Source organism: Mercenaria mercenaria, chromosome 6, assembly GCF_021730395.1.
Source record: "Mercenaria mercenaria strain notata chromosome 6, MADL_Memer_1, whole genome shotgun sequence".
In the NCBI taxonomy this organism is placed as follows: domain Eukaryota; kingdom Metazoa; phylum Mollusca; class Bivalvia; order Venerida; family Veneridae; genus Mercenaria; species Mercenaria mercenaria.
The window spans coordinates 17200448-17272536 of NC_069366.1; the positions used below are offsets into that span (position 1 = coordinate 17200448).

Consider the following 72089-nt stretch of genomic DNA (forward strand, 5'->3'; position numbering starts at 1 on the left):
CGAGAACCGTGACCCTCCCGATTGAGCTATGCGTTTGGGCTTGTGACAGAAAATACCAAAAGTAGAAACTCTATATGACGTCCAAAACAACGAAAATAAAAATTTTACAGGCCGGGTTTGATTGACTCGGTAAACTTATACTTAATTAAAGAGATATAATCTAATTATCTTATACAGTTAAGAGTTGGTGTATCATGGAAAAAGTTGCCAGACAAAGGTAGGTTCTTAGTGTTAAATGAGCTTTCTATTACTGGCATCTAGGAGGAGAATACAAATATCACCATATAATTGTTACCTAACTTCACTAACTAAATCAGGTGGATACGCTACAGTATATATCAGGCTATTTATCTTTATATCGGTGTTCCATTAATGGAAAATGTTTCTTAACATAATGATTTCTAGACACCTCTTGCAATGATGGGGAAATTGCTATTACAGTGTTTAGCTGGTTATTCGACTAAAGCATTGTTGCTTGTAACGACGGAAATTGGAAGAAGTCTGCAAAAGATAATGCAATTTTGCTGACCTTGGCGATTTCTTGGCATTTTTTAAGATGACATATATTTCGTTGTCCTTTTTATACTGATTTTGTTTGTTCAACGGCCTGTCTTTATCGTCAGGATAACTTAGGTATTTTTTATTTTTCTTCGTTTGGAAACTTTTCAACTTTAGATCATAATTTGACAATAGTTACGTTTCAATTCTATATAATATGCAATTGATACTAAACTATAAAATGCTACATTTCAGAGGTCTTACTGAAACCAAATCAAAACAGCTGATCTTCCTTTTACTGTAGATGGTATGCCATGAAAATACGACATTATGAGGGTTGTCCCAGAAAACTTTTTTATTATTTCGAAAATAAGAAACGCATCAAATAATCATTTTAGCTGATTTTATTTCAATGTCTACTCGACAGGACAATAGCGTTTAACATTAAATATCTGTGATATTATTTGAGTACTTTTTAAATAATTGTCGACAGTCAGTGCTGGTTGGCGCTCGCTCGGTTTTCCACCTACAAGAAAAAGCGGCTTCCATCTTACCCGATATACATCTCACAGAATAAAAATTTATATCGTTGTTAACGACAACGTGTGGCGCGTACTTACGTTGCGTTTCAAGTCTTTGGCATCACATACATTAAAACAGTGATGAAATTTTAAATGTAACGGTCGCACGCACCTTCAGAGACGGCGACGTCAGATAAGTTTGCGACGCATCCGATAATCAAAAACAGCTATTACATTAGTTAATAATAATTGAAAAAAAAAAGTAAATTTAGTTAAAATACATGAAACGTTATCTTTATATCAGAAACAAAATGCTTCATCAAAAATAATAATGAATTTCACCAATTTCAAAGACAAAGCTCTCTTTTACGGAAATAAAACATTGAACCCTTGAACTTTATTTAACCATGCGATATTTAATGTAACAAGAGCTCAAAGAACACAAAATGCCCCCTTGATGCATTCAGTAATTGCACAAGAAAGTGAAATTATTTGGTCACTGTAAACAAAATTCTACTGTTCTGGGTTAATGTGAATTTGACCTTTGACTTATTGACCTCAAAATCAATAGGAGTCATCTGCTGGTCAATATCAAGATTCCTATTAAGTTTCGTGATCCTAGGCCCAAGCGTTCCCAAGTTATCATCTGGAAACGGTTTAACTGTTCCAGATCAATGTGACCCTGACTATTGCCATACTGACATCAAAATCAATAGGGGTCAACCAATGACCAACCTCCATATCAACTTTCGTGATCATAGGCCCAAGCGTTCTTGAGTTATTATCCAGAAACCGTTTAACTGTTCCGGGTCATTGTGACCTTGAGCTTTGCCTACTGACCTCAAAATCAATAGTGGTCACCTGCTGATCATGATCAACCTCTCTATAAAGTTTCGTGATCATAGGACTAAGCCTTCTCAAGTTATCGTCCAGAAACGGTTTAACTGTTCTGGGTCAGTGTGACCTTGACCTTTAACTACTGACTTAAAAATCTATAGGAATCATTTGCTGGTCATGATTAACCTCCCTATCAACTTTCATGATCCTAGGCCCAAGCCTTCTTGAGTTATCATCTGGAAACCGTTTAACTGTAAACAGTTATGGGTCATTGTGACTTTGACCTTTGACCTATTGACCTGAAAATCAATAAGGGTCATTTGCTGGTCATGACCAAACTCCGTCAACTTTCATGATCCTAGGTCCATGCATTATTGAGTTATCATCCAGAAACTGTTTAACTTTTCTGGGTCGCTGTGACATTGACCTTTGACCTAATAACTCATAATCAATAGAGGTCATTTGCCGGTCGTGATCAACTTCCCTATCAACTTTCATCATCCTAGGCCAAAATGTTCTTGAGTTATCATCCGGAAACCGTTTAAGTGTTTCAGGTCACTGTGATCTTGACCTTTAACCTACTGATCTCAAAATCAATAGGGGTCATTTGCAGGTTATGACAAACCTCCTTTCCAACTTTCATGATCCTAGGCCTAAGCGTTCTTGAGTTATCATATGGACCGACCGACCGACCGACATCTGCAAAACAATATACCCCTCCATCTTCGAAAGAAGAGGGGGCATAATAATTGAAGTCATAATGTTCTCTCACCGGCCACACGTCAAGCGTTAATTATCGCTGGATATACAATGCTTGCTTTCCTTCTTTGTTTAACTGACAAATATTCGAGCCATGTTAGAATCCTTCTTAAATCAAAGTTCCTGGAAACTGAACAATAGATAAAATAAAGATTTATTTTTCAAATGTTTCAATGACCTTTGTAATTTGGTAATGCAATGGTGCGTTGGGGCGAATTTCAGTTTTATTAGCTCATCTGATTTTTTGAAAAAAAAATGATGAGTTATTGTCATCACTTGAGCGGTTGTCGGCGTCGGCGTCGGCGTCGGTGTCGGCGTCGGCGTCTGCGTCGGCGTTGCCTGGTTAAGTTTTATGTTTAGGTCAGCTTTTCTCCTAAACTATCAAAGCTATTGCTTTGAAACTTGGAATACTTGTTCACCATCATAAGCTGACCCTGTATAGCAAGAAACATAACTCCATCTTGATTTTTGCAAGATTTATGGCCCCTTTTGTACTTAGAAAATATCAGATTTCTTGGTTAAGTTTTATGTTTAGGTCAACTTTTCTCCTAAACTGTCAAAGCTATTGCTTTGAAACTTGGAATACTTGTTCACCATCATAAGCAGACCCTGTACATCAAGAAACATAACTCCATCTTGCTTTTTGCAAGAATTATTGCCCCTTTTGGACTTAGAAAATCAGTTTTCTTGGTTAAGTTTTATGTTTAGGTCAGCTTTTCTCCTAAACTGTCAAAGCTATTGCTTTAAAACTTGCAACACTTGTTCACCATCATAAGTTGACCCTGTACAGCAAGAAACATGACTCCATCCTGATTTTTGCAAGATTTATGGCCCCTTTTGGACTTAGAAAATATCAGATTTCTTGGTTAAGTTTTATGTTTAGGTCAACTTTTTCTCTTAAACTATCAAAGCTATTGCTTTGAAACTTGCAACACTTGTTCACCATCATAAGCTGACCCTGTACAGCAAGCAACATAACTCCATCCTGCTTTTTGCAATAATTATTGCCCCTTTTGGACTTAGAAAATCATTTTCTTGGTTGAGTATTATGTTTAAGTCAACTTTTCTCATAAACTATCAAAGCTATTGCTTTAAAACTTGCAACAGTTTTTCACCATCATAAGTGGACACTGAACATCAAGAAACATAACTCTATCCTGCTTTTTGCAAGAATGATGGCCCTTTTTAGACTTAGAAAATCATGGGTAGGACAATATTTCTATTACACAAAAAAAAAATCAGATGAGCGTCAGCACCCGCAAGGCGGTGCTCTTGTCTTTTTTATATGTTACGACTTGCTAGGTACTTTCAAGGTATATCTATTGTTTTTTCGGCGACGCCGTCTAAATTCGTTTCGTTACCTATGCCACGTGACTTCAGTTTGCGAATCAAACTACTTGATAACGCATTATAGATAATTTATCAAAGTGGAAGATTTATGCAACACCCTGCCTGATTGGACGAGTGTCAATTTCTTTCACTCTGTTGAATGTGCTACGCTGATTGAAATGTAGACAAAGCGGTTATCCTAAACGACGCTGTTCACAGTTTTAAAGCTAATTTTGGCTCAGTATAATTGGCAAGAATATTGATATATCTCAAAATGATAAGTAAGTTTAATAAATATGATAAAAACCTGTTTAAATACCAATATATATCAAATTAAAGAAAGAGCTGGATACGGTCTGCGTATCACATGAATAAGGGTGTGATATGAGTCTTTTATGTAGAGAAGTGCACTTTAAAAGATTTTCTTTGTTACAATTGTCGTCTGTATATGAAAATGTTTCTTGCTTTTGTGACTTATTCAGATTGCATATTAAAATGAGTACTTGTTTGCTTTTACTTATTTGTTATATGTTATTTAACTGATTTATTATACATGAATATTTTTCTTAAGTATAGTATGCAAATATTGAACTCAGTTGAAATCTGTTTTATTATATATATGCTATATAATGACTGAATCTCATTACACTGAAATGAAGGTACGCTGCATACACAGACACTTGGGGTTCGGACCCCCACCCACCCCCACTCTCCTCCGCCCTTGGTTAAGTTTAGCCAATAGTTTTTAGCATTTTACCATGTATTGAGCTTAGATGACGATCATAAAACGCATTTTGTAACATTTCAGCGTGTTTTAAAAAATGTATTTTTTACCATCAATGCTCTCAATACTACATTTTTTTTTAAAACACGCTGAAATGTTACAAAATGCGTTTTATGATCGTCATCTAAGCTCAATACATGGTAAAATGCTAAAAAATATTGGCTAAAATTAACCAAGGGCGGAGGAGAGTGGGGGTGGGTGGGGGTCCGAACCCCAAGTGTCTGTGGCTGCATGCAGTTTATCTATGTGATAATGACTACGATCAAACCTTGCTTATGAAATAGAAATATTAAATAATAATTACAATTGTATGTTTTGCTTGACCTTCACTTTTTTCTAGGTGGGACGTCATTGTCCAAAGATTCATGAATAGCGAATATGCTATTTGTTAAAGCGGGATCAGTTGGCCTATTTTAGAAATAAATAAAAATAATAAATAAAAAAATCCTTTAATTGATTTTTTCTCATGTATTCTAATCAAACTTGATTTGTAGCATCTTTATTAGGCCCGCAGCCAACTTTGTTCAGCTGGGACATTTGACCCCTTTTAGGGGCTGCTAGAGCTAAAACTAGAAATGCCTTTATACAGCGTCTCATGAACAGCTTGGTGGATCTTTGTCATACTTGGTCTGCAGCATCATTATAAGGTCCTCTTCCAAATTTATTTATATAGGAACTTGGGCCCTATTAGGGACCACTATAGCTAAAAGTAGATATGCCTTTCTTCGCATTAACCACTAAAATGTAATGGATTTTTATCAAACTCGATGTGTAACAATATCGTAAGGTCTCCTGCTATTTTGTTACAAATGGGGATAGGGACCAATTTAGCTAAAATATAAACACGTTTAATGACCTCTTCTCATGAACCGCTTCATGAATCCTCATCAAACTACTGTTGTAATTATTCGTCTAAGGGTAAACGAAACAAAATTGCAACCCTACGAAACATTTGCGAAAAAAATAAAAGAGAACCATTTAAATTGTTAAAGTACGGTGTTTAGTTTTGCAATTTGAAAAATGTTAGATGAAAGATGAATGTTAGATGAAAAATTCATAAACTTCTTTCCTTATTACAATTCGCCGACTATCATTTTTAAAGATATTTCTTGTTTAATCAAATTCCTTTATTTGCGTTTAGCATCGGATACTTCAGCATGAACTCATTAGCTAATTAAAGTTAAGTCATTAAAATTGTGAGGCGTGAATGTCTTGTTTGCTCTAGATATTCAAACCAACAATATGAAATTATTTCAAACGCTTTGCTTTCGTGTACCAAATTATACTGAAGAGATCGCATTAATAAGAGTGTTTATAATTAGTGTTGAGTATTCGTTAAAATGTTGCTTGTGTTTGCACATGTCTTGTATACATCAATCACTACTTACAAGTATATTTTTGTTACCTTTTTATCAAATACAGTCTGTTGGCACTGACACAAAAACTTTCCTTCGATTATTACATATCTGGCATTTTATGTTTTTCATATTTGGCCCTCTGTTACCATTGTTTATTTTAGTGATTCGCTTGGCGGGGAAAGATTTTATTTACACCTTTGTAGGGTTAATGCACTTTTTTTCGCGTAACAAAATCCGCAGAATTCCGAGGGATTGGTTAGTGGGCTCGTGCACATATAAGACCTTTCGGCTTCTACTAAAACTGATTCGACTACGTTGGACCCGAAATAGCATATCCAAATAGTTCACCAAGGATGCGTGCTCACGAGAAGCTCCTTGTTTGTATAAGTTGTGCATGTCAGAAATCGGAAAAATAAGGGTTTTATGCAAGAATTTGTAACTATTGAACATGGTTGGAGTTTTATGTGAGGTTTGATGCGCAAACTTCCTTGTTCTTCTTTGCCACACAGACCGTACCAAGATGACGCCCGCCATATCCCTTTGTCGTTTTTTGTATGTTTTATATTGTCTTTGCAATTTTGTGCTGTATTTCTTTACATACACTGATGCAGGGTTTTGGCTCGGGAAAACGGCTTTTTTGCACACTAAACAGGCTTTCCATTGATTTAACCATGGCAGCCCCCGCGTATTATTAAAAGGTAGAGTGCTGCAGTTTAAAAAGAAAGTATTTCGTTTTGTGTTATTATTCTTTACTTTGTAAAATACGGTATGCAAGAAAAACAAGCTACTACAGGTTGCAGATGGCTGCCTCATACCGGATATTTCTCTCTGCATGTACAGACAGTGACAAATTATTATATTCTGATACGCTACAAAAGATTAAATTAAACCAGAACTATATTACTGTGCGTCATTGAAATGTCAAAAAATAATTTCTGTTTGGACTATCTTCATGATAGCCAGAATGTTGTGACGAGCGAGTTCGATACTGTATTTCACTCGCGTTAGTAATTCCATAATCATATAACCTGTAATAAGCTTTGTATCTGTAAAAAAATATATCCAGTACAAATATATGCCTGAAATAGAAACGTTACATAAATATTTGAAAATACAAACATGTCATATTTGTATGTTTTTGATGTATATTGTATTTATACAATTTGCACAAGAAAATCGTTGGTGTAAATGTTTAAATATTTCAGACTTTATAAATACTTGACCTCAAGAACAAAAATAACCTAAGTAAAGTAATTGAAGGTTAAAGTAATTAAAATATGGTTTACAGACGATTGTAAGAAGAGAAAATCCTGCATGATACTTCGTCAAAATTCAGCAATGTATACGAGACAATGGTATACAGTAATGCTTGTAACCGCCTCGGTAGCCTAGTGGTAGAGCGTCCGCTTCGAGTGCGGAAGGTCGTGGGTTAGATCCCCGGCCGCGTCATACCAAAGACGTAAAAAATGGTACTAGCAGCTTCCTCGCTTGGCGCTCAGCATTAAGGGGATAGTGCTAGGACTGGTCAGCCCGGTGTCAGTATAATGTGACTGGGTGGGGTATCATGACACGTGTCTACGGCGTGATATTCCATTGAGGCAGCACTATAAAGTTGGGCATTGTGCTCACTGCTACAAGTAGACACCGTCGTTTATATGACTGAAAAATTGTTGAAAAAGACGTTTATCCCGAACACACACAATGAAAATGACTATGAACACAAAAGTTTCCAGTACGAAATTTTAATTTTACCAGTTCAGAAATATTAATAGTTTTGAAGTTTCTGACTTAGATTCAACTCTTAATACCAACTCATTATTATATACAAAGAACTGTGACAATTATTTCAAAGCACTGAATTATAAATAGAAAGTGCAAAACTATGTCGAAATCGTCTTCGTAACAACTTTATTCCGATGGCTAAGCACTCATAATTTAGCATTCATCATAAAATGCAAAACTGAAAATGAAATGAAAACATCCAAACATCAACGTCCCACAATGTGTTATAAATGTTAACCATTAAAAACCGGCTACTGAAGGAGCTCCAATCCTGTTGTAAGAACCCGTTTTAGCTAATGTCGTGTTGGTATATTAATTAGTTTCCTTTTGGGTCCTTTCAGTTCTGCACATAGAAGAAGGTCGTTTGCAAATACATGTCAGGGTTGTTTTTTTTCTAATCGAAGGAATCCTCTGTTGTTTATACTTGCTGATGTTTAATATATGGACGTAATTATAGGTATTGTAAAGGAATACTTATATAGTATTCTGAGGTTTTGTTGAGTGATTTATCAGTTATGTAGCAAAGATATAGGCTGATATTATTTGCTTATTTTAAATATAGTTTGTATTTATTGTACGGATATTTCTGTGAAATTAACGAAGAACTTAAACATTTAAATTGATTAATATTTTTTTCTGTTATACCTTGCAGTTATCATAATGACTGTTTGTTTAGTGATCTGCTACAATCTAATCCTAGAGTATTGAGGTGATTATTCTGCAACTTGAGCAGTAAATTATTCAGGCACAGTTTCTCAGGCAGGGTTTGGTTCGCTATACTGGTGGCGGTAATCAAGATTTTTCCACTTTGTTTCAAATTCTCAACATGTGTCTGTTAGGTCAGCCTCCACCAGTATATCTTAACGTTGTGTAATAAGAAGTTTGTTTGTTTCAAGTATACTGTATTAGGCCTCTATTCCCAGGGCCTCGACATCTACATTTTAACCGTATACTTTATATCATATGTTTTTGTATATTGACATTTATGTGAAGCTGTGACCAATTTCTGCCAAACATAAATCAAAATGAATTTAGATATTAATTGCTATAGTACTTTGTTAATAGGAAAAATAATGTATTCATACAACTGTCTTGAGTTGCTCTTTTATATTATTATTTTTTTCTGTGCCAAGCTATCTACATTAATGTATTTGTAATGTTAACCATTCAAAAACGGTTGCTGAAGGAGCTCCAATCCTGTTGTAAGGACCCGTTTTAGCTAATGTCTTGTTGGTATATTAATATAGTTGTTGCGATTTAATCTCCTGTTGGATCCTTTCAGTTCTGCACATGGAAGAAGGTCGTTTGCAAATAAATGTCAGGGTTGTTTTTGCTTCTAATCGAAGGAATGTTTGATATGCTACCCTCCACGCCCCTTATTTTGCTTGTTAGATACTCTCCGTGTTCTCGTTCTAGTACATCTTATGTATTCAATTTCAGCCTGCCCCTTCCTTGCCTTCAGTCGTTACAGCTTCACATGAAGTATTGGCAGTTTTCACATGTTCATTTATGGACCTGGCAGTGTTTGTTTTCCAGAACTGTGAAACGTGAATTTGACAAATATAAACGTTGAAAGTAGTCACTTATTGTGTATGCCTGTTTTTATATACCTGATCTCCGTTGTATTCTGATTCCAGGTTCGGCGGTTAGGTCAGTTTCCACAAGTATATCTTAACGTTGTGTAATAAGAAGTTTGTTTGCTCTAAGTATACCAATCTCTGCCAAACATTAATCAAAACGAAATTAGATATTAATTGCTATTGTACTTTGCTAATAGTAAAAAAAATGTATTCATCCAACTGCCTTGAGTTGTTCTTTTATTAGTATTATCATTTTCTGTGCCAAGCTTTCTTCAGTAACCGAATATTATCGCAATTTGTTATTGTATCAAAATCTTTTTTTTTTCATGACACGATTCCAACGTCGTTTAACATAACAAGGAAACTGATCCAACAATAACATTGACGTTCTCTCAATGTAACATTTGGACAAATACCCATTCAAGGAATGAATCATACTGGACGAATCGAATATATTTTTTCATTCGGATGGAAGTCAAAAACCAACGTTTAATAAGCTTTTTAATATTCAATGCTTAATTTTCCTAGTAAAATTGTATTAACCGCATGACGGTTTTTAACGTATACAGAAACATAGTGTCAAGCCTGATATGTCCCTCCTTGTTCATCATGTCAAATATTTTTCTATCTTGAAACGGCGAATAAAGGTTTTACAATTCAAATTGTAAACCCGTTTAAATTGCAGACTTCTTTTTTAATGAAATTTTATATAAAAAGGAAGTCTTTCACCTTGTTCCAAATAACAAATCTTATGCCCTAGATCTTACTTTGTACATAGGAGGAGCGCACAGGTAACAAAATGTTGCCTCATATAATCATTATGTGCTTTACGTTGCCGTAAACTATTTATCTACATGACAAATAAACTTTTCGATTTAGATTTATTTCATTGGACTGTCAAATATCTTTCAAATAATATGTAATCATACTATAATAAAAAACATTCCTTTATAGGTCAGATTCCACCCATCCAATTAAAAGATACAACAAAGTTAATGGGTATAATGCAATTTTATACATAAGAATGATGTGACTTTAGTCCGTTTGGATTAGTCACGGTAATTTAAGTAAACAAAAAAAAATGATTTATTCTTTCAAAATGGAATCTTTAATCTTTTTTTTTTACTGCGTTTGCAACATTTGATATATACTTTAAAATTGTTTTGATTCATTAAAATGTTTTTTTTCCCTGCAGTGCCAACGATGTAAGCATAAATTCATATAATATTTCATATGTTTTCGCCAATTATTGTCGTGGAACTTAGATGGTTCTTAAAACCAAATTCTATTAGATATACATGTCTCGATTTACATGCAATGCTGTAGTGTTAGTCTGTAAGTAAATAAATGAGCCGCGCCATGAGAAAACCAACATAGTGGGTATGCGACCAGCAAGGATCCAGACCAGCCTGCGCATCCGCGCAGTCTGGTCAGGATCCATGCTGTTCGCTTTTAAAGCCTACTATAATTAGAGAAACCATTAGCGAACAGCATGGATCCTGACCAGACTGCGCGGATGCGCAGGCTGGTCTGGATCCTTGCTGGTCGCATACCCACTATGTTGGTTTTCTCATGGCACGGCTCAAATGGTGTTTTATAACCGTTACCGCATCACATTTAAGTTAGTTTATTTTTTGTCTTAAACCCCCATACCCACCCCCTCTCCCCCATCCCCAGTTTTTAATCACAGTAGGTCAAACAGTCGTGTTTCCATAGAGACTGAAATATAAATGATATTGCTCGTAATAGTAAGAAGAATTAATTCAAACGTGTACCAGAATATATTTATGCAGTCAGCAGCAGTCTATCTAATTGCGTCAGGGTTATTCTTTTCTTCCGACAAATGTCTATTACAACCTCAAGGGTTTGCCGGAACAGTTATTTTGATGTATAAGTGAATCACATTGTCGGTTAAAGAAGAAGAGAAGAGATCTAATTAAAAAAAGAAATCAATGATAATTGTTACAAATTGTTGATCATTCATCTTAATTTGTTAACACAGTTCACGCTGATATAGGCTACAAAAGCATTGTGACATCTCCGGTGATTTTTTATTCTGTAAGCGTTTTATCACTTAGTCTAACGATATCTGACATGTATCCGTGAATAAAATGAAAGATTTTATGGATGTTTGAACCTAGTTATAGATCCTTAAATTCATATTATTTCGCATACTTTGCTTAAAATCTCCCTACACAAATTATCAATACAATAAAATGCCTTAAATATAATCAATACATGTTTGATATGTTCACGTGAAGTGTGGATAAAAACAAAAAAATACCAAAAATTATTATACGAATCCGTCTTGGATCGATCAGTGTTTTCATGAGAGGTAACAGATACGCAGCACTTCAAAAATTTGTTGAAATGTACGTTATACCGGTAGAGGAAAACGCAAGTTCCCAAAGGGTATCATTTCACGTTAGGGCGGGTACCTTAATAGAACCCTTGACCTTTCGTAATCCAGCGCTTGATAGCTTCTTCATAATTTTACAGCGAAATGCGGGGGTTTGAACACAAGGGGCGAGGAGCAAGTGATTCAAAGTGAGCTCCTAAACAACTCGGTTAAAGAGGTCCCTAACACACTATAAAATTGCGATTGTGATATATATTGACACAGGAATGTCGGCTATTATATATGATAAAACATTAGTGGTAGTTTCTAACATTGGTTAACGGAAATACTCCCTCGATATAATACATCCTGCAACAATCTGTATTTGACAGCCTTTGGGCTAGTATAAACTATGTTTATATTTGATCCAGAAAGATACGAAACAGTAGCAAGGTGCGGTTAAGATTAATTTCAAAATGATGTGAATGAGTTCTGTGTTTTCAAAAAGCATGTTATTCAATTTTCTTTCTATTCAAGCCGCATTTCTTGAGAAATCATCATCAACTATTACCAAACGCGTATGACTACATGATCTCAGGCATTGTGCACGATGGACATAATCGTTTTAATAACTTTAGAATTATTGCTAAGGTAATATTTCACTTTATTAAAACGTAAGATGTACCATTTTTGGGGCATTCCTTATAAAAATCACAGAATCTGTACAACAATACAAGGGCACTGACAATGACGGTCATAATTTCAAAAATATCGAGTATGGCTCTAAACAAATAGCTAGATTTCACTTTTTTACTCAATCAAACCTACTCATCTTGACCAGCGATCATAAAACTCACATAAAATGTATGTGCTCGTTATTTATCAAGCAAGGTTGCCTTAATACATTACAGTTCTAGCTAATGAATTAGCACAGTGCGCCATATTTCACATCGTTAAGATATATATTTGTATTATTGACTAAATTGCTCAACCACTCTTCAGTATACTCACACAGACTTTATTCTGACCCAAGATATACCTCAAATAACGCGACAGTTATGACTCTTGATTTTCACCATATTCTCTTTACATATTTACGCCTACAAAAAAAAACATGATACAATTATTCAGGCCACCATATCCCTCTTTTATGCCAAGATCCAATGGTTTTACATAAATATGGTTGATGCAAACACTTTAGTTACACGGTGTGTGTATTTAAGTTTTACGATAAGTTGAACATAAATATGTGTATGTGGTGATATGACAGATGAAACAGACAAGTAGTTTTTACAAAATGCTGGCTAATCACACTCATTGCACGAAACAACCCAATAATCCATGTTGTTTTCTAGACGGTAAAAAGCATTCACTGTATGCCGACTTGTCAATTTTGATATTTGATCTGAACTCTTATTTGCGACTGACACTGTATTCCATTTTGCGACTTAAGTATGCGATTTATGTCTTGAATGGACATAAATGAAATAAAAATACATACCGCAGCAATCATTGGCTTCATGACAGTTTTTATATAATTTCATTTAGTACCGAACCCCTCTTGCTATGCATGTACTAATCCAGTGGGGTGGGGATGTGGGTGGGGGGTGATAGGTCTGTGACTACCTAATTATATAACGCAATTGAATGCTTCAGAATCGTTTACATGTAAGTGTTTCGTGTTGGTTTTACAGACTCTCACAAAATGCAGAATTAGAAATCGAAAGTATACACAGCGTCCCTAGCATGTCACGCAAAAAATTATCTTCTGTCGATTTCCTATGGAAGTCACGCAATATGCTTCCTGGCGACTTCAAAAAGTCAAAGAAGTGAGACAGGAGGGACTATAGGTTTACCCACGTCCGTCTGCCCGTGTTTCTGTCTGTCCATCTGTCAAATCTTCTAACACCCCCTTTTCTTTTCATATTTTGACAGCTTATTTATTGTAGTTTGCGATGATATATGGGTTTCAATGGGTTAAAATTTTAGAAAGTATAATAAATGGATCTAAACTGTGGCGAATTTACACTAGAACCCTAGAGGAAATGTTTTCCTGGTATATAACCTCTACAATAACACACATTCTCCATTTTATGTGTAAAATATGCACGCTTATAAACCGTATTTCTATCTTCTTAGAAGGTAGAGCTGCCGCCTAACGGTCGCTAATTTATACCACCACTTCCGCCGTCCTAGACCAATTCATAATGGCAACCATTCTTTAAAAAAAAAAGTACCAGCGGAGACAATGATTGCTATATATAACTGATTGTATATTAGGATGCGTGAACACGTAACAAACATTGTATGTTACGGTACGGACACGATGAAACAACCCTTTATTTTTATTTTGTGTCTTACCCTTGGACCAGCTGGGGCCAGTCTTTATCAAATATCTTATTGTATCGTACGACCAAAGTTTTGCCTGAACACTTTTGTTGATACCAGTAACAAAACACGTTATCAGTTTCATGTGTTCAAGATTTTGTGTGTAGGCCTACGGACAGGTAGCATGTTTTCTGTATAATGTGTCCATATTTCAAGAAAACAGATATCACAGACCTTCGATCGATTTTAATCGTACTATGTTTGATAAGACGGCCCCCTGTGTCTTATGCGCTACACATCGACTCATGATGGCGAATAGTAACAAGTTATTTCAGAAACCCTTCATGCATAAAGACGTTAACGGTTAAGGCCCGATCACGAAAAATGAAGTGACCCTATTTTTGAAATTGGACCTGTAAGTGTACACAACGTCTCATGAAGGTGAACATTTGTGCCAAATTATTTTAGAATAGAATTCCTTAATGCATAAAGAAGTTATGGCACGGACACGGAAATTGGACCTTTTTTTTACCTTTGATCTCTTAAGTGTGACACTGACTTTAAAGTGAAAAGAAAAAGAAGAGCACAGGCATTAACTACATAATGCCTATGTGTGTGCGAAGTTTAAGAGAGGTAGGTGTTTAATAGTATTAAATTAACTGCAGGACCAAATTTATGAGGACACTCATACAAACATACTGGGCAGAAAGACTGCATGGTGACCCCCCTCCTACAAACTTTGTTTTTGGGTTATAACCTTAAATAAATATTGTAGGAGCAAGGGAAAAGCCGTTATTTTATACATAAGTCAGTTGCTAACAGGCATACAGTCTTTTTCACGAAAGTCGCAAACATTTGTACAGTACTGCAAGCAAACATGAATACAGTCAGGACATCACGCCGAATCCTCTTTCACTGACGATTATAAACAAATTGGAGGTTTTAGCAATGATTTTATTTAATTTTACCAAACTAGAATTGTTTCTTTATCCATGAAGCAATGGGATTTATGTGTAGATCATTCATCAAGCAAGAAAATATGTACTTTTGACGCCGACAATGTACAATTTCTGGACAAAATCAGTGATCAATCGAGGTTTTTTTTTTTTGCTATAATTTTACCTGTAATCAGACTAACACATTATTATAAAGAAACAAATTATGTCCAGCTTCCAATATATATATATAAATATACACACCAACAAAGCATATTAATCACTTTAAAATAGGTTTTCCCAACTTTTAGCGGTCAGAGTATAGTTTTGATCGGTCCCAAGAGGAACAGGGGGAGTACAGTCGTTTATAGGGTGTGTGCCTCATTCTTCACATGTGAATTATGTATTAGGCTGGGACAGTATCTAAGTTAAAAGAGTAAATTGGAATTGAAAACAAAATCAAACTGAATTAATAGATTTTATTTTGATTTTACCTTTTAACATACCTATCAGTTTTAAGATTTATAAAAAACAAAACCCCACATCTTTCTTGTTACATGCGATGTGAAATTTCATGCACTCATGATCGCAACTCCAACATACTTACTGATGTTACTTGTTCCATGCTGATTAAAGTTTATGACTGATAAAACAAAAATTACATTAAATAAGCGGAATGGCTTAAAACAATACCAGATATATACAAAAATAGAAATAATACAACGATTTAATTGCTGGTCTCTGTTACCACACAGTCTTGCGTAAAATATGTGTCACCCTTTCTTGTAATGACTTACACTATTATATGCTATACAATTTACAGAAAAACACAAACTTTGCGGTACATACATACATACATATAATAATGCTGATTATGTTGCACAAAACTCAATGAGCATGTTAGACTACAAGCGTTTGTAGATCACCATCAAAGGCGTCTTTAAAAAATAATTATGTTTCTCGAATTGCTGTTCGGTAAGTATACAAGTGTTAGGTATATATACACATTTTTTGAACGTCGAAACGATGCAGATCTGTAGTTACACACAACTGATATCTCTGTAGGCACCAGACACAGCACCAATCATAAAGCGAAGAAGCTAGAAGTTGCTGTTAACATATGTATATATCAAGCAAGATTTAGTGACCAATAAACCTTCAGGCTTTATTCGAAATAGGAATACAACCGCCAGTTACATATCAATAAGGAAGAAATTCAAATATAATTTTTAATTAACACACTTCAGCCCAAGATGAATTAGTTTGTATACAGATTTGACAAGCTGTATCAGTCTGTGTGGGAAAACTGGCGGTCTTTGAATCATTGGACTACTTTGTTCATATTTGTAGTTCGTTTAAAAGTTTCAACTTTCCCAGGGGACAATAGTGAGGTTGTTTTGTACCCGCCAAATCGATATTACCCTTCTCTAGCGTTTGGCTGCAAACCTTATAAAAGATGGTATCACTCTTGATTTTGTTTCTTGTTGGAGCGGACGCAGTGATCCAATTGTGACCCTGTCTGATTAAGAAACTAGGGGTCTCGAGTTCAACCCCTACAACTCCAACTCCTCCGACTAAAATTTACTAACACGTGGATAAGAGTCCCGTGTAAGGGTGCTTGACACCTGTCACGCTAATGAACCAGGTAAGCCTTTGGAATTAGAGCGTCTTCTGTATCTTGAACTATAGTTCCACTACCATTACTGACAATCTTTTGAGGAGCCGCCCTTATGGATTACATGTCAACTATAAATAAGCTTTCATGCAAACAAACGATTTTGTTTCATTCTGTGATTTGTGCGTTGTTATGTGACAGAGTCTGTATGTTAGATTGTGTTTTTCGTAGTCCTTTTTTCTTACTTTTATAGTCTCGTAAAGAGGTATGTAATAATGCACCGGCTAGATAAGATGAACAATAACGATCAGGTTAAGTGGCCACAAAGACGCTGAAATTACAAGCCAGTAATTTTGAAATGGCAATATACATTAAAATTAAATAACTATACATATATCTTACAAATATACATAAATAATTGATAAACATCCTTCCAATATAAAGATAAGTATGTAAACACCACTGAATTCCAAAATAATTCAAACCATTCGTATAAAACAAAGGGAAATGTTCACACTGTCATTTATGGAAGTGTAGGGTCATCGCCCGTGTTATTCTTGTTGCACGAGGTAAGGACCATTGTAAGTTCTTCCTTGTTAATCTTCCCGTCATGGTTGAGGTCACATTTGTCCAAGAGGATTTTCTGACAGACTAACAGATCATCGGCATCGTAATCCTGAAATCATTTATATATGAGCCGCGCCATGAGAAAACCAACACAGTCTGGTCAGGCTCCATGCTGTTCGCTTTTAAAGCCTATTGGAATTGAAGAAACCGTTAGCGAACAGCATGGATCCTGACCAGACTGCGCGGATGCGCAGGCTGGTCTGGATCCATGCTGGTCGCACACCCACTATGTTGGTTTTCTCATGGCACGGCTCATATAATGTAAGGAAAAGTGGTCAAAATAAACTAGAAAATGGCAAAGCTTAAAGATAATAGTGATGTGACCTGCCAACGAGTGGCGAACACACATTCTTCGACCTAAAACGAGTTCACATTCTTCGAATTGATACATGTATTCAATCAAATGGCATTACCCGTCGATACACTATTATTATATAAAAGAACTAAACTCTTGGCACAGAGAACGGTACTTAACTATGACACATTTAACAGGAAAATACATGACACAACAATTGCGGTACAGTTTTCGTACAGTCGGTTAATGTCTGACTCTCGTATGCGGTGCGGGACGCCATTAGATCTTGCAATCACGTATTAGCTACTTGATTAAAATGAGACACGCAGTGGCTCTAAACTTTAAATATATGTAACATTGGTGCAGTGAAATACAGGGACTCTTTTCCGATTGGACGGTAGTGTGACGACATTCACAAACAAAACATAATTCTTTCAAAACCGGCAAAAAAATCGAAAGGAACATTTAATTATATTTGAAGTCTGTTTCTTCAACAGTGAAGACCAGAAATGGATCGACACGAATAAGTGTCTCTAGATTTGATATATTTATACTTTTACTGGGAAAAAAACAATGATAAATATCTAACAGGGCAGGGAAAACGTTAACCCAGCACGCGGACGCGCACATGACCAACATACACCCACATACATAACACACTAGGACAAAACGAACAAATAAAAGAAAACAGTGGGGCTCTGCCTTGGATCGGTCAGTGGCAAAACCATCACTCGGAAGCTAATGGTTTATGGTGCACCTAACCTCACTCTTACCCCCACCATGTTCCAAAGTCATAGGCCAGCGTAAATAAAGGTTATCCCCGCCAGGTGTCTTTAAATTACTATTATATTTTAAAACCAAATCTGAATTACGATAGTAAAATTGAGCAAAGTATTTACGTAATTTGTAATAACGGTAGCCCTGTTGAAGAAGCTAACTTGTAATATAGGCGAATTACGGTTACTTTTGGCTGTTCTATCTTCAGGTTGTATAGATTGTCTGTTTGACATTTATAATGATTTTCTTTTACTCCTCCTATTGGTGTGGCGAACTGCTATAAAACAAATTATAGATCTGACAGAACCCACATGTTTTTATACAAGTTAATAACTCCTATTCGTTTTTCAGAATATCGTGCTTTAATTCTACGCGTTTATATAAAATGTGTCGCAAGAAAATAAATTTACGTCAAAAAGCGTCAAATTATTTAAGAAAAGAAGATATCGCTTGTATTTTATATCAAGCGTGTGGAATACTTTCACAAGGGTTAAAGTTGAATACAGTTTGTACCACAGAGTTCTACTAATACAAATATGAATTCAAATAAACAAACATGTTAAGACCATTTCACATAATATACACCGAACTGAAACCGAAAAAGTAGTAGAATTAACATCAATGGTTCATCTTGCATGAAACACGCTGAAACGGAACCGAGTGTAAATTGAAACCGAACTAAAAAATGCATGGAAAATCCTAGTTTGATAACCGAACTCGGTCCAAAAGGTGTAAAATGTCACATTTTCCCACAAATTGGTCGATGTACATATTTTCCCCTGGAGAATCAGATCAAAAGTCAGTGTAATTTGTATGATGTATTGTGTTTAGTACAATGGTACCAATGAACTTTGGTATCATTTACTTACATCTTCGACGACTTCCATTAAGTCTTTCAGAAACCCATGTAGTTCTTCGTTTTCAATGTAACCATTTCTATCCTGAAAGAAAATTCATCTAAATAAGCCATATGAACTAAGATCTGTAAAGATGATAATGCAGCAATATTGTTTCTAACCCTAATTCTTGATGCTCGATACTTGTATACAAAAGTTTTAAATTATCTAAAATATGAAGTTTAATATGGTTTGATTACTTGGACACCATGGTACACATGTATGCCTCTCTCTATTTGGGTCTGGAATTTATATATTTTGTATGGCTATAATTTATATTCATGCATTGTTTTTCACATTTCATTCTGTGATATAAACTCGTTATGGTTGCAAAGAAATTTAGTCCCATTCCAGGTTTTCTTGGCATAATGGGTCATCCCTTATAAATAGGGAATTTATCTATACATTTTATTGACTGATGCTATTTGTTCGTGGCAAACGTTTTGAAAAGCCAAAGTGTGACTATGTAATATACGTAAGAAAGCGACAACATACCACATCATATAAATTGAAGACCCTGTCTATGTCATCTGTTGACAATCTGCTGCAACCCTAAAACAAAACGATATATAAACATTCAGTAAAATACTGTAAATTATAATTAATGTTATGATATATTAATAACTTAAAATAGTTTATTAATTTTGATTACTTAAGGAATATATTACAAGTAAGTCGATGATTTCCAAGACAATCGATTAAGGTTGTTTTTATATTTAATCATATTTATCTAGTTTGTAACGTACGCTAACAACTTAAAGGGAATTCCTATAGTTTTTTATGTGCATCTTTCTGCGCAGCCGACACTTTCTATGGAAAACTGAACTGAAGTCAACATTTGTTGAAACATGTTACAGACAATCTTAAATATAAGGAATTTTGAATGAAATAACATTTTTGATAAGTTATATCAGTAATCAAATGTTGATACTGGTTTATGTTGTATTGACAAGTATCATGCCTGACAGGTATCTTGCTATTTTTGTGGTTGTGTTTTCACATCGCATTTTAGTACAAAGACAGTGTTGTTCATATAATGTAAGATAATTGACTTAGTACTGATAAGGCAATATCACCTTTCAGATTATTTAGTATTCAATTATAAAAAGAATTAAGAACTTTTAAAACTTTTTTTTTAACTTTTAGCAGACATACATGTTATCAATTTGGCCAGGTTCGCGCCATTTCCGTCCGAACAGGTGTTGTATTCTAGCGGTCTTAACAAAAAATTTAGCCTGGTGACCCATACATTTTGAGCCATTTTTATGCTCACAATACAATTATCTATACACAAGAAGAAAAAGAAAAAATTCTATGAAAGAGTTTTTTTCAAAATTAAAAAAAAAACATTCTTCACTATGGGTATTTTTCATTGAAAAAAGTTCACAAAAGTAAATATGAAACAATATTTTTTTTCATTTGTACCCATTATTGTAAGGATAGAGTATTACAAATATGACTATGGTATCAAATAAGTATATAATAAAATCTGTAAAAAGAAAAAACCGTATTGTGCTGCCTGAATGTATAGTTTGGTTGGTATTTATAAAAAAGCAGAAATTTATGAAAATGTTGAAAAATCGCTGGCAGTTTCAGCAACAGTGGGTGTGTTCAAAACAATTTTTCATAAAAACAAGCCTGGTGACCTATTGTTTTTATTTGTTCATTGTTTTCAGCACAAATTTTCCTATCATATATGTGAATTAAAAAAGATTCTATGAAAGGAAAAAAACTATAGGAATTCTCTTTAATAACTGCCTATTAATAGATAAAGGATTAAAATATAAAACATTATGTTTTAATTTAATAAGCAATTACCTTGCTAAAAGCCTGACAAAAATAGCAAAAGTGAGGGTTTTTATGCCTCTAAAACCATCAAACTGTGATTTATAAAATAACTTTAAATGGTTTAATATTTTGACATTTTGTTACCATAGGAATATATTACAAATTAGACAATGATTTTTAAGAGAAACATATGTTTTATTTTGTTTTTATATTCTCATTATAATTATCTGGTTTATTACTGTGTAACACTAACAATTTTAAAACGATTGTAATTTGTGTCTACTAACAGATTTAGAATTAAAATATAAAACACTACAAACTGGGAGCTATTACTTTTCTACAGAAATAGCAAAAATGAGGTTTTTGTATAGCAACTGATGCAGGTCTCCAAAATCATAAACCTGTCGATATGCCATTATAGCATACATACGTTTCTTACTCCACACTTTGGTTTTTGTAATTTATGTCATTTTCATTGATGTATTATAATTTGAAAATAGAACATGATATTTCATGTGGAAATTCATTGTTAAAGAAATATATCAAAGAAAGCGATCGGAATTAAATCCATTGATCTAGTTATAATAAATATAATACTTAAATAATAGACACGTGATGAGTGCATTAAGTTGCTGTGTGGCACTAAAAGACCACTGCAAAATTAAACATATTTGCAACAAACAAGTGAACACCAATCTCAGCGTTCAAAATATATGCAAAGTGTTCCTGGGTAAGCGTTTTTCTACACGAATTTTACTGTTGTTTTGTGAAATCACGATCATCTGACAAAAATGAGATAGAAACAAAGTGTGAAGTAAGACAACTTAGGTATAAATAAATGTATTTCCCTGTCCCATGCAAGCTAATCAAATCTCTATCTCGGCAAACATAAATCTAGCTAGGTCCTAGAAATTTCTTCTATTAGAAATGACTGGAACCGCCTTTAAAAGGTCGGTTGTTGATAATCCCACACCAATATACGCTAATTATTGTATATGTCAGACCAAAACCATAACCAAAAATGTCAACAGTGTGCCTATACGCAGGACAAGGCGAGAGCCAAAAGTCTCAATTATTATAAAGATCACATAATATAGATGGCTGTTTACTTTAAAGTGCAATGTGTTTCGTGACGAGTCATGCACCCAATCCTATTTCAAATTTATGTTTTTCTTCTAATGGTTTGTTTGTAAAGAACTTATCTTAAACCGGCTATGAAAATGCCTACCGTCTTGCATATCAGGAACCAATCCACCGAAGCACTTAATCTTTACAAACACGAAGCAAGCAATAAATGATACCAGAAACCCGAGTTGATTTAAGATACCCAGTTTTGAAAAGGCTATTAGAGTTGATTCTACAGTGATAAAATATTTTATAATGTTTTATTGATTATAACGTTTTGTTGAAACTTACCTCATACCAACCACCTTTTTTTCTCTGAATATTTAATAAAATATTATGTACCAGCATAAAGCTTTCATATACATGAATAAATGATTACTCTATTTCATGTGTTTTATTGGCTCACGTTGATATACTATATTCAGTGAATTGACGAACATAAACAACAAATCGTTTCTCATTTTCTGTTAATAATTTTAATAAACTACAACGAAAACTTAAATACTGTTATAACAGCATAGAGCTATTTTACTTTTCCAAAGATCTAAATGAAAACTTGATGACATGAAATAAAATAAAATGTGTTTGTATTATCTTTTTCTCATGAACAATATATTTCACGTTTTGCATACGATGCAAATGTCAAAGCGTTTCCACTCTAACACTGAAACAAACACGGATAAGATATGTAGGACACCGGAAGAGCATTCCGAGGCTGCAAGTTCGAATCTCGGTGTAACTGCACTGTAACTGTTTTTCTCGTTCTGTGACAATCATACATATTTATGAATGTCATTTGTTGCACTAAATTGAGAAGTAAATGATGATTCAGCGTTATTGATACTAGACACAGTTTCTCACATATATAAAATTTCAGTACTACAGTTTGAAATACAGAATAGATAAAGCAAACCTGTTTTATAGTGTTAATTTCAAATCTTTCACCAACAATATAATATTTATTTTATTATTGGTTGTTTTTAAAGTTATAAATCTTAATATGACCTGCTATACAAAAAAAAAAACAAAGAAAACATTGAGGTTAAAATGAAAACGGTTTAAGCTTACAAACTTCAGTAAAAGCGTTAAACATCAAGGAATGAATAAGTCAGTTTCATTAATTTTCGTGACACTTTATCTTAATGTAAATACACAATATTGATACCTGATTACATTCTGTACCATGGCAAAATATGGCATTACTAATTCTATTTAGATTTAAATCCAAATGTATTTTTGAACAATTATTTATGATGTGCCGTTGACCTTAAAGTCTGACTATATCCAAAGTCTCACCCCACCGTTCCTTAAATTGCAGGAGAAAAATGTGGAAGAGCCGCGCTTTGTGCATAAGTGACGGCGTTATATATGTTCAGTTTATACTTCACTGGCGGGTGCTGTCCGTCGGAAGTCGTGGAAATATACCTGTTTATATCTGTGCTTGGTAAGATTTATTTTAGTGTCATGAAAATTACTTTGAAGGAAGATTCTTGCCTGGGATGAAACTGAATAACATTTGATTAAACAGTGAATAAATTTCCAACAGACTAAGATACAATGAAAAAACGTCTTTCACTTGATTTAGTACTTGAACCGCGCATCAGAAACACTTACAAATCACAAGGTTATATATTAGACTGTTTCCATCACGTTAAAAGAACTTGAATATTTCTAGCTGACAGCGTTTGCTGTTCAGAAGCCGTGTCACAAAAGAGGAAAGTAAAAGGTTGTCTACTATACCGTATACGACGAGAAGAAGCTAGAGGGATAATGAATCAACCTTGAAAATCGGCCGACAAAGGAAGTTTTTTTCACCGGAAGCAATCTACAAACGGAAGAGAAATATATTACTGCATCACATGTCAATATTGCAATTTTTAATTTGTCGTCGATTCATAAATCATGTCAGCTTTTCAGAATTTTTCATACTCAACCGTGACAGAACTTCAAATAGTCCAAAGCAATTTAATTTGACTAAATACGTTTAGATTGAAATAATCCTAGGACATATATAATTTTTGATATATTACTTTTAAATACTTTTAAATAATAACTTATTTAAAATGTACTGAAGTAATCCTTGCTTTAGTTGTTAAACAACATAAGGAAGGCTACAAATTCAACGAGTCCTACAAACTTTTACATCGGGATAGCTATATACAGGTAAACAGGAAATATCTGTCTTACTTACCTAGGTGTGTGTATCATTTACATGGCAAATTTGCGGTGTAGCCGTGATAACATTTGGGTCAAACTAACTAAATACCAATTTCGCATTTTTTCACAAGTAATGATATGACGGACTAGAAATAATTCAGACTAGAGTCAATGTCATTATTTTAACCTTTTGGTGGACACATAGGCTACAATGAATCTTGTCTTAGTGTAAGTGAATATAAAACGATATAACAGAAGACACTTCTTTTTGCACATATGAGCCGCGCCATGAGAAAACCAACATAGTGCGTTTGCGACCAGCATGGATCCAGACCAGCATCCATGCTGTTCGCTAACGGTTTCTCTAATTACAATAGGCTTTGAAAGCGAACAGCATGGATCCTGACCAGACTGCACGGAAATATATTTTGAAGCCAGGTATTTACTAATATGACCTACGTTCTGACTCAAATTGAATTTCTCAGAAAAAAAGGAACTAATTGTTTGAGGAGCGAGAATAATTTTCTTATTGCATAAAACAAATAATTGTAAACTACATGTCAATATCTTCATTTACTTTGCCATTTCACTGAGCTGAAGTTTCCCGTCTCGATTTCAGTCAAACAACTGCAGCTGTAAAAGAAAATTGGCAGCAACATATCAATAAACGAACACCCGCAAACTGAGCCTATTAACTTCTATTCATTAAAACGTCTCCAATCTTCAGTATAAAAATAATATCAACCTACTGAACAAGGTATGAACTTCTTTTGTCCTCTACATTCGGAGTAGGAGTCACGTGTTTTTCAAATATGTAAAAATTTAACCAGTTTATTAGTTTATACATTTATCAAAAGAAATACGTTACCTAAGAATTCAAAAAGTAATAAATATTACGTTATTAGTATTTAGTTGCCCTATAAACACAGCACGGTACGATTGTTATGTATAAATAGAGAACGATAACGAAAACATCACCGGAAAAGTCGATTATGTCTTTATTGGTAATTCAGGGTTTACTTCGTGGTAAATCAGGGTTTTCTTTATAGTCAATACGATTCAAAAGTAGTACAACTATTTTGTCATGGATAATGGTTTCACTACCCGTTTCCGTTTTCTCAATAGTAACATTTAATATGTTACTGTTACAAGTACCGTGCGAGAGTAGTAGATCTTCAAAGAGGTATCAACATGTTACAGTTCGATTACACGTTTTCAAAGCAAAATTTCTCTACTTACAAAATGACCTTTCTAATTTTTGATTATGTTTTGTTTTAGCTTGAGCTCACGTTTTTCTTATACCAGAAACACTAAAATATGGAAGCTGGAATTAATGTTACAAAACGCAATCTTTAGTGTTTACAAACATGATGTTTACAAAAACGAACTGTACTCCTATATTCTGTTATATACAGAACTTATCTGAATCTTGGTTATCCTGGCAGAGCTTTCAAATCCCTACGTAATATATCTAAGGCCTTTACAAAATGGTATCAATTTCACATCTTTTCAAGTTTCCTCGAGTACAAGTTGGCATTGTTCAGCAAATGAGCCCCAGGAAAATAATAAATCAGTATTGTTTCTTTTTTTTGCACGTTACAATGGTTGCCGACCTTATGTTTGCCCATTACATTTTTTCTAAGTTTCAGTGATAAGAGATTTTGACATTCCATGTTCCATTCACTTTCAACTTTAATGAAACAAATGACAATATTGCGACTATATGTTTAACAATTATTATAGACAGTTCGTTTCAGTTTCTGGGCTATATGGAATTATTCCTAGAAAAAAGTCAGTATTCGTGGTACAACTAGAGTATAATTTCGTGAAATATGAAGTCTGACATGTAAATAACAGTTTATTTTTATTAAATCGATGCTGTTAACTGATCTTCTAGGTGGTGTTTTATAATCAGTATTTCAGGACAAGAAAGAAATTGTTGCAAATTTGGTCTAGTAATGATTGTTGCTTAATGTTAATAAAGAAATATCTTGTCCTTGTAATATTCATAGCTGTTACTAGTAATTTCAAAGTGCAATATAACGTTTCTTGGTTGCGTACTATACTTCCAAAGCATCTTTCCAGAGATTTTATTATTCACTGAAATTCTAAAGCAGACAGGCGGGGTGTGTGTGTGTGTGTGCGGGGAGGGGGGGGGGTGCGACTTTAAACCTATCGTGATAAAAGTACGGTTTGTAGGCCGGAAAGATACAGTCACTGTTATCTGTTTTGGTTAGTTTACCGTACCATTAAAATTAGAAAGTACGGTATATCACTGAATTCACAAGTATTTTAAGACATTAATTGATTTTTACCGGGTTTGTTTTATTGTTGAACTGAAATTTATAGCCAGTAAAAACTTCTATATAGCAGTATTTTTTCTGCGTCTTTCTCCATTTGTGTTAAAGATCCTTTAACTATTTTTGAAAATAAAATGCACAGCGGTGTTTTGCAATTTATACCGGACAGAAACTACACCAGTGCACTTAAAATTAAAAATAAAAACAAACCAAATGTATATTGCCAGATAAATGCAGTAATCTACAGTAGTTAGAAACATTATAGTCCATCTCATACCCCTAAAGTATCAAAATAATTGACAGTCATAATTCATACACTGACCAAAACTAAATTACTTGTAATGTGATTAAACCAATAAATTCACTTGCCATACATAGAACTAGACACCATTGTATTTCCCCAAGTACTGGGAGGCGGAATTATTTAAATGTGTAGTATTAATACACTTGGGGGCCATTATACACTTACAAAGTCCAACAATTATATTATTCTCTTTATCCCCTACTATTTCTGTAACATTAAGTAATACACGTACACTGCATATGCTTTTCATCTGAGGAATAAATTGTGGCCTAGAGAGAAAATTCTTTAATAGACTGTATAAAGTGTGTTGAGACCCAAACATTAGTTAATAGCCTTAAAGCAAACGAATTTAATTGTTTGAATATTTTGTACAAAAACTTACTGCCTAGAAATATGTATAATAGTTAAATGACAGTAAGTTTCCATTGATTTCACTGGTATAGATATGTTAACAATAAGGTAACATCCTTCCATTTTAGTAGTATTAGAAATACCGATTTTGAAACAGTATGACCTCTCCTGACCCCTTGACCCTATTCTAAAAAATCCAATACCAACCAATTAAAAATCCACAGGTTTTAACTTTACTTTCATTTTCTCATATTTTCAGAAAACCTGGTTATAAATAGCTGACATATTTTCTGAAAATGTTATATTGGAATTTACGTTGTATTTTCTGAAAATGGCTATGTGGGAAACCACAAATTCAACCAATCAAAAGCCTGCCATTTTTCTGCCAAGTTGGCAGCAAACTGTCATTTGCTTTTACTTTGGCCGAATCTTTGGCCGAATCTTTGGCAAACTTTTGGCAGATTATATTTATTAATAAAATGTAAGATATTTGATCTTATTTTGAATTAATAACTACATTATTAGTCTTTAAATAATTTTAAATACATTTGATATAGATGAGTTTACAAAATAAAATATATTGTTTGAAAGAAAGAAGATTTACTGATAATATAAATCCTCATTATGTTATAACAAAAAATGGGAGAAAAATGATAAAAGCTACCTGTTCATCTTGTGGAAAGATGAAATCAAAGTTTGTTAAAAGTACAGGGGGTAATTTAGATATTCACAAAGCAATGTTACCTTTGTTACCTAAGAAAGGTTTAACACTTCCAGGATATAATTATTGTGGGCCAGGAAATCCCCTAGATAATGGACCCCCTGTCAATGAACTGGATGCAGTATGTATGAATCATGATTTTTGCTATGACTCAAGACTAAGTAAAAGTGAATGTGACAAAAAAAATGCTTTCCAATTTAAATAAAACTAAATCAAAAACATTTGGAGAAAAGATTGCAAAACATTTAGTTGTGAAACCTATAATTAAAACAAAATACAAACTTGGTCTGGGACAAAAGTCAAAAAACGGGAAAAGGGGGTAGAGCAAACTTTTACTACCCCCAAAATAAATTGGAGCGATGAATTAGCAGAAGAATTACACAAACCAATTAAAAGAAAATTTAGGAAACGAAGAGTGATAGTTAATGATATTGATGATACTTGGTCAGCTGATTTAGTTGACATGCAAGCTTTTTCAAAATATAATAAAGGAGTAAAGTACTTGTTAACCGTTATTGATATATTTAGTAAATATGCTTGGGTTATTCCATTAAAGAATAAAACTGGAGAATCTGTTACTGAAGCATTTGAAAAAATAATTTTAGAAGGACGATTACCAGTAAATTTATGGGTAGATGAAGGAAAAGAATTTTATAATAAAAAGTTTGAATCATTTTTGAATAAAAATAAAATTAATATGTACCATACATTTAATGAAGGAAAGGCTGTAGTAATAGAAAGATTTAATAGAAGTTTAAAAAGAATAATGTGGAAATATTTTACAGCAAATAATACTTATACTTATTTAGATAATTTGCAGGATATGGTTGATAAATATAACAAAACAAAACATTCTAGTATAAAAATGACACCAACCGAAGCTAGTAAAAACTTAAATAAAGGTACTGTTTACTTTAATTTATATGGTGATTTAAAAATACCAAAGAGTAAAACAAAATTTAAAATTGGTGATCGAGTTCGCTTAAGCAAACTTAAAAGACATTTTGAAAAAGGATATACACCAAACTGGACAGAGGAAATATTTATAATTTATAAAATTAATAATACAAATCCCAGAACATACTCTATTAAAGATTTAAATGATGAAATAATTCAAGGTTCATTTTATGAACAAGAACTTTTACCTACTACACAAGAAGTTTTTAGAATAGAAAAAGTTATTAGACGAGACTATAAGAAAAAACAAGCTTTAGTAAAATGGAAAGGTTACAATGAAAAATTTAATAGTTGGGTTCCGTTTAGCGATCTTGAACAAATTTAATTTAGAAATAAAAAGTTTAATTATATAAATGAGTAATAAAAATCTTATTTCTAATAATAATGGAATAGAAACAATAGATCAATTAATTATTCACTTAACTAAACTAGCTGCTGCTTACAGAAAAAGTTATAAATTTTGTGGGAGAGTAAGTACTGGGTTATATATTACAGCAGGTGTTTTTGGTTGCTCAGCTGCATTAGCACTTGTTCCAGCCATTCCTATATTTATAACGGATATAAAAGCAAAAAAGAAGAAGAGCTGTATTAAATTTTACGTGTGTTTTTTAAAGATTTTTTTCTATAAGTATATTATATATAGATGGTTAATAGAAAGGTAGATAGAATGATTATGCCAAAATTATCTAGCACTTTAGGAGAAATAATGAATCCAGATGAAAATTCATATAAGAAAGTTCTTAAAAGAAGAAATGTTATTAAATCAAAACTTGATCAAATAGTTAGCGATGAATATAAAAATCATGTCATTGATAAATTACAAAATGTTATAGATCCTTATCTTCGTAAAAGAACTTTATTTGAATGGGACTGTGGTTGTCTATTAACTGAAGAAGAAAATGATGAAAGATTATGTGATTGTCCCAGACCAAATAATTATCGAAACAATCCTAAAAAAGTTATTGTAACCGACTGTGATACTAATGAAGAAAAAATATATAGAAGCACTTACAAAGCATCTAAAGAATTTGGTATTAATGCTGGGTTAATAAAAATGTGTTGTGAAGGGACAAACCGAGTAAAATGCGGAATATCAAAAGTTAATGGAAAAAGATATAAGTTTAAATATTTTAATTCTTCTTAAAGATAATTTAAAACTTTATTTATTTTATTATTTTTTAATTATTTTTTTAATTATTTTTTGCTTGAAGATTTTTTTTCTAAATATAATATATAGATGGAAATCGAGAGATCTACAAAACAATATTATAAGAAATTTGAAATTAAAATTACATATAGACAAGATCCAAAGAATCAATTATATTTAACTATAAACGACTCTTATGAAATACTTCAATCTGAACTTAAAACTTTAAAAGGTATAAAAATAAACGTTGTTTTAAAAATAACTTTTGCAAAAATGGATAAAACTGATACAATATATAAATCAGCTTATTTTCAATCAAAGGCTTTAGAAATAATTAATACAAATGAAATAAAAAAACTTTACATCAAGCTTTTGATGAAATAATAAATAGAATTGGTAATTGGATTTCAGAAGGAAGCGGCTGGAGAATAGAGTCAGTTGATGCTCATTATATAAATAGATATAAGTATAATCCATTGGCTGCTTCAAGTTATTTAGAATTACCAAAACCATTACAACATCCAATGAAAGGATTAATAAATATAAAGAATGATGATAACGAATGTTTTAGATGGTGTCATTTAGCTTACAAATTTCCTGTTAAAGAAAACCCTCATAGAGTTTCAAAATATAAAAAACATATAAACGATCTTGATTATACTGGAATTAAATTTCCTGTTACATTAAATCAAATACCTAAAATAGAAGTTTTAAATGAAATATCATTTAATATATTTGGTTATGAAGAAAATAGTATTTATCCATTGTACATATCAAAATATCAATACGAAGAACACTGTGACATGTTGCTAATTACTAATGATAAAATAAATGATAAAATAAATGATAAAATAACTGATGATGACTGTAAGCCCTCAAGAACTGTAGTCCAACATTATGTTTGGATAAAAGACTTTAATAGATTAATGACTAACAAAACCAAAGACCAACATAGAAAATATTTTTGTAAAAGTTGCTTACAACATTTTACTCAAGAAAGAATATTAAATGAACACATACCAAACTGTTTAGCTATTAATGGTATCCAAGGTGTAAAAATGCCAAAAGAGGGAAGTAAAGTACAATTTAAAAATTATCATAAAGGTTTAGCAGTACCTTTTGTAATTTATGCTGATTTTGAATCAATAACTAAAAAAGTTTTAACTGCTTTACCATCAACTGAATCTTCATTTACTGAAGCATATCAAAATCATATAGATTGTGGTTACGGCTATAAAGTTGTTTGTTGTTATGACGATAAATATACTAAACCAACCCAGATTTATAGAGGTCCTAATGCAGTTTATAAGTTTATTGAAAAAATGCTTGAGGAAGAGGAATATTGTAAAGAAATATTTAAAGAACATTTTAACAAAGATTTGAGAATGTCTAAAAATGATTCAACCGAATTTAAAAAACAAAAGTTTTGTCATATTTGTGAAAAAGAATATAAGGAAAATGAAAATCCTGTTCGAGATCATTGTCATATAACAGGAAAATTCAGAGGAAGTGCTCACTCAGAATGTAATATTAATTTTAAACTAACACATAAAATTCCTGTTATTTTTCATAATTTAAGAGGTTATGACGGTCATTTTATTATGCAACAAATAGGAAAATTTAAAAAAGAAATTAATGTTATTCCTAACAATATGGAAAGATATATGGCATTTATGATTTCTGACTTGGTCTTTATTGATTCATTTCAATTTATGTCTCAATCATTGGATAACCTAGTAAAAAATATTCCAGAATTTAAATACTTATCTCAAGAATTTGATTGTGAAAACATTAATTTATTAAAGACAAAAGGTGTTTATCCATATGATTACATGGATTCATTTAAAAAATTTAAAGAAACAGAATTACCTTCTAAAGAAGAGTTTTATTCAATTTTAAATGAAACTAATATTTCTGATAATGAATACGAACATGCTAAAAATATTTGGAATAAATTTAAAATTAAAACAATGGGAGAATATCATGATCTATATTTAAAAACTGACGTATTACTTTTAGCTGATGTATTTGAAAATTTTAGAAAACTATGTTTGGAGTACTACAAATTAGATCCTTGTCATTATTTCAGTAGCCCTGGTTTAGCTTGGGATGCAATGTTAAAAATGACTGGAATTAAGTTAGATTTAATAACTGATATTGATATGTATCTTTTTATTGAAAAGGGACTGAGAGGAGGAATAAGTTATATTTCAAACAGATACAGTAAAGCAAACAATAAATATATGAAGGATTATAATTCAAAAGAAGAAAGCAAATACATTATGTACCTTGACGCCAATAACCTTTACGGTTGGGCTATGTGTCAACCTTTACCCTCTGGAAACTTCAAATTTATATCCGAAAAACAATTTAAGAAATTAATTGCAAAAGGTAAAACTAACTTTATAGTTGAATGTGATCTTGAATATCCAAAAGAATTACATAAAACCCACAATGATTATCCTTTAGCTCCTGAAAAAATTATTATACCAGATCAATGGCTTTCTGATTATAGTAAAAATATTAAAACAGAATTTGAAATAGGAAAAAGTAATGTAAAAAAGTTAGTTCCAACTTTAATGAAAAAACAAAATTATGTAGTTCATTATAAAAATCTTGAACTATATACACAATTAGGGTTAAAAGTAACAAAAATACATAAAATATTAACTTTTGACGAAAGTCCTTGGTTAAAAAAGTATATTGATTTTAATACTCAAAAAAGATCTAAAGCAAAAAATTCATTTGAAAAGGACTTTTTTTAAGTTAATGAACAATTCTGTATTCGGTAAGACGATGGAGAATTTACGTAAGAGGGTTAATATTAAATTAACACATGATGAAAATATTTTATTAAAATACATAGCCAAACCTTCATTTGTTAGTTCAACGATGTTTAACTCTAACCTTTTTGGTATTCATAGAATAAAAGAAAGTTTGTTATTAAACAGACCTTGTTATGTTGGAATGTGCATTCTAGATTTATCAAAATATTTAATGTATGATTTTCATTATAATTATATTATGGAAAAGTACAAGAGTAATTGTAAATTATTGTTTACTGACACTGATTCATTATGTTATGAAATTAAAACCAAAGATGCATATAAAGACTTTTATAAGGACAAAGATTTATTTGATAATAGTGATTACGATAACAACTCAAAATTTTATTTTGATAATAATAAAAAAGTAATTGGAAAATTTAAAGATGAAGCTGCCGGTGTAGTAATTGTTGAATTTGTTGGATTAAGAAGTAAAATGTATTCATATTTATTAGAAAACGAAGTTAATATTAAAAAATGTAAAGGAATTAAAAAACTTGTTGTTAAGAAAACAATAGTTCATAAAAATTATAAAGATACTTTGTTTAATTCAACCCAAAGTAATCACACCTTTAAAGTTATTCGTTCTGATAAACACAATCTTTCCAGTTATGTTATAAATAAAACATCTTTATCATGTTATGATGATAAAAGATATATTCTTGATAATGGTATTGATACATTAGCTTATTCTTAAATTAATTAAAGTTTTTATTAAAGTTTTTATTAAAGTTTTAAAACTTTAGTTTTAATTAAATTATAGAACCATAAATTGTTAACTGAATATTCATAACGTTTAAAGAATTAATATAAATAACATCATTTATTTTAAATTCATTTGCATAATTAATAGAAATAGATTCATTTTTTCTGTTATTTTTTACATTATAACTTTGAAGAATTACATTTTCTTTATTTTTTAATTGTAATTTAGCTTCTCCTTTATCTAATTTAATTGCATCAACAAGAATAATTAAAATGCAATTAAAATTAATTCTTACATTATTACCATTTTGAACTAAACCAGGACTAGCATTTACAGTTTTCCATTGAAATAATCCACTATCAGTATCTTGGGTATAACTTGTTAAAAACAATGGAGGTTTTCTTATTAATTGCCTTTCTATTTTATTTACTTTTTCATTGATATTATTGAATATTCCCATTATATTAATTATTCCAGTTAAATAAATGTCCTTTTTAGTTAAAATAATTTATAATAGTTTGTTCATTTACTCTTTGATTATTAATTTTTAGTATTTTATACAATAAATCATACAACGGTACTTTATCTTGTAACATTTTAATGAAAAATAAACAATAATAACCACAAAGCATACATGTTTTGTCTTGATATTGAACATTGTTGTATTTTACATTTGGTATATACTTAATTACTTCTTTCGGCGGAGGAAGTCCAAATGGATCGAAATACATGTTATTTACATAACAAACCCAATGTGTTCCAGGACCAATAGAGTCATCCAAATTTATAATTCCACACTCGTCCTTTTCTTTTAATTTTAATTTTGGTAGACCTGTGGTCTCCGAGAGTTTCACTCTTGGTAAATTATTTCTACTAAATACACCCCTAAAGTTTTTAATTTTTAATTGTTTTACCCATTGTTCAATTTCAAAGTTAGAAATAGGTTTGTTTATAAATTTTATTTTTTTTTTACTATAGGAATTCGTCTGTAAGGTCTCCGTTGTGAATCAATCTGTAGTCCTTTTCCACTTAACAAAGATGTAATCAAAGGTATTCCTAGACTAGCAGCCAACATACCTAAAAACCCACCGTCTTGTTTTTGTTTTTGTGTTAATTTAATCACTCCAGATCCTACTAATTGCTTTCTTTGATTAGGTGTAAGATATGGTGATATCATATTTCTCTTATCATTAGCTACTGAAATCATACCATTTCCAAGTATTTTACTAACACCAGTACTGGCCAGTCCAGAAAGGGCTCCAATGCCTAGAGGGGCTAATATTTTTGGAGCTATTTTTGCTGCCATCGGAAGAATTGTTTTTCCTAACATACCGGCTAAAGCTCCTAAATATCCACCATTTTGACCTTGACTGGACATTTGTTTCTTTGAAATTGTAATTTCTAATCCCTTCTTATTTGCAACAGCTTTTTTAATTTGATTAATTTGTGTTTTTGTTAAAAGTAAAGGGAAGTTTCCACGTAATTGTTCATGTTTTAATCTAAAAGTATGTGGAATTTTGTTGTTGTAGGCTTGTGCTAAATTTTTCTTTTGTCGATCTGTAAGGTTAATTTTATATTCAATATAATTTGATGACATTATATACTTTATATTTATTTTAATTTATATTTATTTTATTTAAACAATAACAAGTTCATTTCCAATAGTATTTATTTCAACTGTTTCTTCATACAGTACAATTGCATAAACACGAATATTAGCTGCCGGTGGAATATTTAATTTAGCTGTTAATGTAATATGCTTAGGATCTTCTGTAGTTACTTCCTTTTTATATTCCAAGTTAAAATGAATAAATCCAAAATAATCATAAAAATTTGATCTATTTAAAAGACTTCCAGTAGTCTTATTATTTTGTTTATATTAATAATTAATTACATCATCATATATTCTTGATATACTTGTGTATTCTGTTTCTGGATAAAAAACACCATTACCAACTTCAAGACGACAAGAGCTCAAAATACAATTTTCATTTGCTGCATTAATTTTAAATGTATCTAATAAATGTGGATTCTGTATTTGTGCATTACTTTTATCAGGTCGTTGTAAATAAACAAATACATGTTGTGGTTTTATTACACCAGCCGTTATTCTAAAGGTTATATTAGTTTGTTGTGTATCAGTTGATTGTGTCACCATTTCCCTAAGGTATGACCATCTTGCTTTTTTAAATCTTTCAGTAGTAATTAGATCAAACCCAAATTCATTAAAAACCAAACATGGAACCCATAGAATTAATTTTGTTACAATTACTCTACCAGCAGCAGTAGCATTAGCTCTAAAAATTAATTCATCATCATCTGTCAGCTGTAGTGTTATTTGAATTTGACTTGGAGGTATAATATTAGTTTCTAAACCCTGAAAAAATGAATAATTATTTAATGGAATTTTAGCATTTACCTCTTTACCACCTTGGATTAATAAATTCCTAGAAGCTAAACCACTATTATATCCAGCTTGGTCTTTTCTGCTTTCAGCACCAGCAGTAGTATCTAAATAAATAAACTCATTTGTTCCAGTTGATTTTGCATAATCTTCAGATAGTTCAACCAAACTCTTTACATTTATTACTTTGTATAAATTATTACAATCATAAACAATTTTTCCATTTTGTTTAACCACTAACTGATCAATTAATGAAGCTGCATTATTAATTAGAGCAATTTGATTATCATCTCCACCATCAACATAATTATTACCATTAGCAAGCTTATTTACTTTAAAACTTACTTCAAAATAACCATTAAACCAATCAAAATATGAACTTCTATCATTAATTGTAAAGTGATATCCGTTTTTTTGTTGTTTAACATTATTTCCCAAGACAGATATTAATGCTGTATCTAATTGAATAGGAGTTAGTTCGTATCTTTCGCAATATTCTTTTGTTCTAAACATGTATATATTATATATTATTTTATTTTTTTATTCTAGTTTTTATTTTATTTTTTATTTTATTTTTTATTAAAGTTAAAACTTTAGTTTTTATAAATTAATCTGTTAATACGCTTTTGTTGAGCTGAAGTTCCAGCACGAGCTAAAGTCCCAGATCCTGACAATATTCTATTTATTCTCATATGAATATCCTCCTTCTCCTTACTATTTTTACTGTTATTCTTTTCTTGTAATTCCTTAGCAATTAAATTACCAACTGCCGGAGCAGGTTTCTTTTTAAATTTTTCAACAATTTTAGCTGCAGCTAAATTTCCAACTTCTGTTCCAACCTTTTTTGTTCCACTTTCAAGTGCTGCTTTTCCTGCTGTTTCCAAAGCTTTTTTTCCAGCTGTGCTAATTGAGGATTGAATTAATTTCGTTAAAGTGTCAAAGATACCAGCGCCAGCAGAGTGGCTTAACCCACGACCTGTACCATGTATGATTTCTTTTCCCGTGTGAGCATCAACATAAATAAATATTCCTTTATTTTTGTCATAAACTTTTTTGTACATTATATAAAACTAAAATTTAATAAAAGTTTATAATTTCAAATTTCTTTTAAAATTAGTGTAAAACTTGTTTCAACCTCATTAAAATTAATTATTCTACCAAATACATCTGTAATATATATTCTAATTGAATTTATAATATATTTATTAATTTCAGAATATCCAACTCTTTGTGGTTCTTTTGTAAATGGATAAGCTCTTGTTAAATCTGCAGTACTTAAAGCATAAATAATATCACTGAAATTACCATCAACAAGTGAATTATCAATAAGAGCACAATGAGTGTAAATTGTATCCACAGAGTTAGTTATATTTGGTGTTTTAGTTCCCCATTCAGTTTTGTCTAATTTTTTTTTCTCAAATCCAAGCAATGTATGAAAATTTGATATTTCCAAATCCAACTTAAAATTATCTGTAATTGAAATCAAAATCTTAAAACTACTTAAATCAAATTCCAAACTTATTGGAGCAATTTCTGATTTATCAAATTCATAATCATCATTACTTATTAATGTTTCCCTAATATAATTATTAATATCTGTGTAACTGTAAGAACCATTTGTAAATATAATATCTTTCCAATCCTTACCATTATGATAACGAATTCTTTTATTGTCATATTCATCACTAATATTATGCCAAGAATAGGTCATAGTGTTAATACTATCCAAACCAACAACGTAAGTTTTATTTTTATCTAAAATTAAAGAACGACTAAATCTGATTGTAAAATCACTCGGAGTATTTTTATTATCTTTAACTGTTTCAGAACTTAATACTATTTTTTGTTCCATTTATATATTCAAGAAAAATATTTTTTATAAAACATTTCATGTTGTTCTGGTAATAGTGAATTCAATTTTAATAATTGATCTACTACCCTAATACCTTCATTTTTTAGTTCTTCATTATTATTTCCAGCATTAATTGAACCACAAATTAACTCCAAGTCATTAACCAATTCTTTTGGATTACATGGACAAACGTCATAACCTTGTCCTCTAATTACTTTTTTAAATTTCATAGATCTTTTATTGATAGGTAATCCTGATTTTTCTGTTAATTCTTTGAATATTTTTCTTGAATGAATTGAATGTTTTTTATTATTGTTATATCTTTTATTAATCAAATCAATTAAATCATCATCAACTTTAGTGTTAATGACTTCTTTTCCAGTTATTCTATCCTTAGCAATTAACTTATTTTGACCATAAAGTTTATTTAAGTTAATAATTAAATTACCATATTGTCCATTTGGTAAAACTTTATATGGGTTATGATATCTTATTCCTTTTCCCGTATATTTTTTTGTTTTTAGAATATCAATGATTACGTCTCTATATTTGTTATAATTTTTCGACTTAGCTTTAATTGCTTCCTTTTGCTTTAAATCAAGATCTGTGGGATTTTTCATTCTGGATATTGCACCAGATTCATTACCCAATTTTTTTATTTTCTTTGATACCTTTTTTATAATATCCTCTACTTCTTTCCTAGTCATTTTTTCATCTGGATCTTCAGATTCATTGTGAAAATATTCAAACACTTCTTGCGGCGTATAATATTGTTTTTCATCTAAAAGATCTAAATCAATATCTTTATTAAAATTAACTGTAAATTCTTTCGGTCTTGCTCCTAATTCTTCTGATTCTTCAAACTCATCATCTCCATCATCCAAACCCATATGATCTTTCGGTGGTATTAATCGCATTGGTTCTCGGAATAGCTCTTCCAAACCTATAGTATCTTCCGGCGGTAATGGTTGTAATGGTTGTTGTAGTCCCGGAGGTGGTTGTTCTTCCGTTATCTCTGCCAATTTTTGTTGTTGTTCTACTTCTTTTATTTTATCAACAAAACTTTTTGGAAGTAACGCTAATTGCTCCTTAATTCCAGGTAATGCTTTTAACTGACTTGATAATTGTTCTTTTTGGCTTTCTATTTTTTCAGTAATTGGTTTATAAATTTCAGTATACATATCCCGATTTGTAGCTTTTCTTATTTTTTCTCTCATTATTTCTTCTCTAAGATCTCTCATCTTTTGCCCAACTAATTTTTTTCTTATTATCATTTCATTAAGTTTTGATTGCATTTATATAATAATGTAAGATAATGTAAAATAATGTAAAATAATGTAAGATAATGTAAGATATTGTAAAATAATGTAATATTATATAAATGGAAATTCCAAATTATGATACAAAAAATGATAAATCCAATAACTTTAAACAATTTTATCATTTTATGCCAGATTCATGTTTTAGAATGTTAATATGCGGATCGTCAGGATCTGGAAAAACAAATACATTAATGCATATACTTCGAAAACCTCTTATATATTATGATAAATTATACTTATATGCTAAAAACCTAGAACAATCTAAATATCAAGATTTAATTAACAACTTAAACCAAATTGCAAAAAAAATTAAATTAGATCCAAATGAAATACTTGAATGTTCAGCTGATCCCGACCAAATTGAACCTTGTGAGAATCTTGAATCAGAAAAACAAAAAGTAGTAATATTTGATGATTTTGTATGTGAAGATAAAAAAGTTCAAAATGAAATAACAAAATACTTTATTCAAGGACGTCACAAAAACTGTTGTGTTATTTATTTAAGTCAGTCTTACTATAAAACACCAAAAGATATTCGAATTAACTGTTCACATTATATTTTATTTGAAAGTCCAGGTAAAATGGAAAATAATAGGATTTGTGATGAACAAAATATAGATCGTGATTTATTTGCTAATGCAACAAATCAAAAATATGATTTCTTATATATTGACAAACCAAGGAAGTTTTTAAGAAAAACTTTACTGGTAATATATAATAAATTATATAATGGGAGTTTTAATGATGTAAAACAAATAAGTGAACCTGACAGTATAAGTAAAGTTAAATTTGATATTGATTTAAGTGATTATGCTACTAAAAAGCAATTCAAAAAGCTTAAAAAGGAAACGGAATCGTATCTTCACAGAAATAAGGAACTTGATAACACAATGAATAGAGCATTAGATATGGGAGGTAATGAAATAATCAACCTAGGAAATCCAGATAAACCCAACGATGCAGTTTCAAGACGGTTTGTGTATAAAAAAATTCAAAGTGTAATAGATGACTATAAACTTGAAGATGTCAAAAGTATAAAACAAACACTAGAAGTAGAAGTAAAGAATATTGAAGAATTAACAAAAGATTTTAAAAAGAATTCATTATTAATTAATCAATTACAAGGTAAAATTGAAGAAGAAATGAAAGCTATGACTGATTCTATTAAAGAACTTGAAGAGAAATCTGATTTGACAGATGACAATATAAAAGAAGTATTTCGAGTTAATTTAAACATTTTATACACTCAAGTTCAAGAATTAAAAGATAGTATGATTAAACATGAAGAACTAAAAGACAAGATTATTGAAGCTGAGAAAAAGTTACAAAATATGTATCAGTTAGAAATCAAAACAGAAATAAATAAACTAAATACTGAAATGGCAAAAGGGAATCAAGATTTACTCGATACATTTTCAAATAAATTTGCAGAATATAAATCTGAATTGGAAAAGGCAGCTTCACAAAGAGGTGATGATCATAATACAGCATTAGATAACCTTAAAAAAGAAATTAATTCTAAAATAGATGACTTTAAAAAACAAATTCGAAATTGGATTAGTATTGTTGACAACCGTCACAATTTAAAATATGCAGAATTAAGTAATATTACAAAAAAATTACAAGAAGATATTAATGAATTTAATAATAAAATTAAAAAAATAACAAATGATTTGGACTTTGTAGTTGAAAAATCAGTTAAACAAGGAGAATCAATTACTGCTAATGCTAAAGCAATTAACACAATTAATGATCAAATTAAAAAAATAACAAATGATTTGGACTCTGTAGTTGAAATATCAGCTAAACAAGGAGAATCAATCACTGCTAATACCCAAGTAATTACTGCTAATACTAAAGCAATAACCGTTAATGTCGGAGAAATTACCACTAATACCGAAGAAATTAAAAAAGTAATAAATTTTTTTAATAAACAAGAAACACAATTAGCTAGAACAAAAGGCGTTGTTGATAATTTAGCTGCTTCTGAAGTTGCCACAACAAAACGAGTTGATGATTTAGCTGAAATAATTCTTAAACTTAAAAAGAAAGACAGGAAAATAGAAGAAAGGCTAGAGGAAGTGGGACATGAAGTGTTTCTCTTTGAATACTATAATAACACTCTTTATGATTATGTAAAAATGAAAAAGTATTTTGACCGTAACGGTGACTGGATATATTCAACATATGAAGATATGGCTGGTTTGAACTATTTAAATGCATTTCAAGTAAGACCTGGAATTTTATTAGATTATAAAGATTTTATAAAAACAAACCAAGAATATAAATTATTTAGACATGGTGTGACTTTGAAGGGTGTGTTTATAGTCGAAAAAACTGGAACTTATATAATAGATATTAATATTTTATTAACGGGGGCCAGGCCCATAGGTGAACCGGATAAACCGATTAAAAGCCCAATATCACATTTTATATTTAGGTTGTGGACTCTTGAATATAATCCAGCCTTTGGTCCATTTAATTCATTTAATATTGTAAATATAGTAGCCAAGGACTTTGACACTGATCAGTTAATATCTATGTATAAGAAAAAAATTAAAGTTCATTTAATACAAGAACAAGAGACAGTGTTTGATATTCATCCTTATAACGATTCGGCATCTACAGAAATAACATTTTCGCTTTTAAAAAATAGTTACATCAAATTCTACATATCGGATGAACCTGTATCCTCTGATAGAAGCAGACTTTTGGATTAAAAAGCTTAATTAAAAGCTTAATTAAAAGATTAGTTAAAAGTTTTAATTACTATGTGTACCCTGATAATATACTTACTAATTGAAAATAAGATCAAAGACCATAGACCCACCTTACATTTTATTAATAAATATAATATAATATAATCTGCCAAATTTCTGCCAAAGATTCGGCCAAAGATTCGGCCAAAGTAAAAGCAAATGACAGTTTGCTGCCAACTTGGCAGAAAAATGGCAGGCTTTTGATTGGTTGAATTTGTGGTTTCCCACATAGCCATTTTCAGAAAATACAACGTAAATTCCAATATAACATTTTCAGAAAATATGTCAGCTATTTATAACCAGGTTTTCTGAAAATATGAGAAAATGAAAGTAAAGTTAAAACCTGTGGATTTTTAATTGGTTGGTATTGGATTTTTTAGAATAGGGTCAAGGGGTCAGGAGAGGTCATACTGTTTCAAAATCGGTATTTCTAATACTACTCATTTTCGCACAAATAAGATAAGTTACTGACCATTACTAACAATCTTGATCGTGGTCTTAAACAGGACATATGCAAGAGAAAACAAACATGATAATGAAGGCAATTGAGTAAGACAACCTTTCGTTGGTGTACGACCCTCGAGCAATTTATATATTCGAGACAATTTTGCTTCTAATCATACCCAATTGCGCAGTTCTTTACGCCATGAAATCGAATTACAAAAATGGATGACTGGAAAATTCATTGACATGATAATGTCTGCAGGGAAAATTGCTTTTTTTCCTAAAGACAGAAAACAGTTGTTTATGGGGATTTTACAAGATTACAAGAAAATGGTTTAGATCAAAAACGTATTAAGATTCTCGTCCTGTATGTAATTGCTGTGAAGTCTTTGACAGAAGTGTCACCTTTTTCATAACATACTTTGTTCTGGTAGAAGCATCGCATCCTTTCTTATACTGGCCATAAGCGAAGCGCACAATCACAACGACGAAGCGCGAGATCATAATTCCAAAGCACAAGATCACGATCATGGCGAAGTACATCATTTCGCAGTTTCGCCATCCTGATCTCTTACTTCGCCTCGCGGTTTCGTGCTTTACGTTTCACAGTTGTAAACGTTTGCTTGCTCTAGTGATATGCAAAGCGTGAGATCACGAAAGCGAAACTCAAAATTGCAAACTTTTCGTAATTTCGCAATTCACCATTATGATCTCGTGCTTCTCGTCGCCTTCTCGTGATGGCTAAGCGTAAGATCACGTTAGCGAATGTTTGGCACATTACTATCGTGAGCTCTTACTTCGTGAATCTTCTTTGTAAGATTGCGAAGCGCAAAATCACGATGGCAAAGTATGTTTACCATGGCGAAGCGCAAAATATAGCAAAATTCTCATAATTCGCGCATCGGCATTGTACTCTCGCGCTTCGCTATCCTGATTTTGAACTTCGCCATTGTGATCTCATACTTTGTGCTCCACTCCTCTATCATAGGTAGGAGATATAGCACTTCATTGTCGTGATTTCGCGTATCGCGTTCACGATGACCAAGTGCACAGCGCACAATCACGCTGGCAAAGCGTGGAATCGCGATTTTTTTAAAATTGTAATTTCAAGCTTCGTGCATGGCCAACATTACAGAGGAGGCAAACATAATTAGACGAAGTTTTTGATATACCATGTTTTCCATCTATGACCTACATCATAGGCATCAGAAAACCCTTAAGCAATACTTAAAACCTATATAACTATCAATTATAGCTGGTAATAGAAACGGATCCTTAATAGAATATGACATAAAACAATCCCTATGTGTTCCTTCCAAACTAGTACTATGGAGAACGAAAAACGTAACTGTGTTCAGAAAGATCAAAGTAAACTTTATATACTTAGTGCATTTGCCTTTTTAGTAACGATAAATTAGCAAATAATATGTATTATTCTTAAAAATAAAAAAAAGAAATAAAAACACAATTTATTCTTTACTCGCATTTCAAAAAACATCCAAACAGTTTTAACAAAAATTGTTACAGATCTGTCAGATAAGAGCAAAAGAATGAGGGACTTAGGTATACTCAGAAACAACTCTTTAGACGCTACTCATAAAGTTACCGGTAGCAACTATAAATAATCTGAGAACGAGGTACTAAATCAGAAAACATGTTTACTTGTTACTATTTTACGCAAACTGGATTGTCGGTTTCATATATTTAAAACACGTGACAGTGTTATGTACCAGGAAATAACATGTTCATCTGTTACGTGATCTTATGGTTATTAAGTACATGAAACATTAGTATTTTATTCGCAACTGAGACCCTTTTGTTTCTAAGACAATTCGTCACGCAGCGTGATGTATCAAAGGAAAAATAGCTAGAAATTCCGACCCGATAATGTCTGATGTGTAAATTAGTTCTCCTTAATGGCTGAAACGTAATTAATAAATCAAGTGTGTTTCGGAAGTTAACAATAAAAAAAAAACAACTTCAGATATCTCTAATTAAGTTTTAAATTGCCTTTGTATCTAAAACCATTGATGTGCCCTCCAATAAGTATAAAACTTTCTTAAGAAACTAGTAAATATTTCATTTTTTTTTGTATTTGCTTTTTAGAAATAATGTCATAATGACTTAATTAATAACGTTTATGCTAATTACCAATACTACTGGAACAGCTAGGATGGCTGTGTGAATAGTTTCGTAACAAGACAATAACGTTTGATATAATGACCATTCTAAAACACCAACAGTGGTGTATAGAATTAACAAGTTCGAGATATCTCTTTAATTTCACATAGATTTTCCTGTTGTCTGTAGAATTTAAGTGAGACAGGATGCATTTAAAACTCAAACAATTCATAGTTTTACTCAAGGAGACCGGAAAAATGATATTTGTGTTAGTGTTAATGATTTTAGTGTTATTCTTTTCCGACGCTAACTATATATATTTGAACACGTAAACGATTCCAACAAAAGAATATTTACTGACATACATTTTAAGGTATTACAAGAGTAATAGAGTACCTCCTTTTTGAAGAGTATTCAATTCCTACAATAAACCTACTTTTACTGCAATACTCAGGGGGGCGTAGGTTCAAGCCCTACTGGGACCAATTTGTTTTCCTTATTTTCCTTTTTTTCTAGTAAGTTTTTACTTCTTTCAAGACGTATTATTGATTTATGTTACAAAAATGGAGAAAAAAAATGATAAGCGGTTTCTTGCTGTTCAAAGTGAACTTACTACTTAAACAGAAAGGGTAGAGTTACATATCTTTAAAAATATTGAGTTACCTGCGGTAAAAGTTCTCTATTCTGCTTTCGCTCTTTAGATTATATATCGTTGAAGAAATTTAGGTACATGTAGATTTTACGTCTGCCCCAAGGTTATTTTTGAATGAAGTAAGCAAAATTCAAAACTGAAATACAGGATTCGACCCTATTTTTTCAATGTTGAATTAAGAATTCTGTCTCATTAAATCCGTTTACTTGAGGCACCCTAGAAAAAATGATACTGGCATTTTTATTTTGTGTTTTATACTTATTTACGCAATAGTTTGATGTTTCTTCTATTTAAATTAATGGAAAATGAGTTCTCTGCAAACGTTTCGGATAGTGGGCATCACTTTGAAATTTGTCTCTACTTGAGCTTGAGGAAATACCATAAGTTATGCAAGATTTATAAAAAACGGCACGGTAAAAGTTGTTTAAAAATTGCAAAACAGTGCGAAACACGGTCACCTTCATTTTGTAAACATTCCTATTAGGGATCTAATATCTTAAAGTATAAACCAGTTCTACAAACAGATGTGCTAGTGAGGTGAGTTACGGTTTAATTGACTCTAAGCTAGTAACTGGGTTTTTCATACCACTACGTCAGCAAAGACACTGACTGGGTTTTATATACCATAGTGTCAGCATAGTTAGCATTCCATTGTGCAAACACATATTTTTTTTTGGGTTTTACATACTATATATAGTCACAGTGTGTCAGGACAGACAATTTCTGAGATTTACATATCCTTGTGCAGATACTTTCTGGGTTTTACATACCATTGTGTCAGCATAGATAATGTATAGGTTTTACAAACGATTGTGTCAACATAGATAATGTATCGGTTTTACATACCATTGTGTCAGCATAGATAATGTATAGGTTTTACAAACGATTGTACCAGCATAGATAATGTATCGGTTTTACATACCATTGTGGCAGCATAGATAATGTATAGGTTTTACAAACGATTGTGTCAGCATAGATAATGTATCGGTTTTACATACCATTGTGTCAGCATAGGAAATGAGCTGTACCTATTTGACCTCCTCTGATTTCAGCATAGATAACATAGTTACATACCATTGTATCAACATAGATAATGTTTAGGCTTTACATACTATTGTGTCAGCATAGATAATGTATAGGTTTTACATACCATTGAGCAGCATAGATAATGTATAGGTTTTACATACCATTGTGTCAGCATAGATACTATATTAGGTTTTACATACCATTGTGTCAGCATAGATAATGTATAGGTTTTACAAACGATTGTGTCAACATAGATAATGTATCGGTTTTACATACCATTGTGTCAGCATAGATAATGTATAGGTTTTACAAACGATTGTACCAGCATAGATAATGTATCGGTTTTACATACCATTGTGGCAGCATAGATAATGTATAGGTTTTACAAACGATTGTGGCAGCATAGATAATGTATCGGTTTTACATACCATTGTGTCAGCATAGGAAATGAGCTGTACCTATTTGACCTCCTCTGATTTCAGCATAGATAACATAGTTACATACCATTGTATCAACATAGATAATGTTTAGGCTTTACATACTATTGTGTCAGCATAGATAATGTATAGGTTTTACATACCATTGAGCAGCATAGATAATGTATAGGTTTTACATACCATTGTGTCAGCATAGATACTATATTAGGTTTTACATACCATTGTGTCAGCATAGATAATGTATTGGTTTTACATACCATTGTGTCAGCATGGATAATATATTAGGTTTTACATACCATTGTGTCAGCATAGATAATACATTAGGTTTTACATACTACTGTGTCAGCATAGATAATGTATAGGTTTTACATACCATTGTGTCAGCATAAATAATGTATAGGTTTTACATACCATTGTGTCAGCATAGATAATGTATAGGTTTTACATAGCATTGGGTCAGCATAGATAATGTAAAGGTTTTACATACCATTGTGTCAGCATAGATAATGAGCTGTTCCTCTGACACCTCGGAATCTTTCTTAGAACGCTTAAGGAGGTCATGTAAGAAATTCTGTAGAAAAAAACAAAGCAACAAAAAAAACGTGAGATTTAGAATATCCGGTAACGTAGCAGTTGTATTAAATTTGTTTCAACTGTTAATTTATCTTATAACTGGATGTTTCAACGTTTAGCATGGGTGAGTACTTGTATGTGAAATTTAATGCAAAACAAAAGTTACACATTTTTGAATGAACTTGCGCCGCTTGTTTCGGATTTAAGGGTTGTTTGAAGTTTAAAGAAATTCTGGCCGCAGTAAACATTTCCCCTATAAACATATAGGCAACCGTGGCATTTACGTTTAATTTAAAACAAATAATTTTGATATATAATGCCTATGCTTTATTGCAGTTATTGAAGGGTTATATCGTCATAAAATTCGATGAGAGTAGAAACAAATATTCACAAAACACTTTCATATTTTTAATGTATATGTGGTATATTGGAGTTCAGAGAATATTTGAGCCGCGCAACGACAAAACCAACATAGCGCAGGCTGGTCAGGATCCATGCTGCTCGCTTTCAAAGTATATTGCAATTAGAAAAACCGTTAGCGAACAGCATAGATCCTGACCAGACTGCGCGGATGAGCAGGCTGGTCTGGATCCATGCTGGTCGCAGAGCCATTATGTTGGTTTTCTCATGGTGCGTCTCATTTATATTGTAAAGTTCATCTATTTTAAGCAGCCACAACGCTTATTCATTCAATGAGGTCGTATTTTTCTCCTGAAACAGCAACATACCATCGTATATCCATTTAATTGAAACTTAAACCAGTTTACACATTATATACAGCAATTATAATTCAGTTGTTAAAACCATCTAGAATTATTAGAATATGAGTAGACATAAACTTCATCAGTAATATCCTATCATCATTGAAGAGATATCGCCAATTATAAAAGTACAACGACCTATTTGGTAATGTAAATCACATGTAATGTGATAGATATTTCTTAGGATATAATATAATTATCTTAATGACTGGTAAAAAGATTTATGATTTGCTCGAAGTTTTAAAGTACATAACTGAACTGATTAATATTATTTGTTTTCAAACTAGAGCACTTACGACGCTATCACTTACGACGATTACTACCCGCGAGAGGCCACACTGATTCATGGAAAGTAAAATGTTGTGAAAAAGACAAAGATCTTTGACCTTGAATTGTGACCTTGGCCTTTAACCAAGTGACCTGGATTTTAAGTCGCTTTACCGAGGTGCTGATGCTAGTATTCAGAAATTACTTCAAAAAGAATTGGAATGAACACATAATTGTCATAATGACCTCTGGCCTGATAAGTTAGCTCGGTTGTGTAATCTGCATAAAGGTTGTTTAAGGTACAGAATTAATGCTTATTTTTTTGTGGAGCAAGAATTTACCTATTTGGCCTCCAATTGTGATATTGACCTGGAACCTGGTCAAACGGTCATAGGGTTATGCCCTATACATCGACTGGGTGAAGAACACATGGTATTACATTTACAAACATCTCACAAGAAGTGCAGAAGATATGGAGCAAGCACATAATAGAGAGTTTGAGATTTCAACCTTCGCCTTCCCCTTCAACGTCTCTTGCGAAGTTAACGTATGAAGTTGAAGTTCGATTAAAATTCCTTGAGATTTCAAACATTAGAATGAACCTTACTTCTTTTAATCCGCCCATTCAAATTATCCGTAATTATGATCGTTTTTTTTCGTGAATTTTGATACCAATCGTCCGAAAGGGCAGGAATTTTACAAGAGGTTTTAAAAATGAAAAGAATGAAATTTAAATGAAAAAGAAAAAAAAACATTTCAATTAATATAATCATCGCATGGATATTAGAGCGACTACCTAAAACAACAAAAAAAAAAAAAAAAAAAAAAAAAAAAAAAAAAAAAAAAAACAAAAAAAAAAAAACACACACAACAAAAAATAAACACGATAAAACAACGTGAACAATGTAAAAAACTCGTTAGTGTTGCTCCAAACATTCAGGTTTTATATAAAATTATGTCAGTATAGTCATTATACAATGCACGATTGTAAATCATACACGAGAGGAAATAAAAATGATTATTAAATATCTAAAATTATTTTCCATTGGGTTTCAATGGACCGCGATCGTGCAATATTTTTCCATATCATGACGTTGAACGCTTTCATTTCGGACTAGTCCCAATCCGTGACTCTAGTTACCTCCCCTGACGGTCCGTCCATTGCGAATCTCGTTTCTTTAGATTTTTGTTGCTATTGTGTTTTTGTTTAATTTGTAATTTATGCAACATTTTGTTTACTTTTACACTTTGAATAATCTGACCTATTAGATACTGGCACGTAGTAATTTATCAGACTGAAATAAAATGAAAGTTATAATTACGTCATGAGTTGGACTAATATAGGACGTGGAATGTTTTGTTAACGTTGTAATGGAAAAAATCGCGTGACGTCCATGGCGTCCACGCGCACGTTGCGACAGTAAGTTGACATCATTTTCGCGGAAAATATTAATGCGCGTCAGTTTTATTAGTTTATTGCATTTTCGGAGAATTTTTTTCCGTATTTTTTCCTGTCTTTCGTGACAGAACGATAATTTAGATAAAAATTAATCATTTGATAGTGATTATGTAATAAAAAGGTTATCAACTTTGTATGTGGATATGTGCACTCGTTCTGTCGCGGACAATATTGCGATCCTAAAGTCGCGCAATATTACCGCTGCAGAACTCGTGCATATATCCACATACAAAGTTAATAGCCTGTTATGATCATATCAAAGTGATAATGACACTCTGTATGACTCTGTATAATGCCAAACTCTCAGACAGCACAATATGATTTTTATATACTATTTTATAAGTAAAGCATCTGCGGGTCCAGGACTTTTTGTTAGACGGACACTAACATTAAAGAGGGGGTCACCCATTCGGGGGGGGGGGGGGGGGGGGGGGGGGGGGGGGGGTAGGGTCACACCGAGTTTCAAGACTGACTTTCTTTGTAAAATGTAAGAATCAAAGGGGGAATTAACCCACAATGTCTCTCTGCCAGGCTCTGGTTCCGTGCATTTAGAAAATGGAGTTATCCCATACGGCTAACAGGAAAAGTCTCTCATCATGATAACATAAATCTGAAATTGTCTGATACTTCAAAAGAATTTTCCCTCTTACTAGTACCATTTTATGTTTATAATTAAAACGCAATTGTCGTATTAAGTGTCCGACAGAAACAGATTGATTTTATTTGGATGTGAAAATAAAATGTTCCACCAAATGATAATCGCGCGTAATTATTTATTTTTCAAGTAAAATGACTGTCATGCCATGTGCCTCCATCCAGATTTCAGTCTTTGATGCCGGGTATGTGGACAGAGTAGATGTAAAAAGAATGAAGTGTTGACTTTCGTGATATCACATCTTCGGACGTTCAAAACTTCACTTCATACGACAAAAAGGCCCATCTGGTATAATCGATACCGCCTGGGGACACAAATATGCCGTAGAAGTTAAAGTTTGAACAAAATCTCAAAGTTTCTCAAAATCAGTTGATAACTTTATACTTCCAGGTTCATTTCAATGTATTTAGTTAAAATCATTAGCCGTACAAAACTTCATTATTCTTATACCTATTGATAGTGTTTCGCATCAAATTTAGTCTAATTATATATATGGATAATCAAATAACTTAATAAGCAGAAATCCTGAAACTTAGCTTTTTATTTCGCATAGTAATAAAGCGAAGTCTTAGGCTTACGTGATATTACATGGAAAACTTTAGTAGCAACGTGTGATTTAAATAAAATACACGCATGTCGGTGACGTTTTACCCAAAATATATATGAGAGACGTTGAAGAGAAAGGTGAAGTTTGAAATCTCTAATATCTGAGTTATGCAGACTGCACGCTGTCGTTTGAGATAAGCAACTTTTGCTAGCTTTATGAAAATCTTTCAAGGTATTATTATGGAGCTGACACGAAGTTAAGCTATTTGAGCTTTTATCTCTAAGTGCGACCTTGACCCTGAATTAAGTAACCTAGGTTTTGCACTCTGCACGTCTTTCTGGTGAGGTTAATAATTGGTCCTAGCTTATGAAAATCTTCAAAGTAGTTTAGGTAATACGGAACAGACACAATTTTAAAGCTACTTGATCCTTTAATCCGACTTCAAATGATAATTGACATGTAGACAAGTAAGCAAACAGTCCTTTTCATTTCATTTGGTCATAAGATTGATATAGATAAATCTCAAGCTATTAAAATAATCCATTATAATCTGCATTGCGGAAGTAAAAATGTTACAAAAGCACAAATTGTATTTGGACACATTTCTGCTTTGAAAAAGAAAACGGTGTAATAAAATTTCATGTTGTAGAACAATTTGTTTCAAAAGTGCAGATCTTTCTTAATTAACAGAAATATCTTTATCTTACCTTCAGTTCATCTGCTTCGATATATCCACTGTGGTCACTGTCATACGCTCGCCATATCTGAAAGAAGAAATAAAAGTAGCAACGGTTCCGAGTATGACATACACTTTACTAGGACACAACAAATTCTTTAGGAGTTGTGTATTTTTCCTCATCCCAAGCCCTGTCTTGCTTTTGCTACCACTGAACGTTCCAAAACAGTGCTCCCAATGTGTTTCTTTACATGTCCAGAAATGAGACCGTGTTTTGAAGAGTATTGTCACTTGATTATTAAGTCAAGTTGTTTATTTGATTGTTTCCCTTTATACCATTTTAACGCTTTCTTTTTTGTTCTTAATGACTGTAAGTTTGACCTTGTCTGTATACTCATTAGTTCGTATTTGTCTTAACTCTCGGGCCGTATAATCCAGCTATCGTTTCCTATATTTAAAATCTCAATCGAACATAATTTAGTTAACTCTTTCTTGACATTACTATAGGAAAATATCCTTCAATCTTCGTCATTAAAACATACTTATAACAGCGTTTTTACAAGCAAATAATATTATTGTCTAACTCTTAAACGCAGTTTAATTATAGTTAAATGGTTGATTTAAGTCTTAATTGAAGACTTGAATTTTTCAAAATGTCAGTAAGTTAGAATCAATATGTGCCGATTTTATATCTTAATATAAAAAAAGTCCAACTTGCAGTTTCTGCTAAATATAGGCGGCACGATTATAGAACCCAGGATGAAAATAAACATGATCAAATAGACAGAAATTAATTGCCGCCAAGTTAAAGCATACTTGTGCTGGAGTTTTAGCTACCTGCAATTTCAGAGCAACGGCCCTCGCACAGGTGCTCGTCCAGTCTTGGTGCCCATACATGAATCCCCCATAAAAAGTTAAAACTACTGTTTTTAATCCTAAAACGAAAAACAAATGTTATTTTTTTACTATATACTGATACATTGAAAAGCTCCCTATGCTGCCGTAACGTGTATGGAGTTTTACTAGGACACGCTGTGAAACAAACAAAATATCCAGTTCAGTAACAACACAGGCTTCTATGCTGCCGTTTACACATATGACATTTAGAACAATAGTAAACAATCTTATTCTGCCTTGTCTACAACCTTGAATAACTTACATTTTAATTCAAAGATGCCAAGTACGGCATTGGTTTTCTACTTTCGTTTTGCAACAAAATGGACGATCGTCACTGTTATTTTGCAAGTGTCTGGACAAGTTGGCGTGTTTGAATTCAAATGTAAGTTATTTAAGGCTGTTGACTAGGCAGAATAAGATTTTTACTTTTTTCTAAATACTCGATGTGTAAAGGGAAGCAAGGTATTGTACTGCTACTGAACTAGACATTTTGGTTATTCAACAGCGTGTTCTAGTAAACCTCCATAGCGTTACGGCAACATAGGGACCTTTTCAGTGTATCAGTATAATATTATAGTAAAAATGTTGTTTTTTTTTCGTTTTAGGATTAAAACAGTAGTTTTTAACTTTTTATGGGGGACCCATATATGGGCACCAAGACTGGACGAGCACCTGTGGGCACTCGTTGCCAATGGATCTATCATTAGGGAACGGAGCCGGACTATTGCGGCTGGTATCATAATTTAATGTATACTAAAATGACGTCAGACTCTTTGCAGTGTTTATCTTGCAATAATATGTGAAATGAACCCAGTATTCGAAGCCCCATACTTCCTGTTTCCAGCCTTATCTCTCCTATTTTATAATTAAAAAGTAACTCTTATTTCTCTATATATCAGTTTTTCATCTCTTTCTAGGTCCGATATTCATGTCTGGGATCAGAGAGTATCATGTTGTTAATGGACGTTTTTAAAAGTTTCTAAAACAAGGATAAACAAAAAATACGCAATCCAGAAAAAATAATCTAATACGGAATAACAGCAAGCCCATCAAACACGTAAATATCAACTTTCATCCCTTTGAACAGAAAGACTTTTTATAACTATGTCTAATTATATAAACTTGTTCTGTCATTGACCATTAAGGCTTTTCAATGCTAAAAGCTGGTTCTCATTTATCTTTCCCGGTATTTAAGCTTGAAGGTAATTTCGAAGTCAAAACACTCTTTACAGACGAAAAGGATATTAGAATCGCATGTCTCAGTTTACACTTTAATAACATATCTGAACAAATTTGTTTCAACGCAAATTCATTCTAGAAATGACATTTTCGCCGTCGATATTAAATTTGTTGGAAGCTAATACGATACTTTCAAATGAGGTGCCACGCTATGAGAAATGCGAAGCAAAAACGTGACAAAGGGCCGAAATGCGAACCCGTTGGAAATGTTAGGCACCAACGTTAGAAACGTAATACGGGAACCCGCGGAAGAGGCAAGAAGGAGCCCCCGGCAACGTTTAACGACAGCCCATCAGAAATGCCAGACGGAAACCCTATGAAGATACAAGGGAGGATCTCACCGATCATGCAAGGCACCAATCCACCAGAAATGCCAGTCACGAGGCCGCCGTGGATGCGAGACGTGAACCCTTGGCAATGTCAATGACCGGAGAAATGGTGGCAGGGTCAAGAAACGAACGTTGGATAAGTTAGACCTTTACGAAGACGACCACCGGTAGGTGCAAATTTATAGATTTTTAAGCGGGTACTACTTGATGTAAATATAGATTACTGTTTGGGGTGTGGCCAACCTTTTTTTAGTAATTCTGTGCTTAACAGAAATACAAGCAAATTAGGACATAGTCACGTTGGGGATGTTTCAAACAGGCATAACATTTTAAATATACAAAATACTCCACTGTCAAACAATGCATGCTCTGCCAGCAATTTTGATAATATTAGCTTGTCGTTCATATGGATAGCCGATGATAATTAAGTAAAGTTTGCTTTAATATTCTAAGAGGCTTTGTAGAATTGGCTGAAAACTCTAACGTGTCATTTTTAATGTTTAGTCCAGACAGGCAGATCCAAACAGAATAATATAAAATATTGTCTTCGAAAAATGGACAAATGCATTTCTAATTTATGCGTCAGTCTATCTGTCAAATCATACCGAAAAGCAAATGAATTGACACTCTATGTTAGAGAAGGGTTCTGAGCAAGCATGAATATGACGAACAATGTCGCTTACGTCAAAATATTTCACCGTTATCCTCTTTAAAAAATCAAGAATGATTTATGGTGGATTTGCATAGAACGCTAGTTTCGAGAAATCTATCAAATCCATATATGTACTCATGTAACGATTTTAATGCCGTAAAATGCACCTGGCCTTATTATAGGCTTCAAATGTGGAGGTTTTCACTTATAGCTTAAGTGCACATAATTAAGCTCAGCTGTTTGAACAGCGCTAAAATGAGGCGCCACAAAAGAACATGTATTCTTCCGTATTTCCATGATGGTAATTATACACGATCTGCATGGGAAATATGATATTTACTAGATTTTACTTTCAAATTGACTGTGTCATACATGTAATTACGCATAGACTATTGGCCAGTTTTTCAACTATTAAGTAAGGACTTAAGCTCCGACTTAAGACGTTTCGGATATATTTACAACGCTTAAGTCAGCACGTGAATAACTATGCTCGACAAAAGTTAAACCTTCACTTTGATTTTTCTACTTTGAGCGGTGTCAGCAATGGCTTATCTTTCTATTGTTATTTTAAACCTTTGACATAGGCGGTTTAAGAAAAGATAAAGGCGGAATATTTAGACATGGATTTAAATTTCCAGCATGAATTTAAAGCAGAAATGTTGAGGAGGGAGGGAGGGAATGATACGGGACTGAGCAAACCCTTTCGTTATATACGCCGATTTGGACTTTTGGATAGATTTCGTCTCAGTAAAGCTAGTATCAGAAATGTTTTACTTTATAAAAAATCTTAAACTAACGCCGATGCCAACGTCGACGCAGGTGTAATGAAGTATTTCGACCCCCATAGAATAATGACCCCCTGGTCATTATTCTATAGAAAAAGTGACCCCCGGTCATAGTATTATGACCTCCAGATCATAGTACTATGACTTCCCCACGTGAAGTAAACTGAACCTCACGAAGAATATTGACTCCTATAAAAAAATCGACCCCCGGTCATTTGGTCAAATTTAGTGATAACTCATGTATCTAAGGCCTAATTGCTGCATTTTATGCCCCCACTCGGGGGAGGGGGGCATATAGATTGCCCTTGTCCGTCCGTCCGTCCTTCCGTTTGACCATTAGCCCCAGATACCATCACTTGACACAGAAATCAGAGCATTCCGCAACGGGAAAAGGGATTCTATTTCTAGACGCTGTATCTTGGTGTATACATTTTTAGCCCACCATCATCAGATGGTGGCTATTCAAATCACTCTGCGTCCGTGGTCCGTCGTCCTTCCGTCAGTCCTTCCGTCTGTTAACAATTTCTCGTTATCGCATCTCCTAAAAAACTACTAGGGGGAGTTTGACCAAACTTTGTCAGAATGATGTATTGGTAATCTAGTTGTGTTCCAATGAAAATCAGACTGGTTCAAAAATTTTCGAGTGAGTTATGACCCTTTGTTTATTTTTATAATTTACATAGATTTATATAGGGAAAAACTTTGAAAATCTTCTTATTCAAAACCACAGAGCCTAGGGCTTTGATATTTTGTGTGTAGCATCATCTAGTGGTCCTCTACCAAGGTGATTAAAATTATTTCACTGGGGTCAAATATGGCCCCGCCCCGGGAGTCACATTGTTTATATAGACTTATATAGGGAAAAACTTTGAAAAACCTTTTGTCCAAAACCACAGGGCCTAGGGCTTTGATATTTTGTGGTCTTCTACTGTGATTGTTCAAATTATTCCCCTAGGGTCAAATATGGCCCCTTCCTGGGGGTAACATGGTTTACATAGACTTATATAGGGAAAAACATTGAAAATCTTCTTGTCAAACCACAATGCCCAGGGCTTTGATATTTGTAATGTAGCATCATCTGGTGGTTCTCTACCAAATTTGTTCAAATATGGCCCCGCCCTGGGGGTCACATGGTTCATATAGACTTATATAGGGAAAAGGTTTTAAAAATTTCTTATCAATAATCTACAATATTCAAATTTGGACCACATGTATAGTTTTGAGTGGCAAGATGAACCTTGACATATGTTGACCTTGATTTTGACCTAGTGACCTACTTTCATATTTCTCAAGCTACAGCCTTCAAATTTGGACCACATGCATAGTTTTGTTTACCAAAACGAACTTTGATCTTGAGATTGACCTAGTAACCTACTTTCACATTTCTGAAGCTACAAGGCTTCAAATTTGGACCACATGCATATTTTTGTGTTCTAAATTGAAATTTGACATTGAATTTTACCTAGTACCTACTTTCACATTTCTCTAGCTACAGCCTTCAAATTTGAAGCACATGCGTAGTTTTGTATACCAAAATGAACTTTGACCTTGAAATTGATGTAGTGACCTACTTCCACATTTCTCAAGCTACAGCTTTCAAATTTGGAGCACATGCATGGACCACATGCACAATGTTGTGTACCGAAATGAAATTTGACCTTGAGCTAATCTTGAAATTTGGAACATTCAAAAATGGCTCAATGGTGGGCGCCAAGATCACTCTGTGATCTCTTGTTTTCAGGAAAATAACAATTCACAATACGTTCACAAAACACACCAGTGTCAATAATCCCTGCAAACTTCGGTATGAAGTAATTCTTCAGAAGAAAACTGCACAAGAAACTGCTAGCACAGAACTTAGTATTAATAGAAGTTGAAATACTTAGCAGTGGCAGTAAAGTACGGTAGCGGCAACAATAGAAAGTAGTAGTAGTAGTAGTAGTGGCAGTGGTAGTGGCAGTTGCAGTAGCAGCGCCAGCAGCAGAGGAATAAGTGACAGCAACAACAGCAGCAGGAGAAGAAGAGGTAGATGTACAAGACGTATTAGTGGAAGCAGGTATAGTAGTATCAGTAGTAGCAGTTGTAGTAGTAGTATTAGTAGAGGAAGAAGAAGAAGTACATGTAGTAATATCAATAGAAGTAGCGGCACCAGTAGTAGTAGTACAATCAAAATGTTAACTATTGGCAATGGAGGGTATTAGAGTTGTAGATCTAGTAAAATTGTCCGTTAGGTTTTGTGGGAATCACTTTTTAATAGATATTATCGTCGAAAGTCTTTTTAGGAGCCGCTGTTTTACACGGAAAGAGTAACTTTTTTAAATAGAATAATGTCCGGGAATCGATATTGTATGAGAGTTCGAATGTAGTAATTTCGGCAGTGAGTATTTTACATGGAAGGAGTCACTTTTTCTATAGAATAATAACCGGGGTCGTTATTCTATGAGATTCGAAGGGAGTCATCTTTAGGGAGTCAGTATTTTACTTGGAGGGGTCAGTTTTTCTATAGAATAATGACCAGGGGGTCGTTATTCTATAGAGTTTTCAAAGGGAGTCAGTTTTTTTTTATAAGGGGAGTCAATATTTTACAGGAAAGGAGTCACATTTTCTATAGAATAATGACCGGGGGTCGTTATTCTATGGGGGTCGAAATACTTCATTACACCGGCGCTGGGGCGAATGCAATAGCTCTATTTTATTTATTCGAAAAGTCGAGCTAAAAATGTAACAGATTCAACTCTTCAATTTAACTTTACTATACTCGCTACGTTTATACACGTTTCAAAATATACATGCAAGCATAAATATATAAATGCATGTAATTAATTATAATAACATGTAACGCACAAATATGTAGGTGAACATATATATATGGATACGCACGTCTGTATTTATACGTCTCCTTACAATGACGTGTGGATTTTGAAATTCATGCATTTGCAAGTGCAATTAGTGTACCTATACTATTAATTTAAATCACCAATTACTAGTGTATATTGCACGTGTTTTGTACATAAAAGGTGGAACATTTAGGACTATAATGAACAAACATAGGAATGCTTCTAGTCTTACCTTGAATTAAATTCATTTGTCACCTTTTCCCAGCAAGTATTATTTTTCATTCATTAAACGGGCGGTAGTGCTTTTGTGTTTAAATATGACTTTGTATTTTTCTATGAACTCTATGAGAATTTCTTTTCGAAAGTAGTAAATCACCAAAGTAACTTGTTTTATATATGTAAAAATACAGCGAAACGGTCCGATGAATGTAACTACTTGTTCATAGAGTGCGACCAAGGCTTAGCTAATAAATCGCAAATATACCCGCCGGGTATTAGTAAAAATCCGTTAGAAAACGAGGTTTAGCGATGGCTTAACTAATACTGGTTTAAGCCTTTCTTAGTGCTAGAGTTGAAAAACTGGCCAAATGTGTTTTAATGTGTAAAACCCTGCTCCGCAGCGATTCAAATTCAGTATTGTGTATTCAACTCATGATTACAATAGGTTACGGTTAATGGCCACGCGCCACAATTAACAAGCAAAACCACAGATATTATTTTAAAATTATAGAATTTCATTAAATAGACTCTATTTGGACAGTCGTCACTGTTCATAGTCAGGATTTTCATGCTATTTCAGTGACAATTTAAAGTTAAAAGGTAGGATTGGAGCAGATCTTTAAAGCCCTGCGCCGCGACTATTCTGATTCTATAGTGTGTATGCTACCCACGATTAAAATAGGTAACAGTCAACGGCCACGCGCCATACTTTATCACGCAAAACCAAAGGTATTTTATATATGGCCAGTTTTTCAACTATTAAGTAATGACTTAAGCCCCGTGTTAAACAGTGTCGGATATATTTACAACGCTTAAGTCAGCACGTGAATGACGGGGCACGGCAAAAAGTTAAACCTTCGATTGGATTCTTCTACTTTAAGCGGTGTCAGCAATGGCTTATCTTTCTATTGTTATTTTAAACCTGGGCCATAGGTGGTTTAAGAAAAGATGGTGGCTGAATATTTAGACATGGATTTAAATGTCCGACATGACGTTATATCAAAGATGTTGAGGAGGGAGTGAATGATACGGGGCTGAGCAAACCTTTTCGTTATGTACGACCATTTGGACTTTTTGGATAGATTTCGCCTCAGTAAAGCTAGTATTAGAGATGTTTTACTTTATCAAAAACCTAAACCAACGGCGACGTCGACGTCGACGCAGGGGCGAGTGCAATAGCTCTGTTTTTTTTTATTCGCAAAGTCGAGCTAAAAACGTAACAGATTCAACTCTTCACTTTTTACTCTACTAGATTCGCTACGTTTGTACACGTTTCAAAATAAACATGCAAGTAAAAAATGTAAGTGCATGTAAATACTTATAATTTTATGTTAATATGTAGGTGAACATATATATGAATACGCACGTCTATATATACGTCTCCTTTCAGTGACGTGTGGATTTTGTAATTCATGCATTTGCAAGTGCATTCTTTTTTTAATAATCGTATAGTACCTATACTATAAATTTAAATTTACAAATGCATTCCTAATTACAAGTGCATATTGCTCGTGTTTTGTACATGAAAGTCGGAACATTTAGGAAAAATGAAAACAATAAGAAAATGAAAAACATAGGAATGCTTGTAGTCTTATCTTGAATTAAGTACATTTGTCACCTTTTCCTAACAAACATTTTTTCATTCATTAGACGGGGGCTAGTGCTTTTTAATGTGTCTTTATATTTTTCTTTGAGAAGTGCTTTTTTTCGAAAGTAATATAATTTGGCGTGCGCTTTGACAAGGCCATGCTAAGTAACACGTTTTATATATGTGAAAATACAGCGAAGCTAATACATCGCAAATATACCCGCCGAGTATTAGTAAAAATCCGTTAGAAAACATGGTTGAGCTATGGCTTAACTAATACTGGTTTAAGGGCTATATTCATAGTCGTTTCTCAAACTCACACTTGACTCAAACTTGGGTAAGTATCACCCAAGTGAACCTCGAGTAGACCTTGCGGGTGGGTGAGTGGAGTCCGAAAGTCATCTTCATAAATTTCACTCAATCTTAACTTTCGGAAGGACAACTCGGGTAATGGTTTCATTGTACACAATAGATTTAGAGGATTATAACGGTTTATAAGACAATAACATCAAAGTGCTGATCATTATTTTTGTAGTTGGAAGTTGTCATCTTATTGCTCGTCTGTATGTTTATCCGTCCTTCCGTTTGTCTATTTGTTTTATAATACGTCTTTCCGTCCGTTCGTCCGTACATTAGCCAGTCTACTCATCTGCATTAGTAGAATTTAATTTATACTTAGAAATATAGAGTTTAATTTTCGCTGAAATTAAAAGTTATTTAAACAACTGAATTTTTAACTCTGCATTGTTTTTTATATTTCAATTACTAAAACATAATTGAACCGCACCATGAGGAAATCAACATAGTGCGTTTGCGACCAGCATGGATCCAGACCAACTTGCGTATCGGCGGAGTCTGGTCATGATCCATACTGTTCGCTAATAGTTTCTCTAATTGCAATAGGCTTTGAAAGCAAACAACATGGATCTTGATCAGACTGCAAACGCACTATGTTGGTTTTCTCACAGCGCGGCTCTTATCTTTTTATAAAATAAAATTTTCCGTTGTCATTTAAACAATGAGATTTAATAATGACAGGTCCTTCATGACATTTAATTTGACGAATTGTTTATATTTTTCAGTATGAATTAACCGATACCTAGGCTTGTGAAATGTAAATATTTAGTTTAAACAATTTTTTATTTGAAGCAACATACACATAACATGTACAACAAATTTTTACAAGTCAAATACATGGATTGGAAAACAAGGCGATAGGTTATGTAAATTCCTTTCCAATAAACTTAAATATTTGTTACGACGACGTGTGTTTCTGGGAGTGTCTGATGAGCCCCGTTAGGCTAGGTTTCGTAGATGTATATTTGATTTCCTATATCTATCTTTAACCGTTTTTATTAATTAAACAGTCTTTTAATTTGTTGGGTCTTTTTGCGTTTTCGTCGTCCTAGAAATGACGTAAAGAACGACGTAAAGAACGACGTATGTATTGAAAAAGAACATAACATATTTTTCCAAAATACCTTGCACAGATATGAACTTTCGCTTTAACATGACACTGTTATGTTAAGCCTTTCTTAATGCTAGAGTTGAAAAACTGGCCAGTAGAATTTTATATATATAAAATACTCTATTTTGACAAGCGTCACTGTTCATAGTCAGGATTTTCATGCTTTTTCAGGGACACTTTAAGGTTAAAAGGTAGGACGGGAGCAGGTCTTTAATATTCTACTGAACTAATGCAGCAATATGTACATAAATCAGTATTTAGTTAATTTCAATCACGTGTTATTTCTACAGTACAAGACAGTTGTCCATTTATACTCTTTAAAATTATGCTGAAAAAAGATTGCTTGAATAGGTTTACAGATGTTGTGAAAAAATTTATTCAGGAAGGGCCTAAATTGTCCAGTTGAAACACTTGTAGTACAGCTATTTATTACCAGTATTATGACTGTTTTTTTTTTTTTAAAGGTCACTATCGCGGGGGACTCTTTAATAGGCTTAAATGGAGATGCCTCACAAGAAAATAAATCTAACTTAATATACAGTATAAAGTGTAGTTAAGTCGCCAGTTAAATTTCCGATAGATTTTGTTTTATGCACGATTTTCTTATTCAATGCATCTTCATATGTTTAATATTTGTAATAAATACTGATGGAAAAAATAATATCATGAAAAACAAAATGTTGGGATGGGTTGCATGATCAGGGTGGTGGGGAGACTGGGCGGAGGAGCAAGGTTGGGAGAGGGTACAACTTTGCATGATGATACATATTCATGGAACGTTTACGTTTCAAAGAAAAAAAAAGAAAAGAAAAAGGAAAAAGGTTGTGGGTTTCGAAGGGGAAGAGGTGTAACCAGGGCGTTGGGGTGACCGGGTGTGGGCACACAGTTTCACGTGTTGATAATAAATGTTTATGGGATTAAATGAAAGAAGTTTAATGACTTTCTACCAATAGGTTAATTTGTAATGTACAGATATATTGACTTTTAAAAAGCTAAAGGGCAATTACAGAGAAGTTAATAAAAGCATGTCACAGGATAAGAAGCAGAAATTGCCATATTTATAGTACCCTAGATAGTTAACACTAGAACCTACTAAGAGGCATAATTCTGTTGAAAATTGATGGGTCCCATTTCCCTATAGTGGAGAACATGTATATGAAGTTTTATTTAAATATTCCGAACCACTTACTAGATATGGATCCGGACGAACAGATTTAAGGGGCCTTTGTCAAATTATATCAAGTTTTTTCATGAAAGCCTTAAGTCAAAGGGTTTTAAAACAGCTTTGACAATATTTTTCGTTGTTTTGTGCATATTTTTTCTACAACAATGAAAGTCATTTCCTTTTCCGGGGTTTCATATTGTCTACCGATATTTGGTATGCTGGCGATAATTATCCTGCATAAATCTTTCAGGAAAATTTTATAGGGTAACATACCTTTCTAGCCTTATATACATGTACACTATTTCCACTTCTTACACCATAACTTCTACGAATAAACGTAATTTTCTAAAAGTAACATAAATTCCTTACATGTATGTATTCTGTATCAGGAAAATCTTTCTGCCTTCAAGTTCATTATATAGATTTTATGTATAGGATATCGACCGAATACGAGGTCTTTCTCTGTAGGAAAGACCTGCGCACGGGCTTCTTGTGAATACCGAGTTTCGAGAAGCCCGTGCGCAGGTCTTTCCTACAGAGAAAGGCCAATGTACGAGGTTGATATCCGACTTACATATCGTCTTTCCTTCTCAAAATGTCCAGCGGTTACGATTCTGACGAAATTGTATCGCAGGTTTATCGACTCATCTGCCGATTAGGAAAATCTTACCTGACCTTACTAAGATAAGAACCATACACTGAATAACACTACCAATTGACGGACCATCCCATTGTTAAAAGTACAAAAACATAGGTGACCTTTAAATTAAACTAAAGGGTAGTTAGTCCCTTAATACAATAACCGTTTCTAAATTGAAGCGTGTTACCTATTGGCCTTGTTCCAAAGAACATACCCGGTGAATTTAATATGGATCATCATTTATTCTACCTTCCAGACAAATCGGTGAATGACCTTATTGATACCGCATTACATTCAGAGATCCGTTAGACTGGTTCAAGAATTAGGACAAATTGTAGAATGTTCAAACGCATATACCGACAATAAAACTGGTTTGGGTTTAAACACAAATACTTTGATGTTAAAGGTTGTATAACGTTTGAAAAGTTTTCTTTCGAAAAATGTACTTGTCAATGAGGTAAAAAAAATCATAACAATTAAAGGCTATTGTAATTCTTCTAAGGAAGTTTTGGAAGGTTCTCACAAAAGTAGATCAACACGTTCTAATTGGGCAACGCTAACTGTGTACATCTTGGAAGAAATCTGCAATAAAATGCCAACCCGCGTTTTTATGATAGTTAGGAAGCAGTACTTTTCTTACTTTTATTTACATTATCTTATTTTGGCCTTTCGGGGTAAGTGAGTCTAGACAGCAACACGCTCGTTTCAATGAGACCATAGAATTCTCATTTACAATATTTGTTTTTATCAAATAATCAGCATATTTTTATTTGTTTTTGTCACTATAAATAGTATAAAACAAACCATAAGGAAAGTCGGCCTTTATTAAACTTATCGTCACGACGGAGTTCGTTTTAACTTGGTCTTGAATTCTACATAGACTTTTTAGGTGAAACCTTTCAGAGAAACACACCTGAATAATCATTACATGTACAGGACTTAATTTTTTACCAAAAAAAAATTTGCAGCCGGTCTTCTTTTATGTTTCTTTGAACACAAATGTATTTAGAATCGTGTCTCTTCAAAAGTTTGGGTGGATAAATTTAAAGAAATTTATTGTGGCGGGGAAAAGTTCTGCCGACCGGAAGTTGACTAGGCGTATCATAGTTTATCATTTTTCTACACTAGCAGTTTCATTATCTGTTAAGTATGTGCTTTGTTCAAACTGTATTTAACTCTGGTTCTGGTTTCCGGCTCACGGGAGTTACCAGCGTAAATCGTGGGACTTGGGTCAGAGCATTGCATTTCACTTTTGGTTTGGTCATTTTATAGTTAACTTGCGTGGCGATGAGTAGTGGTGTACAAAAGGTATTGCCCAAGTACTATAGTAATATCTTTATAGCGTTGCGTTGCATTGCGACTCTATCTGGTTACCTGGCTAGATTTTCATTGTTACTATGGTTACCCGTAGAACAATGGAGGATACGACTTGTCTGTCATGTCTGCTGATGCTGGTCACTACAGTGCTGTATCTGATTTTAGTGACACGTTTGGTATTTTTCATTATTGTTATGGTTACCCGTAAGGTAATGGAAGATACCACTCGTCTGGTCATTTCGTCCGTCGTAGTGGACTGTAGCATTGATGGAAGTTGTGTCATGGTATGGATGCTGATTACTACAGTGCTGTTCCTGGCTTGGCGACACGTTTGATATTTTTCATTATTCCTATGGTTACCCGTAGGGTAATGGAGGATACCACACGTCTTTGTATTTTAGTCCGTCGTAGTGAACTCTAGCATTGATGGAAGTTGTGCCAAGGTATACGTTTTCTGTTAGATAATTAAATTTGGCTTGTTACCTGGTTAGATTTTAGCGACACTGGTCTTCTTTTGGTCGGTGGATTTATTCCCTATGCTGGATACAAACATTTTAATGCTTTGTTTTAGTTGTTCTGAAATATATTCACATATCTAATATATTGAATTAAAATTGAGAATATTGCAAGTTTTTCTTTTGGTTCTTGATTTCGGGTAATAAAATAATCTGACATTTTACATTTTTACTATCAAAGCCTTTTTCGACGTCTAAACGCTAAGTATGAAAGAAGTGTAGCATAAATTCAATTTCTAAAACATTATAAAGTCGGTAAATTTTGTACCTAGATGGAACAAAATACATTTGCTTCAATTCTGCAAGGTTAAAATGATTTACAATCCATTATTATTCACGAAATGACGCTTCATCTTTGGGACATTGGATGTTTATATTTGACGTGCCACCATCTTGCTTCGAAATTGAAAGTACCAATTTGATCGGCGGTAGACGAAAAAATATATCCCGCCAAATTTTTTCAATGTATTTTTGATTTGTTTTCATCATACAAAAATGTAAATGCATATTTTCATTGTATTTTTGATTTATTTTCATCATAAATGCATATTTTTTTTTATTTTTACCCTTATAAATTTTAAATGTCTCTTCTGAAAATAGAAAGATTATTGACATTTATAGTTTCTCTGTATGGGATAGAGAAAAGGTAACATTCATTCAAGAAATGATTCTGATATGCAAATCATGTTCACATCCGGAACACCCTCGGTTATTACCGTGCCACTATTCAAACTTTTCAACGGACTGGATACCGGATTAATTAATCGGATAATTGATAACAAATAAGGTAAAGTATAACTTTTAATTGCTACCATAAAGCATATTTATGATTATTCTTCACACTCAGTGTGAAAGTTTCAGTCATTATTACCAGAAAGTCGTTAAAAAACCTTCAGATAAAATTTCTGATCTGAAGCGATTTTTGTGCTATACGTTATTTCAGTTCAACGTTAAGACCTGACATAACATGGAAAATAAAAAATGTAAAATATCAACTAAAATGAACTTATAAAGTGATATGAGTTATGTCAGGTCTTATATGTAGGACTAACCCCAATGTATGCTTTAGTGTTGTAAAATCTGTGTCCGGGATTTCAAAATAATTCAAAGACGTTTCTAACTGCATTAAAATATCATATAATGTCCGAATAACAAATCATCAGTTGTAAACGATTTCAACTCTGAATATATGGCTGTCAGTTACTTTATTTTTTTTTAAGTTAATGACTTATTTGAGCTGTGCACAACTATTAACACGGCAAACAGCATAAACTATTAAACAGTTTAAACTATTAAAACAATGGAGTCCTGTTAATTTACACTTATTGCATAACTTGCAGGTATACACTGAAAGATCACAGTTTAGACTACTGACTGGAAAGTTATTCAGTAAGTTTTATAACAAGACTTCAAAAAACAAGAGGACCAAGTGGGCCTAAGTCGCTCACCTGAGGCTGACTTTGACCTAATTAGATCTTGCTTGTGACACAGTATAACATTTAAAAAAGAATTTTAAACAAAAGCTGTCCGTAAGACAGCGCGCTCCACTATTTTGGCGATTTGACAGTAAAACGAATATATGTCTCAATAAGGGACCTCTACTTTAAAAGTAAGATACACTAAGGGGCATAATTCTGTCAAGAACACAAATAAGAGTGTTTTGGATTATTATATACATGCAAATGGCAATGGTAAAGATATATTTTGAGTTTCAAGTCATTATCTTATAAAGTATCAAATTTATGTCAAGAAAACAAAGTTTGTCAAAACATTGAAGAATGAAATTGGCATAATTTGTTGAAAAATACAAATCAGAGTTATAGGGATTGTTACCACCCAAGCAGATGATGATGATAAAGGTACATTTCAAGTTTCAAGTCTTAATCTTATGTTGCAGTAAAGTTATATCCAGAAAGCAAAGATTCTTAATTTCAAGTTACCAAATGTATGTCTATAAACTAAGCTTTTGAAAAAATTAAAAAATTAAAATAATTCCAAATATAACAACTCTGTGACTTTGACCTTGGGTATAATGGGCCAAGTCCCTGCATAATCTTTGTTTGTATGCTGGACAATGTTAATGTGAACTTACAGTAAGATATAAGTAACAGTAACAAAGATATGACAGAAAAACTAAAGTTACGAAAAACTTAAACCTTAAAAATGACCCAAGTATAACACCTTGGTGACCTTGACCTTATGTACAATGGGCCCAGCCCCTGCACATACGTTGCTTGTATGCTGGGCAATGTTTATGTGATGTTACAGTCAGATATAAGCAATGGTAACACAGATATGACAGAAAAACAAATGTTACCGAAAAACTTTAACCTTAAAAATAACCAAAGTATAACATCTTGGTGACCTTGTTCTTATGTATAATGGGCCCAGCCCCTGCACATACGTTGTCTGTATGCTGGACATTTTTATGTGAAGTTATAGTAAGATATAAGCAATAGTAACAAAGATATGACGGGTAAAACAAAGGTTGAAAAAAAACTTTAATCCCATTTGAACAAATTTGATAAGAGGACCATATAATAATGCTAAAGACTAAGTTTGATGATGACCAGTCAAGCTGTTCATGATCAGAATTCGTTTGAATGTATTTCTACATTTAGCTCTAGCTCATCATTAGTATTGTTGGTGGTCCTGTGTGGGCGAGATTCAAGCGAGAGCAGCCATACGACTATCTGGAATAACTGAAAGAATTTGAATGTATAAAGAGGACCCTTGGTACAAAGTCTGGTGAATGGTACAACATAAAGATACCGGCGACGCTTAATGAAGTCTGCAATGATGTACACGGACAAATATTTTCAGAACCGACAAAGGAATCATTAGTATACGACCAAATCTCGTTCGTTAGTGATAAGATGAGCTAGGAGAAAAGGTAAAGGTAATGGTAAAGTTTCTTGTTTAACGTGGGTAGTCGACGAAAGTCCCCACCTGGAATGGATGGAACAACTTATTTCCAGCCGAGCCCACGGCAGGTGTCATATTTACCTCCCCAGCAGGGAGTTTTTAGGAATCCGGGTTTGCGCATGACACGTCATCTCATGGGGAATATTTGTGCCAAGTAATATTAAAATCCCTTCATGGATGGCAGAGTTTTGGGCTGGACAGGAAAATGCCTTGTTGACCTTTGACTTCCAATTGTGACATTGACCTTTGAGCCAGGTGTCCGAGATTTGCGCATGACACATTGTCTCATCATGGGGAACAATTGTGCAAAGTGATATTAAAGTCCCTTAATATTATTACTACATACAGCCAATAATTCATGTGAATTTCAAATTTACTCGTAGTTAATCCGTTTTCGTTTTTGTTCAAATCGTAGATTATTTATCCAGTAAAACTCACAAATCGGATTCCACTGCCGGGCTTTTTGATTTCTATCTCTCTATATTTAATAATGATAAACGGACAGCAATATACGATACTGATGGAGAAAAAATAGATTCCCCCTATATAGGAAGGGGAGTACCTCGAGCAATCGTATAGGAAATATAACGCTCAATAATATTTTAAAGAGCGTGTAGTAAAGAAAAAAAAACAAGGACAAAGGTTTAATAGAAGAAACCACGTTCAAAGAACTTCACGTTGAAATATTGGCATGGGTCAATGTTTGAACGTCCACTGCGGTTGAGCACATGTAAACATTTACAAAAGCAAACAATAGTATCATAGGAGTAACTAACAGTCTCAAACGTACACTTAGACGTAACGTAGCATGGCACCATCTTGAAACTTCAATGAAGGCTTTTTTCAATTGATATGAATATGTTATCAAATATTCTCCATTAGCAAAACTTATGATATCATAAACTGTATAAAATCAGTATACATTCAGCTATTCAGAATTGTTGTCTTTGATTTAATTGTAATTTAAAGACTTACTGTGTGACTAGTTTTTCATTAATCTACTTATATTTGCAAAAAGTAGGCCCAGAATTTACGTCTAATTTTCAAAGATTTTTTTCATTTTGTTCTTTTGTAATGAATGGCGTTAGATTATGCATGTAGTGTCGCGGAAAGGGCCGTCCTTCATATTACTACATAAAATTATTATACAAAATTTAATGTTGCTTATATGAAAATATAGATTAGTTTAACAAAATATGTAGTATTTGTAATAATATGAATTAAGGTAGTTCTGCACGTTTGAAAATGGCTCTGTTACTGTCTTTCTAAAGTCAAAATATGATATCAAAACATCTGATACGTTATATAATCCAAAGTAATGTCTTCAAATTGGCTTGAAATAGGCGGGGTTCACTTTAATCATGACCAAATATCTCAAAAACAATTGTATTCATTTAATGTTCATGTAAATTTTTATCCACAAAAAATTACGTCCTCGTGAAATTTTCTTGCAAACTTACAGCCTCTTCCTCGCCTTAAAATTATCAAATATTGTTCTGTTATATGCTATTGCGATTCAACAATCATATACTACTGAGCATCAAACGGTTCATGAGAAGAAGTCGTTTAAAAATATTTCTATCTTTAGCTCCAGCGACCACTAAAAGGGTCCATATTCACCCTTTTAAACAAATTTGATGGAGGACCTTATAAATAATGCTACAGACCAAGTTTGATGAAGATCCATCAAGCTGTTCATGAGAGGAAGTCGTTTAAAGTTTTTCTATTTTTAGCATTAGTGACCCCTTAAAGGGGCCAAATGCCCCATTTGAACAAATTTTATGGAGGACTTCACCAGCATGCTACAGACCCATTTTGGTGTTATTCTGACCAGCAGTTTCAGAAGGTAAGATGTTTCAGTAAAAATGTGGACGCCAGACATTCTACTCTATACTAATAGCTCACCCTGAACCTTCAGGTCAAGTGAGCTAAAAATGTTTACAACATTTTCTTCAATATTTGACTTCAGTCAAGCAAACTACAGTGTTGAACTATAGACTGGTCGAAAGGACAAACAATGGACTGGCAGCAATTTATTTAAGGAGTCACGTGATAATTTTGACTAGTTATCCAATAGTTGCATACTGTTATCCTAGTATATTAAATATTTTGGAAACTTTGATATTTTTTGCAGTGATAATTATATGAGAAAAAAATATCTCCATCAGCTGTGAAAAATCACTATCTCCATAATTCATATATATAGACTTTTGATAACAGCAAAGAAGAGAACATTACTTATTAACACAGCATACATATATGAGTATACAGAAAGAGAAACATACGTGAATTATTACAGATTTTACATGACTCCACATCTAAAGAGCAGTCAACTATTGACTGGCTATAGTCAGTCACTAAAACAATTGCTGACCTAAAGAAAAAAAAATGTGGGGTAAAGTTTTTAATTTACTTCTGATGTCATATCATAACAATATTTTGAATGACTTGCCAGTCAATAGTCAAATTCACTGCCCTTAGTAATTTGGACCTTGGGCAACAGGTTTGGCTTTTGACTGGCAAGTTAATTAAATGTATACAATAATTGGACATTTATAAATATTTGTTATATGTATTTAATATTAAATATTCCAATATCATGTATGACAAAATTTAATTTTTAACAGTACACCTGCAAGTATTTCACTTATTTGAAATAATATAGTTTCCAGTTCTAAAATGTGCCCAATGTGTACTGCAAATGCATCAAAAAGGTCTTTAATCTTTCAATATATCAGTTTCTTAAAATAACTAACAATATTTGTGAATTTCTTGTATATATGTTTTGTGCACATGTTATTGCAAAATGATATGTTGTAATCTGTGCTCCTTCAAAAAAATTCTGTTCCGTTCTGCAATTTACAATGTAAAAAAAATGTTAAAGATATAATATAACTTCATACCCTTTTCTTGTATGATGTCAGATGTGAGACACAGTACAATTTGGATCCATTTTAAATATCTTTATTTTGCTGCCAGACCATACAGTGCTCAGATGTGGAATGGCAAACATATCTATAACAAAACAAAATCGACAAAGCTGCATCAAATATACATTTAACCTACTAAGATAACATCCGTTTTAGTCAATACCAAAATGTAAATATTCAATCAAAAGAAATGTACTGTATGACAATAAATGGTAGTTACACTGAGTTATAGATTTTATCTATCAGCCTGTAATCAAGTAGGGCTTTAAAACAGAATTTTGCATTCATTTTCATTGAGGGACTTACATTAGACTATTCTTCAGAAAAAAATACATATTTAAGTATACCTCAAACCTGAGCGAGAGCTAATTATAAATACAATATTCACAAAAACAACCTGTAATGACGATTCTATGACAACTAATCATAACTATTTCCAGCAATTACTTTACACACTGGTAATACATGTCACAGGGTGAGAAAAATGTGCAGCCAGACCGGGACTCAAACACGGGGCATCGGAATACCGTTCTGATGCTCTACCGACTGAGCTACTCAGCTGCCTACACACTTTCTCCCTGTTTTAATATGCAATTCCTATACCGTGACATACAGTACATAATAATACAGTTTGATTACATTGCCGGAATTCTAGACTCTGAGTCTAGAGTAGAGATCCGAGCTTGCCCAACTAATTTGACATGATCCTAGAAATACTGAGATATATTTTTCATATGGGCAATATCCCCATATGCATCAAACCCTCGAAAAACCAAAATAGTTGAAGCAATTTCCGATAAAATTTCCATCGCTGCCGACGCTTTACATGCTATAGGTTTCAGATATTGGCCATAAATTAAAATAAAACTTACATGTATCCAAAAGGGATTCAATTTCTGATTGATTTATGTAAAAATTATTAAATAATATCCAAAATTACGATTTTTTTCTGGTGATTTAAACCTATGTATGTACTGTATACGATTAA

The 72089-nt window shown here is 32.8% G+C and overlaps 1 protein-coding gene across 1 annotated transcript; it reads right to left on the reverse strand.

Moving 5' to 3' along the window:
• Positions 1-16877: 16877 nt before the first annotated feature.
• On the reverse strand, positions 16878-42967 carry LOC128557988 (calbindin-32-like). The gene is made up of 6 exons (XM_053546691.1): positions 42827-42967; positions 23953-23997; positions 22464-22487; positions 19755-19811; positions 19233-19304; positions 16878-17340 (listed from the first exon to the last, which is right to left on the reverse strand). The coding sequence occupies exons 1-6, from the start codon at positions 42965-42967 to the stop codon at positions 17188-17190; spliced, it is 492 nt and encodes a 163-aa protein (XP_053402666.1). The 3' UTR covers positions 16878-17187.
• Positions 42968-72089: the final 29122 nt, after the last annotated feature.

Excerpts from the sequence above, each read along its gene's own strand:
- LOC128557988 (XM_053546691.1), bottom strand. The coding sequence starts at position 42,967 with ATGATGTACTTCGCCATGATCGTGATCTTGTGCTTTGGAATTATGATC. Across the intron at positions 23,998-42,826 it reads CAAAGTATGTTATGAAAAAG|ATTGCTTCCGGTGAAAAAAA; the intron begins GTGACACTTCTG and ends TTCCGTTTGTAG. Across the intron at positions 19,812-22,463 it reads AAAAAGGTGGTTGGTATGAG|GGTTGCAGCAGATTGTCAAC; the intron begins GTAAGTTTCAAC and ends GTTTTGTTTTAG.